General features: G+C 42.5%; 1 protein-coding gene across 2 annotated transcripts; it reads right to left on the bottom strand.

The window, feature by feature from the left end:
* Positions 1-15,284: 15,284 nt before the first annotated feature.
* Positions 15,285-65,508, bottom strand: SLCO1A2 (solute carrier organic anion transporter family member 1A2). 2 transcript variants are annotated; one of them, XM_089526680.1, is made up of 15 exons: positions 65,487-65,508; positions 44,178-44,288; positions 39,008-39,149; positions 38,043-38,175; positions 36,538-36,644; positions 33,503-33,649; positions 30,170-30,268; positions 27,938-28,171; positions 27,358-27,522; positions 26,206-26,401; positions 24,115-24,280; positions 23,366-23,550; positions 20,853-20,917; positions 16,231-16,348; positions 15,285-15,536 (listed from the first exon to the last, which is right to left on the bottom strand). In XM_089526680.1, exons 2-15 carry the CDS (start codon positions 44,226-44,228, stop codon positions 15,308-15,310), a joined length of 2,037 nt encoding a protein of 678 aa, XP_089382806.1. In that variant the 5' UTR covers positions 44,229-44,288; positions 65,487-65,508; the 3' UTR covers positions 15,285-15,307. The 2 variants fall into 2 exon arrangements, with proteins under 2 accessions (XP_089382806.1, XP_089382805.1); XM_089526679.1 differs by lacking the exon at positions 65,487-65,508 and adding an exon at positions 57,394-57,507.
* Positions 65,509-72,089: the final 6,581 nt, after the last annotated feature.

Genomic DNA, 72,089 nt, shown 5'->3' with positions numbered 1-72,089 from the left:
ATATGGAATGGAGGAAGAAAGAGGAAGGGGAAAAAAGAAATGTGGCAACATCTTTAAGACAAACTGATTTTTATTTTTTGCATGAATTTTCATAATTATAAACCCACTTCTTCAGATGCAGTATCAAGTGGTATACTACTACTCAGGTAGTATAGGGTTGCCATTTGTCCCAGAAAACCTGAAAAATCCCAGATTAAAGGGACTTAAATGTCCCAGCCAGTTGGACCAGATGAAGTAGTAACTCCTGGATTTTTCCTTCATTGTTCGATGATGGGTAGGTTAAAATGTGCCAGTAGTGATGAAGCAGTAAACCGTGCAAGATGACTGGCACTGACAGGAGCCTCATCTCACCATGCAGGCTCCAGTTGCTACTGCACAGATGTAGCATTGCCACCTTATTCTTCTATTCCCTCCCCGCTTTCCCTGAAAGGCTCAGAAGGCATGAAAGGAAAGGAGGAAATCAGAAATGGCCTTGTGTTGTGTGGTGATTGTGTCAATGTCTTGAGCCTAGGGCTAGGCAGCATGGTGGAACTTCACTTCCAAACAGCCTCAAGAGGGTAAAGGGAGTCCCTTTACTCTCTAGGGCTGCTTGGAAATCTCCCCTCTTCACACCAGCTGGGGGTGGGGGAGAATTATAAAAAAGCTCTTAACTTGATACTGATACTGAGGCTGAAACATATTGTGGTAGAAAAGGTGCAATGATTAATGTATTGAATTTGAATAATCAGAATGCAAATTAACAATATTGACAATTATAATAATTTGCATAATATGTAAATTAGGTGCCCAGATATGAAGGACTGGAATATGGCAGTTGTGGGAGTGAGACAAATTTCATATGATCCAGAAAGATGCTAATCATGACCCTTGCCCTAAATTTTCAAAGATATATATACAGTAAGCGCATAAGCTGATAAAGATGATACAAAATTTTCAGATCTTTACAGTGGTCAATTAGTGTTGATGTGTGAAAGTTTACCAAAAGTCAGTTTCCTAGGGTTCAGAGCCATGCCCATGTAGCCATTGTCCTTGTATCTCTGCTAATGGATTGGAATTTGTGGATATAATTTCATTCAACAGTTTTTCTAGTCTTTGGTAATTTCCTTGTTCAAGGATTGGAACCTATAAATCCCTTACTGTGTGTCTAGAAATGTTGAAATGTTCTGCAAGTGGTTTTTGGGTGTTGCCATTTGTAATGTCAGATTTGTATCCTTTAATCCTCTTGCATAGAAACTGTTCTGTTTATCCAATATGGAGTGTAGAGGGGTGTTATTGGCTTAGGATGGCAGATAGCACATTGGAGGAAGAGCAAGTAAATATACATCTGATGTTGTGAGTGATGTTATTGGCCCCTGTAATATTGCTCCCAGAATCGATGTTGGGACAGAGTTGGCATCTGGATTTGTGGCAGGGCCTTGTCCCTGTGTTACCATCCATGCTGTAAGTGAGTAGTTGTTTAACATCTGGAGGTTGTCTGTGGGCCAATAAAGGCCTGCTTTCCTGAGCTTGTGACAGGGCTGTGTTATTCTCCAAAATTAGTTGTACAGTTGGCCCTCCACATTTGCGGCTTTGACTTTTGCACATTTGATTATTTGCAGTTTTGATTAATATGTTCTCTGTAGGAATCTCTTAGCCCTCCAGCGCAATTCTGCTGGAACTTGACCATAGAGTTGTGCTGGAGAACCTAGAAGTTTCTAGAGAAAACACTTCTCTGGGCATTTGTAAGACCTCCAGCTTGATTCTATGATCAACTTCTGGCAGATGTTGACCATACAATTGCACCGAGGGACTTAATTAATAATTAATAATTTGTTTTATTTATATACCGCTATTCCAAAGATCATAGCGGTGAACAGCAAGTAAGCTAATTAGCAGTAAGCTAATTTGCCCCCAACAGTCTGGGTACTCATTTTAGCGACCTCGGAAGGATGCAAGCCTGAGTCGAGCTTGGGCCCTTTTGCTGGTCTTGAACTCGCAACCTTGTGGTTTTGAGTGAATGGCTGCAGTACAGGCATTTAACCACTGCGTCACCTAGAGAGGTATTTTCTTAGATAAAATGAATAGTGTTTTTTTTTAATTTTCAGTTTTTCCACATTCATGGAGGTCCTTCACCTCTAACTCCAGCAAATGTGAAGGGACCACTTTAATTCAATTTTGATGGTGCATTTGTGATGTGCTTGAGTGCTCTCAGCTGGTGACTGTAGGTGACCACTAGGGGCATTCTGTCACTTTGTGGTTCTGGCCTGTTTTATTATTATTATTATTATTATTATTATTATTATTAACCTTTATTTATGAAGCACTGTAAATTTACACAGCGCTGTACATGCAATCTTTTTAGTTTTACATAGTTCCTAGGTAGTAACATCACAACATCAGAGACACATTTACTTGCTCTTCTTCCAGTGTTTCTAGTTTCTAAATCATACAGTGCCAGTACCCACACAAACTTTCATCATTACAAGAAAACCCCAATTTCATTATTTTCATTTGACCACATCTTACTCTCTCATCTGGAAATAGTGAAGAAGTAAAATGCTTAATCATTCTACATGTTAGCTGAATGGAGTGTTTTGTTTTTATTACTTTCCTGGTAATGTTGTTGTGTGCCTTCGAGCTGTTTCTGAGTTATGGTGACCCTAAGGCAAACCTAACATGGGGATTTCTGGGACTGAGATTCACCTAAGATCACCCAGTGTGTTTCCATGGACAAGCAGGGAATCAAACCCTAGACTAAACATTTGTAATACAATACTCAAACCGCTACACCACGCTGGTTCTCACATTACCATACTCTCACATTAATGTACTATTAATTTCATGTGGAATTTTTTTCTCCAGTTGCTGAAATCTATCCTGATCTTTTGGGATGTAGGTATGAAATTGAATTCACTAGCTAAAGAGACATATTTTTGAAAGATCAAATTTAAAATCAAACCCCATTAAAAGGTTTAAAATAAAGCATTTTAATTTCTAAATTTTAAAAACAAATGCACAGCCTTGGAGATACTGCTGTGAAGCAGCCTCTGCTGCAGAAATGCCAGGAAAAATTTTGACCACTAACTGTAAAGAATACATGGCAACTACCATACCTTTATCTGTTGATCCAGATCTCCAGGAAACTAATCAAGAACAATAGGCATATGCAAAAGTGCATTGCGACCTCATTGATTGCTTCCTCATCACTCATGATAAAATATGTAACATTCAGATTTCTTTGGATCTCATTTAATTATGACTGAAATGATAGAACTCAGGCAATATTTAATGTAAGCTTCATGGTCTTAAAAATGACAGGAAGAAGAGAGAGAAAGTGTGACATTTGAAAGCAGCTAAAGAAGTGGGAAACTGCCAAAACAAAACAGTTGAAGGGTATGGGAAAAGGTGCAGAGAAGCAATCTCTCCTTCTCTTTCACTGTATCACATTTCACCCCAAAATGGATTGGATTTTTTCTCCCACTGTATTTTACTGGCTTGGACAGGAAGGTTTGTTAGGACAATCTTTGTCCCAGCTCTCCTCGTGTGTTTAAAAGCAAAAACAAAATTGTACACAGCTAGCGGCTGTGGCTGAAACCTGGGGATGCTGTTTACAATAAGTGACTGTGCCAACTTTTTAAAGTCTAGTTCTGTGTGGATTCTGCAACAAAATGTGACGGGAGAACTTAAATGTGCTACTTCATGAAGATTAAGGGGGGAAAGATAAGTAAAGAAAAGTGACCTGATAGCAATTTTAAATTTTAAAGTGGGAAATGCACCAATGAACTAACAAAGGCTTCTTGTTTCTCCCTTATGTCCAGCTTCACTGCAGTGTATCTGGTTTCCCAGGTTACTTTGGCACAAAACAAGGAACTAAAGAGAAATGCTGAGGATTTTTAACCCTCACTTATGAGAATGCTGCTTGCACTTCAGCCATGGCTGAATCTAGGGAAGGTGAACTATAGTACTCTGATCACATATAACATGTTGAAGCAAGCCTGGCCTTGGGTTAAATATCAGTCTTCATGAGTCCCAGAGAGTCTGCTGAGGTCTAAGAGTGTATCAACACTGTAGAAATAATGTAGTTTATGCCACTTTAAAGTGCTGTAGCTCCATCTGATGGAATCTGTGGATTTGTAGATTTACAAGGCCTTTAGTCCTCTCTGCCAAAGAGTTCTAATGCCTCACAAAAGTACAAATCCCAGGGTTATGTAGGATGGAGACATGGCCATTCAAATGGTCTGAAATTGTATTATTTCTGCAGTGTAGATGCACCTTAGTGTGCCACTTCAGGCAATTGGGTGTGCTTTTCTTTTTTCTTTTACCAGGATATGTGTGACATTCCTCAGAGAAATATCAGGCAAAGTGGTTGCAGTCACCCTTTTCAATCTGCTAAAATGTTTCAGGGCCACAAATTGCCCAGAACCATCCAGAAGCAGTGGGCCTTTTCATATTGTCTAATGGTAGTGCTATTATTCCACTTTAATGGCCCTGATTCTACCTATGTAATCTAGGTGTCTGTAGTTTGGGGAGGCACTGGAGATCTTTGGCTAAGAGTTTTAAATACTCCTCCCTACACTGCAAATCCCAGCATTCCATAGGATGTTGCCATTGAAGTTAAAGTGGAATATAATCATATGATTGTGTAATATGAAAGAACCAAGTAGCTGAGGTTATAGTCACATTGCCCTAGTCTTGTCTTTTCAGTGCTGGCTGAACATCATTACTTATCTTCAGTGGTAATCACCATGACTTGGTCTGGTAAAATTATGAGTGAGGTAGAAGGAAGTGGCAGCTGACAACAGGAACCAGGAGCAATCCATGCAACAGTTACCAGCTTCATGAATTTCTGACTATGGAACCAGCAGTGCCCAAAGGTACCTTAACCTAATGCCAGTTTTGGCTTAAACTGTTCATGCTCTGTCTCCCTCTTTCTCTTCCCATAATCAAATGGTTCAGTGCTATTGTTACTTCAGGCTATAGTAAGCATAACAAAACAACAGTAACAATGAGGATTTAATTTCAAGCCCCATCCATGATGGTTAAGAGGCTTTTCCATAAAAACTGGTGACCATCTCCACCACCAATCATCCTCTGCAATCTGCATCCCTAGAAGACCATGACAGAACCAAGATGTTGTAGTGGTTTGAGTGTTGGACTAGAACTTTAGGAGACCAGACTTTGAATCCTTGCTCAGCCATGGAAAGGTACTGGGTGACTTTGGGCAGGTCACACACTCTCAGCTTTAGAAAATGGTAATGGAAAATCTAAACATTCCACCTAAACATTAGAAAGAATTTATTTACCATAACAACCGGTTGACAGTGGAGTAAACCTCCTCAGGGAGTGGTGAACTCCATCTTTGGAGGTCTTTAAGCAGGGGATGAATGGGTATCTTTCAAGATTTCTGCATGGGAGATATAATTGTACCTCCCAACCCCCCTTGCAGCCCCTTCAAACCCTATGATTCTATGGTTCCTCTGAGTAAATCTTGTCAAACAAACTCTATTATAGTATTGTCATATACTGGAGTCAGCCTGAAGGCACATAAAAACTTTTGCCATGCTCTAAATTACAGTTTTTTTGGACCTAACCTTTCACTGAGGCCGTCATTCTGTGGTAGGGGAAGGCACACCAAACTGGCCACCTTAATCCAGGGTATTGTGCTCCAGAGCTTCCCCTTGATGGCATGATGTGGGCCAAATGTGTCAAGCTAGATTGCCAAGTAACACCACATCATTCTGGTGGCCTGTCCCCCTTGATATCACTGCCACCGCCAAGCAGCATCCTGCAAGAGCCTGACTATTGGTGTCACTTCTGCTGAAGTTCACACAGTGTCCCCAATGTGATGAACAAGGAAAGGGCCGTTCTACCCAGTCTTCATTTATCATATGGGCACCTTGTTCTAACTTCAGGAAAAAACAACAGTGATGGCCAGGCTTTTGCAGGGAGCTGCTTGACTACTGAGGCAGTAGCAACAGTGGCTCAAGAGAATCCATACCTTTCCTTGTGCTGCTCAGCGCAGGGTAAGGGAAATGGAACTACATTTGTCATCTGGACATCTGGATTGGGCTGAATCAGACCTAATCCAGTTGTTCAGACAGCCAAGAGAACTGGAGGCTCCTTGAAACTCTGGAGTAAACCATGGGTTCTCTTATACCAGATTAAGAGTTTAAAACAGTGCTTTTGCTGTCAGTATGGCTGTACATCATCTGGATAGATGTTACTGGGACTGGGATTAGTCCAGTGTACATCCTTAGTGTAGACAAGCCTGAGTTGTATGTACTATATCAGACTATAAAGTGGCTGCCCGACTACCCGGGCCGGCCGCTTTGCTGAAGGGAGCCGGCGCGGCTCCCTGGCCCCAACTTCCGGGTTGGGGCCTGCCCTCCGCCCCGATTGGTGGCTCGGGCTGGAAGGGCCCTCCCCTTCCTCCCGGGCCGCTCTAGTAAGGGCGGAGGAAGTTTCTATGGTGGGGCTCCAGTCCTCCAGGGCGGCCCATTGGTTGGGGCCGCTTTGGAGGAGGAGCCTCAGTATGGGGTGATGGGCGGGGCCTTGGCTATATATTGGCCACGAGGCCAGGCCCCACAGCCATTTGTCACTCGGCTCTGCAAGTGTTCAGAGCTGAGCATTCAAGGGAGGCCAGCATAGGGAGTGCGTCTCCCCCTCCCTTTAGGGGTTTTGGCCCCTTGCAGCGGCGGAGCGCGGGAGGAGGGCATCGCCCCCTCCCTGTTCCCCCCCTCTTTTGCCCCTCGTTGGGGTCTGGGGGTTTGTGCCCGCCATTTTGGCCAGGTTGGTGGCTGGGGCTCAATTTTCTTGCCTCCTGTTAGCTCCTGTCTGCCCTTTCTCCCCCTCTTTTTTGAGGTCCTGGTTACTGTCCCAGCTTTTTTCCACCTCTGGTTTTATTTGGGGCTATTAAACTTATTAGGTGAGATATACTGCTCTGGGCTTTGGAGGCTCATAATCCTTTACCATACATGATAATTTTCTTTTTCCACTGACAATTATATATAGTCATTGGATTTAAGAATTAGTTTTGAGCTGACTGCTCTTGACTCTGGAGGCTCGTTTTGTGCTGTTTTTTGAACATTTATAGTGGGAATTTTTTGGTGCTATCATGCCACCCAAGCCTCCATCCACAGCTTCATCATCACGCCCTTCCACCAGAGGCTTATCAGGTGGTCCTAGAAAGTCATGGGCTTCCCCATCTTTGGCCTCTAGGTCACCCACAGCTGCTGCTATTTCTGTACATGGGCAGAATACCTCTGCCATGGCTTCTTCTGAGTCACCAGTGGTTCCAACACAGCCTCCGAGTGGCCTGTCTCCAGAAGCAGCTGCGGCTTTATCTCGTTCAATTACAGACCTGATTCAGCAAGCGATCACATCGTCTCATGCTGGCTCTTCTGATGCATCTGCACTTCCATCTTCCCAATCGGTGAGGGCTCCGGTCTTGACCAGCTCTTCTAGCAGAAGTTCCAGCTCTTCCTCCTCTTCGTCTTCTGATGAAGATGACCCGCTCGGTGGAGTTTCCACATCTGAAAGGCGTAAGAAAAGGAAGAAGAAGCGCAAAGCCAAGAGAAGACGTCAACGTGCCCGTTTGGCTGGTGCTTCGCAGGTCACTCTTCAAGGTGCTGCGATTTCTGAAGTTCCTTGTGGGAGGGATGGTTATTGGGTTGAACATGCTTTGGTTCCAGGTCTGCCTAAGTGGGCCATTAAGCGTCGTGCCTGGCGCCCTGGTCTCCAGGGTGTTTGGGTCGATCCCCAAGCAGCAGATTTTCCAGCCTGCGCGTCTGGTGAGAGGCCTCCTGGTTCTCATTTACCAAAAAAGGTCAGGAAGCTGATTCTTCGAGGATGCTACGTTGATGTCTTCACCCTCCTGCCGCCCAAAGGTCAAGATGCAGTAGCCGTAACATCCACCAAAAAGACCAAAAATGAATTTAAAGTGGCCTCGGTTAAACACACCTTCGCCAATTGGCTTGAAGGTTTTGTGGTGTTCAAATCTGTGGTAGCCATGGCATTCCCTGAGAGAGCATGGCATCTCGATAGCCATCTGGCTAATGTTTTACGAGCTAAGTCTTTTGCTGGAGACTTAGCTGCTATTGCATATGATGCTGCTTTCAGACAACATGCTTCTCAAAACTCTAAAGAACGTTGGGACACTCTACATAACGAAATTTGGTTGTTGGAAGTGGGGACATTGGCTAAGGCCAAAGGTCCTCAAAAAGGGCCTGGTTCTAAAGGGTTTCGCCGTTATTCTTGTTGGGATTTTAATGCTGGCAGGTGTACACGACAACAATGCAAATATGAGCACTCTTGTGAAATTTGTAAAGGTTCACATCCTAAGTTTTCTTGCTCACGTGCTAACCTTTCTTCTCAGCCCTTTCGTTCAGGGCGCTCTGCACAGTCAGCATCCGGCAGAAAAGAAGGTTCATCTTCCTCAGATGTCGGCGTGCCAGGGGGCCTTAAATAATGATGCTGTTGTTTTCCCTTCTTTCCAGATGGCTCGCACACCTGTTAGACCTGCTGCACTGATTCCTCTACTTGCTGCTTATCCTAATAAGGAAGCAGCTATAACACTTGCTGATGGTTTTACTTATGGTTTTCGTATCCCAGTTGCTTCTTTCCCGTCCCATTCCAACCCTCGTAACCTTAAATCAGCCAGGGACCAGCCAGATGTTCTGCGGTCAAAGATCCTGAAGGAGATTGAAGCGGGCAGAGTTGAAGGTCCTTTTCCTTCCCCTCCTTTTTCCAAGTTTCATGTTTCTCCTTTAGGGGTTGTTCCAAAGAAGGTGCCGGGTGAATTCAGGATCATACACCATTTATCACATCCTCCGGGATCTTCTGTTAATGATGCCATTCCCTCTGAGTTGTGTTCTGTAAAATATGCTTCTTTCGATCAGGCTGTTCATTTGGTCAAAGCTTGTGGCAAGGGTGCCCTTATGGCAAAATGTGATATGCAGTCTGCTTTTCGCTTATTGCCTGTTTACCCCAATGACTTTCCACTCCTTAGTTTCAAATTTGCTGATAACTGGTACTTTGAGAAGGCCATGCCAATGGGCTGTTCCATCAGCTGCTCAGCCTTTGAGATGTTTAGTACGTTTCTTGAATGGGAGTTAAAACGTCGGGCAGCTTCTCCTCTTGTCACCCACTATCTCGACGATTTTCTTTTTGTTGGGCGTGCGCACTCCGATGAGTGTTCCAGGTTGCTCACAATTTTTGCTGAACTAACAAAAAGTATTGGTGTCCCATTGGCTGCTGACAAAACTGAAGGGCCTTCCACATCCCTTACCTTTTTAGGGATCCGTTTAGATTCGGTGGCAGGTATTTCCTGCCTCCCTTCAGATAAGCTGTCTGCTCTTAGGACCCTTCTCCAAGAGGCCTTGATGGCTCATAAAGCCACATTGAAGCAGGTTCAGTCCATCTTGGGACATCTTAATTTTGCCTGCAAGGTTATCTCTCCTGGTCGCGCCTTTTGCGCTAGTATAGCCAGGTCCTTGGCCGGACCACGCCTTCCCCATCATCACATCAGGTACACAAAAAACATGAAGGAAGATTTTAAAGTGTGGCTTCAATTCCTTCAGGACTTCAATGGAGTTGCCATTTGGCAAAGGTCCTGGGCTCTTCATGACCGTTTACAGGTTCATTCAGATGCCGCTGGTAGCGTGGGGTTCGGGATTTACTTTCAGGGACATTGGTGTGCTAAAAAATGGCCTTCTGAGTGGTCAGGCCAGGACATTTTGAGAGATATGACTTTTCTAGAACTGTTCCCTATTGTCGCTGCCATTCACATCTGGTGCCTAGATTTCAGTAACAAAAAAGTTTGCTTTTGGTGCGACAACCAAGCGGTTGTTTCTGTTGTTAATTGTCAATTTTCTAAATCAGAAAGGGTTATGTCACTGGTCAGAAAACTTGTTTTATGCTGTCTCTATAATATTATTACATTTTCAGCTCGTTTTGTACCGGGGTTACAAAATAATGTTGCTGACGCCGTCTCTCGTCTACAGGAAGACAGGTTCCGTCAGCTGGCCCCCGAAGCAGATCCGGAGCCGACCCCTTTCCCAGAATTCCTTTGGCAGGTTGGCTGCATGAAATAATGAAGGGTGTTCTAGAGCTGCTGATTCTATTAAAAGATTGGGGCGTTGGAGATCTAAGGCTTATGTGGGTTACGTTCGCCCGCACTTGGACGCCTGTGCTGGTCATTAAGCCTGATTTTAGGGTTGGCGGTAGGCGTTCCGGTGGAACGGCCTTTGTGGCGGCAGCATAGGACAGGATCTGGTTGGTTTGGTTACCAGGGCTATGGAGCACTGGTTTGGGAGTCAATTGAGACCCGGGGGCAAGCTGTGCAAGGGTTGTGGCCATTGCGGGGGCCACAACATGGATATGCCACCCGGTGACTAGGGGCTTTGTGATCTAGAGAACGCCTGGTGTGATGGCGGCCAGTTTGCGGTACTTAGCCCCTAGGTCATCCCAACGTCTGGCGGTCACCAGGCATGTTGCTTATCGATTAACCGAGGGGTTAGTCGATGCTTCAGATCCTGACCTTATGCTTTGTGCCAACCCTTCTGTTTTGGTTTGCTGTTGCTAATAAAGTTGTTGCCTTTCTTCCAATATGGTGTTATGTGGTTTTTAGCGCCGGCCTCCTAGGCAAAGGTGGGTCTTTACAAAAAGAAGAGCACACCACCGAAAAAATAAATCACTCCACACAGTAAACATGAAAAATTGTTCAGACTTTGCTGTCTCTTCTCTATAACATACTAAATTTCCACACAGAAGGTTTTTCTTTGTTGTCAAAAGACAGGAGCATCAAATGATCACTTGCTTGTAGCCTGAAACAAAGCCCAAGTACAGTGTAAAGAGAGGTCAGCCACCGCAGTGAAAACTAGACTTTGGTTCAACCAGGGTGACTGTGACTGTGCCAACCCAGCAGGCCTGCCCAGCCTGTATGTCAGCATACCAGAAGTGCACTGTGAAAATCAAAGCCCAATATATGTGCCAGAATACTTTGGCAGTTCAGGAAGCTACACTTTGCATCTAAGCATCAGAAAAAGAAACAAACAGACACAAATCCCTGGGCTCTTGAATTTCATCGGCTGCTCCCATGGCTTTAAAATGTTAACCAGATATTCGCAGTTTTTTCACTTTCATTGGGGTCCTGTGGTCCTAACCTCAGCTAAAGTTGAGAGCTGATTGTATAGTCAGTGAGGAAGAGGACTAAGAACTATGTGATTATGCAAGCAGATATCCTCCAACTGTCTAGATCTGACAAGGACAATCTTGATTAATCCTCTGTCATCCCAATTTTTTCTTAGGTGCTTTTAAAATGTCCCAGTTTCTCTCTCCTCCTCCTTCCTTTGTCCTCAGTTTACTTTGCTGCTGAGTAGTTTGCACTCCATTAACTCAGCAAGGGGCAGAGGAGGGGCAGGATCTGGACCTTCCCAGTAGGTTCAGACAAAAGCAAACTGTTGCAGCTTCCCCTGACTTATATGTTCTTCATCATTTGCCATCTTGACCACTCTCCAATATTGTTTGGCCACATATGTTCTCTTTTTCATCTGTGAAGCACAGGCAGGCTACATTTTCAAAACTCATGCAGTGGAAAGGAAATATGCTTCCACATGAATTAGATGGCAAATGGAGGAACCATGTTTTCTCTTTATGTTGAATGACATACTCCATACAGAGAACAGAGATGGATAGCTACCTACTAATCCTGTATATGCAATCTTTGGATAGAGCATAAATGTCATTGATAAAAGCCTTCATAACCCCATATATCACTTGCAGAAATACTGAAATAATCAAAACACAAACAATGCCAACAAGTCAACATATCAAAATAAACATACATATTACTTAGAACCAGAGATATTAAACCCCATAAAAAAAATCAGAAATGTTTCCTGGGGAAACTTCGAGTTTCTTTTTTTCCTGAAGTCTTAAATATTATGATTATTATGAATGGATTATGGAATATCTTCTTTTAGAATGATGTGTATAATGCTTAAGATAAGGTGTTTGTCTGTTCCCTTCGCTTGTAGAACAACTATGCATTTGTTGTTCTTGTTGTGCGCCTTCGAGTCATTTCTGACTTACGGTGACTGTAAGATGACCCTATCATGGAGTTTTCTGGGAAGAATTTGTTCAGAAGGGGTTTGCCTTTGTCTTCCTCTGAGGATGAGAGCGTGTGAGTTGCCCAAGTTCACCTAGTAGGTTTCCATGGCCAAGCAGCTATTTGAACACTGGTTTCCCAGTGTCTTAGCCGTACACTCAGATCACAACAACATTCGGGCTTTCAAAACGGTTTATAGAAATGCTATTTTAAGTGGTGGTACTTTGACTGGTACTAATTTACAATCCATAATTTGCCAGTCTACAAGAGGTTTCCAAGAATGGGCACAAATATGATACTGACACATTTTTTTTAGAATGCCAGTTCCCTGACATCAGGCAGCCTGCAAAGGACTGATGCACAGTATCAGATTATTGTACAGTGGACCCTTGTTATACGCTGGGGTTTGGTTCCAAGATCCTCTGTGGATAACAAAATCCGTGGATGCTCAAGTCCCATTAAATATAATGACAAAACAAAATGGTGTACTTTATTAAAAAAATAGAAAATCAAGGTTTGATATTTGAAATTTATACTTTTTTTTAACATTTTCAAACTGTGGATGCTTGAATTTGTGTATAAAAAATCCTTGTATAAGAAGGGCCGAGTGTAATTCATGGTCTTAGTTTCTTTTTCTCTGTTATTTTATGGGAATGAGTGTGGCATGTGTCTCCTAGAAACTATGGAGATCTAGTGGAGATAAAATAATCTTCTCAGTTTTAGTAATGTTAAGCTTTTCTTGTTTTTATGGTCAGTAGGGTTGCCTATTTCTCAAACTGGAAAGAAACAAACAGGCTCCTTACAGTTCAGAGTATAGCTCCATTTGAAGGAAAAACTAAAGAAAAAATGAAATATTTAAAAAAGTGAATTCAGTTTGTAATTATTTTCTGAATTAACTGAACTTTTAATACAAGAAACATGATACAGTAATTGTATGCCAACCCAGTTATACAGATGACATTTGATATCCCTAAAGTAACAAAGGGCGTTATCACACGGGGGAAATTGGAAGGTCAATGCAGTGTTATCCCAGATACAGTCGTGGAGTTTCACATTTTTGTGCGAGAGGTTATCACACGTAATCAAAGGCAATCCTAAATCAATTCTAACCCAATCCAGGGGAACTGAGAGATGTGTAAATTGGGGTAAATATAGAATTTACAAATTCTGTTCCACTCCAAAGTTGCATTCAATTCGAATTTGGCAAGTACGGAACGCATGTCTCAGTCACCCTTGGATTGCCTTCAAATCAGACTACAATTTCCAAGCTCCTTTGCTGGCTGCAATTTTCTCCCTGGGAGCAAAGGGGACGGTGTCATGGCCAGCCAAGAGCAGGTCTTGGAGGATGAGGAGGAGGATGGGGCTCCTCCAGAGCAAGAGGTAATTGAGGCTACACCAGGTGCTAATCCTGCTCCAGTACAAGAGGTAATTGAGGCTACACCAGGTGCTAATCCTGCTCCAGTACAAGAGGTAATTGAGGCTACACCAGGTGCTAATCCTGCTCCAGTACAAGAGGTAATTGAGGCTACACCAGGTGCTAATCCTGCTCTGCCAGAATCCAGCCCTGATCTCCCAGCCCCAGAGGAGGCGGCTCAGCCAGGTCCTAGTGCTGGTGGGATTCCTCTGGTGGTACAGCAGCCTAGTGGTGACTCAGGGGGGAACCAGGTTTGAAGGTTCCCTCCTATAGACAATGCAGGGCTGAAAGTGCTGGCAGGCACAGATCCCAGAGAATTGCTGAGAAGCAATTAGCAAATCAGCATCAGGTAGCACAGGGAAGAGGTTCTCTTACCTAATGAGCAGAGAGACACCAACTCAGTGCCAGAGTTTATTGCATGATCCTTTGGTGTGACTGCTGCCTGCACTGGCTCCCTGTATCTTGACTCCTTGTTGCCTTGACTCTTGACTTCAGATCGGACTGGACTATTGCTACCTTCTGGCTGACCTGACCCGGGACTGGACTGACTATTGTGACCTCTGTTATCTTGACTTTGGTTTGGCTTTCGGTTTGCTTTCTCTCTTTCTCCCTGCAAGGTTTGTGAACTACTTCCAGCTCCATAGTTAATTACCTTCCTTATCGGTGTGTGTCTGTGTGTGCTGGCCACAGTCCAGGATAGACAGAAAAGTGAAGGTGATTGTGGTGCCCAGAGCGGGGGGAATGCCCACAAAAATTAAAAGACCAGCACCAAAGTCTGCCTTTCCTCCAGATGTGTGGGGCTTTTCTCTCAGCCTCACAAAGTTCCTCTTGGAGTTCTGGAGCTGTTTCAGGGATGAAGCAGCCCTCCTCACAGACACACACACTACCTCCCTCCTTCTCTCAGCCCTCTCCAGCTCTTTCCCTTTGCAAATTCATCCTCTCCAACTGGAGGGAAGGGATTGGCCAGGGCTCTCTCTTTCGGGGTTTTCTTGGCAGGTTTATTCAGATGGAGTTTGCCATTGCCATTTTCTGAAGATGCTGAGAGAGTGTGACTTGCACCAGGACACCCAGTGGGATTCCGTCCCTGCCTTCTAGAGTCATAGTCCAATGCTCAAACCAAGTACAAGGCTGCTTTAGACTAATTTTGAATTGGTGAATTGCCTAAATAACGCAAAATAAGGGGTAATGAATGAACAAATAACATGAAACAAGGCAAAACCACAGGAACAGGAAGCAAGCCTCGCCAGAAGTGTAAAAAGGTCACAATCCGATTCTGCCCTCACTGTGCATGTGCAGGGATGCTAATTTGAAGGGTACATACTCATATGATAATTTATTTTGCATTTGCGCTACTTTGGCTTTGGGATGGGAGCTGTGTTCTTCTGTGGTGTGATAACCAACAACGTACTTGTGTTCATTTCCAAATTGTCCCCACTTTCTTTTCTTTCAAAATTGAGAGACATTCCTCCTGTGTGATAACATCCAAAGGGACTTTTAATCTGTAAAGGGTGCTATTTTCCCCCATTTTGTTCCTATTTCTCCTAAAATGTCAATGTTTTCCAAATAATAATAATATAGGAAAACAAGGTCCCCCCCCCACATTCTTTTTACAATCTTCACAATGGAGAAGTGTCACCATTAGTACTCTGTTACTGCCAGCTGTACAAAGTGTTTGTATTCTGGAAAGACTGCCAAGAGTGACACACAGACACATGAGTTTGAATGACCTACACCTTGTTCATCTGAGTACAAGCTTTCTGTTCTCTCTCTCTCTCTCTCTCTCTCTCTCTCTTTTTTTTTTTTTTTTTTTACAAGTTCACACTTTCATGATCTCCAGTTGGGGGAGGTTGCAAATGTATACAGTTTTGAACTTCAGACATGTCTTTCAGTTCAGCTGGTCCATTCTCCTCTTTGGCTTCTGTCTCTGTGTTCTCATTTGTTTGGTTCCTCTGTTGCTTCCTTAAAATAAGGAGTACAAATACACAAGGGATGTAGGAGACTGCCCGAAGAATTGCTGGCACACCCAGGTAGAGCCATCTGGAATACAATTTAAACTGCCTTAATATATTGTTACTGTTATCTGGCAGGCAAAACACAGACTCCATTGCGTCCATGATGCAACCTATTGTTATTCTAATATACACTACCACACTTAGCAGCATTTACATGTAACATCAGTGGATATTAAAAGCAAGTGTGAGGGGATTTGCATGGCTGCATGGACTATCCCTGTTGCCCACTATCAGTGGTTCCTGATCAGAGCAGGAAATTATTACTTGTTTAATTTATTTTTTAGACTGCAAACCTCACATTCCCCATGGCTGGCTAAAGATTTGGGGAGCTGTAGTTTAAAAAGAAAAAAGGCAATCACAACAGCAGATTCCTACATGGATGAACTCTGCATGTAGACATCAATACATGTGTACAGTCCTTTTTCATACTACCATCAAAGTGCCCTGATATGGAGCAGAAAAGGGAAGGGTAGAGAAAGGACTAAGGATCTCTCCCTCCTCTGTTTGTTCTTTGTCAGAAGATATTGAATGTACTGCTACATTTGTTACCCCCATGATGTGTCAGAATAGAGCACATTTGGGAGCACAAATGTTTTTGATCATTCAAGGGGGTATCCCTTGGGGATCTCTAAGGTCTCTTGGTGGAATAATACAGCCCCCTAGCCTTCTACAGTTTCCCACCTTGGTCTAGATCCATCCTTATATAAAAATAACAATACCTGTATTTGTCAGTATCATACATCCGACATGCACCTCTGCCACCACACTTCTTTGTTCCCCATTTCAAACATGTGCTGTCAATCATAGCTCCAAAATAAATAGGTGATGGGATTCCAGCTATACAGGATATAACAAGGAGACAAGAAAGTACCAGTAGTTATTTCCGTGTGGTTTTATAACTGACTTATCCGTTCTGCTGCTGGAGACCATCAGTCCAAAACTTCTGAACTCCTTTTAAGCAACCTCTATTATTTTCAAATATGACATACAGATTGCAAAGAAAATCTTGGTTAAAATATAACATTAACATCAATCAATCAATATTTATTGATTAGCCCATAAACCATCTCAAAGTCCTGCAATACACGACAGAAAACGTGTATTGATAAAATTCTATATAAAACTCTGTGTAAAACTCTAAATAAGAGTTATATAAGAGAACATGAGAGTAAAATATAGAAAAATAAGAATAAAAATATAATAAAAATGTGTAGATACAATACATTAGACAATACAATGAATGCAACAAAACTAATAAATCACTCTGTAAGACTCTATGTAAAAGTTTAAAAAGAAAGATAATTAATAAGTAAAAATTAACAATACAAAAGTCAGTAATGCAATGAACATACATCAAAATCCTTCATCACCCCTGCAGTCTACCCCAATCATCCATACATATCTAGATCTCAGGTGTATTGCTTTGCTTAAATACCGAACTGTAATGAAATACATTTTTGAATCTTGACTGCTCATAAAGTATGCTGTTCTAATATGGGTTTCCCAGTACATAGTTCGTTGGATATATAGACCGAGATACAGGTCTCTTTCATGCTGATACAGTTTGCACTTAGATAATATGTGAGCTATATCCTCAACTTCGTGATCTCCACAAATACAGGTTCACTCATTATAAGGAATGGCATTAAATCTCCCAAACCTTACCATGGTATCAAGCTGCTTGAATCTAGCTCAGGTAAATACCTCCCTCAGGTGTTTTGGCATTTGAATTTTTAGGTGGTTTGCTAATTGAAAGATCCATTTATATTGGCTCAACCATTTTAAATTGCCTACCTTACTAAGAGTGGCTATATCTTTTTGGGCCTCAATATCCAGGATTCTTTGTCTCGCATTCTTTTTTTGCTTGGTCACTGAGTGTGCAACATACAGAGAGACCACAGCTCCTTATATAGTTTATTAATTGGATAGACCAAACTGCTTGTATATGAGATTGTAACTGTTCAAAGAGACACCATCTTGGAAGTCTATCTGGCTCTATTTTGTTGATTTTACAGCAATAATTAAACACTCTTATTTTAGCTTGCAAGTAGATTGAATGGATTTCTAATTCAGCTCTAACTGCTGCTGCTGCTCTTTTGTCTACACCCAAGATACTTCTCAAATGTTGAGACTGTGCTTGTTCTACAACTGAGATGGGATTTAGACCCCAAACTTCTTCTGCGTATAAGAGCATACGAGTCACTTTAGTTTTATATACTTTAATTATTGGAGATAGGGAACTGGGGTAATTATGTGCTTTGAGTTTAAGTAAAAGATTCATGTGTGCCTTTGCTCTAAGAGAACCCCTTTGGTGATGACGTAACCAGGATCCATCCTCAGAAAATAAGACACCAAGGTACGAAAAAGTCTTCACTTGTTCTATTGCTTCACCCTCTAGTTGCCATCTATGTCTCTGCTGTCTTTTATCAAATGCCACTACATTGGACTTAAATTTGTTAATGGATAAAGAATTATCCTGGCAATAACAGCTGAATCTTCTTAACATGATTGTCCTGTCACAGAAAAGTGGGATATAAATAAAAGTTATTATTATTATTATTTATAACATTAACATGAATTAATTAAAAACACTATAAAGACAATGCCCAAATCCAGCTGGTTAGATTCTCCTTCAGTATTAGAGCAGGATACACAGCAAAGGCCTACGTGAGAAAAGAAAATGTATTTGCCTGTATAACAGGGTATGTCTTGTTGTTAACCACCCTCGAGTTGATCTCAATTCATGGCAACCTTGTGGACGAGACATCTCCAAGATTTCCTGTCTTCCACTATTCTTCTTAGTTCTTGCAAATTCATACCTGTGACCTCCTTAATAGAGTCCATCCATCTGGCCTGTGGTTTTCCTCTCTTTCTACTACCCTCTACTTTTCTTAGCATTATTGTCTTTTCTAATGAGTTGTGCCTTTTTATAATGTGCCAAAGTATGACAGCCCCAGCTTAGGAACCAAATGAAGTGATTTCCCCCATCCTCAGAGTGACCATTCTTCACAATGCAAAACCCAATTCAAGTGCTGTCTTCATGGTGTAAGACCAGTTATGTGACAAATCCACCCTTTCCCTCTCTTAAATTGGCTTAAAATAGCTTACATTTGCCCTGCAAAATCCAGAGCACTCTGTAGTGACACCAGGCAGCTGTTTACACATGCATCCATGCTTTGTTACCTGCTGCAACCTCCACTGCCACAAGTCATTCTCCCCCACAAGGTCACAACAATGTGCCAAGTTATGTGATTGAAGCTGGACACCTCATTTCTGACCTCAGAGGGAATAACTTGTGCCAGTGATTGTGACACAGAGGGATGCATGTGTAGACAGCCACCACACATCACTACAGAGTGCAGAGGTAACAGGAAGGATGTAGGGCAGCTCTGGGGCCAAAATATTCTGGGAGCAACCTGAAATATTCTGGCCAATATAGATGATCCCACAGTATTTGCAGACCTCAGAGATAAGGCCAGCAGTGGTTGAGAAGTGGAGGCAACTCACACTCTCTCAACCTCAGAGGATAGCAACAGCAACCCCCCTATGAAGAAACTTGCCACAAACAAAAGTCCTATGATAGATTCACCATAGGGTCACCATAAGTTGAAAATGACTTGTAGGCACACAACAACAACAGCAACAGAAAAAGTGGAGGAGGTGTGGGTGGATTTAGATTAGACAAGGACATGACTGTAGGCCAGATAACTGCTCTCTACAATGTTTATATTAAAATAGTAGTGCTTCATTTATGCAAACAGTGTCACATGAAACAGCTTGATCCCATAATGACCTCAGATCAGGTTTGTTAGATGGTTGCAAGGGCTAGGAGCAGCCACCAAGCAGGTGCTTTTTAAAGCCATGTTTGTCAACTTGGTTTTAAAAAGGAGTGGCCAATCTGTGCTCTTTCAGCAAGAGGTGGTTCTCAACCTTTCAGTTCAGGTCTCTGGAAAGGCTGACTTGTTCTTTCCCGGATGACCCAGTGGGCACCAAGGAAAGCCTGGTGCCAAAGAGAGGAAAAGACAGAAAAAGATGTGGCAGAGAAAGAGAAAGATAAGGGGTGGCAGAGAGGAAGACTGGCACAAGGAAGTAAAGAAAGGAGAAGGGGCCCGTTTCAAAACACTTTCATTTATATACCCCTTCATACTGAACTAACAGTGTTTAAGCGGTTTACAACTGTAAGCTAATTGCCCCCAACAAGCTGGGTACTCATTTTCGTGACCTCGGAAGGATGCAAGCCTGAGTCAAGCTTGAAGCCCTTTCATTGGTACTGAACTCACAACCTTATGGTTTTGAGTGAGTGGCTGCAATACAGGCATTTAACCACTTTCATTTCAGCTCTAGCTTCCACCCAGCACCCAGGTTGCCATTCTGAAAACTGTACAGGATTTGTGTACTTTTAATGGTTGTATAGAAGAGGGAATTTAGCAGGTATCACACAACCAAGTAAAGAGCAAAACCTGCTGAACCCCACCACCACCACCACCACTTTTGCACAGCCGTTAAAGGTATAAAAGCTGTTTAGTTTTTCACTCTGGCAGCCCTACAATAAGATGGCTGAGGGAATGCAACCCAATCATTCATACACACACACACACACACGCACACACACACACACACTGATTTCTATTTGCATGTTCTTCGTGTGAAAGACTAATGCATGGTTTACAGGGAGTGGGCCAAATATTGCAAACAACCACAGAGCTATCTCCCTGCACCCTGCATCTCAGGCCTGCACATTTGGCAAAGTTGGGTTCAAGTCCTCATACTGCAGGGTTCACAATCACCTGGAGGTATCCTTGCAAATACAGCCTTCCTACAGAGACTGGGAAAGTCTTTTTGTTTTGTTTTGTTTTGTTTTGTTTTACAATAATCCCCAGAATCCCTAGGAAGCATGACCAGGGGCTCGGAGATAAATCAGAGTGAGTCAAAGTGCCACTCTATGGAATCATATTATAGAGCCCCCTCTACTTTCCCTCCATAATTTAAGCACTAGCCCAGTAGCTTCATACAAAATGCTTGGGAAAGCTACTTTTTGGATCTGTCTGGGCAACAATGAGAATTTTCATCCCCAGTGGTAAGTTTTCCAAGTTCTCATCCGATCATGTGAAGTAAAACTTGCCTGCACATTGTCATGTAAATTTCACTTCAGTGGACAAGTTCACAGAATCACAGATCTAGAAGCAACCATAAGGGTCATCTAAGTCCAACACCCTGCCATGCCAGAATACATAATTTAAGTCCCCCTGGCAGGTGGGCATCCAACCTTTCTCCAAGAAGGAGACTCCATCATTTACCTTCTATCCCTAGATAGGAATATAAAGTAACAAACTTGCCTTACCAAAAGTTCTTTCTGCCAGGGAATGGAGACCCACACCAAATGACTTCATCTCTGGCTTTAGGGACCTGGGTGATGACAAGAGCATTTTACAATAAAGCACTATACAAGGTGTTATAATAAGTGAGATATTTGCACATCAGGGCACTCCCAGTTAAGGCAAGTTACTCTCATGCTCAATTATGTTCTGTTTCCTTTAACTCGATAAGATTTCATGAACAACGTGCATGGTTTTAAACTGTCATAAATAGTTGTTTCTGGTTTTAAGCAGCCCTGTTTTAACTTGGCAAATTTTTTCATATGCCTTCAGTCTATTTAAATCATTCTTATTGTCTTAATTTATTGTCAAACTATTTAAATGGATTTCATGGTATGCCACTCTGATATGCTTGGATACAGGTTGGGTTAGAAGGATTATAATGAATGGATGGATGGATGGATGGATTGGGAGACACACTACATCACCAGTGGGTGGACACTCAGTGGATACTACTGCACTCAGTCTATATGATGGTGTTTAGGCCAGTTCATATGTGAACTGACACACACACATGAACAACTGGGGGTGTGTGTGGAAAGGGAGTTATAAGGTTGCATGAAATAGCCCTGCTGGTTGTGTGCACATAGCATTCTTACATGTAAACCTAAAGCAATTTAAGTACAAATTGATCCTGATCCTGAGGCCACAGCAAATCTCAACACCATTTTCAAATGTCTGCTCCATGCAGCTATACCAGAGGTGGACAACTTGCAGCCTTCAGCTTTGTATAGCCCATGCCCATTCTGTGCAAGAGCCAAAGGCAGTGGGACCTCACCCAGGTCCTTCCCTTCAAGCTGTCACTGGTGGATAGTCAAGGTGGCTATGAACAGGAGGCAGCACAGTTTCACAGTTTCTAAAACTGCTATTTTATTGTCACTATTAGTGGCTGAAAAGCAGCAATCTCGAGGTATTTGGCAATAGGAGAGGCCAAAGCTATCCCAATACCATTAGATGGAGAGAAACAACAGTGAATTTTAGAGGCGGTCAATATGACTATGTGGAAGGGAAGAAAATATGCAGGTGTATGTGTATATGTACATGACTGGAACTCATTCCACCAGCTAACACTCAGTTTAGCACATTCCTGACCTACTTTAATGAAGCTTGACAGAGCCTGCACTGATAAAATCAACATGTAACATTAGATTTATAAGCACTGGAGAGTCTATTCCAAGGTTTCAAAACCAGAACTCTCATCAGCCATTCTGCTTTCACCATAGTGTTCATTGTGATTAGTCGGGGTAGGCCAGGTGGGAATCCTTTCAGGCTGTATCTGCTTCTGTGGAGCCCCCCACCCCCACCCCCACCTTGCAATATGCCTTTGGGAAAATGTTTATACTCCAAATTCAGAAAATAGATCCCTTATTAAGAAAGGTTGACTCAGTCTATTTTCAATTTGTGTCACTTGTGTTCAACCGTAGTTCACCTGGCTTTCCTTTCTGCATTTATCTTTCCAGGTCAGCAATAATGGACTTGTAAATCAGGAGCAGCCAACACATTGGTAGCTCCCAGCAGTTGTGGCATCAGAGCTCTCTGACAAAGGCGGCTAAATATTTCATAAAACTATAGTTCCCAGAATTCCCTAATGTTTAGCCAGGGTGGTTAAAGCGGTCTCAAACTGGATTGTTTCTGCAGTTTGTTTTGGACCTAGGTCCTCCAGGGTAACTGTATGATTAACATCTACCAGAAGTTGAATTGTGCTGGAGGACCTACAAATGGCTAGAGAAGTGATCTCTCTAGGGAATACCTAGGTTTTCCAGTGCAACTTTTAGTGAAAGTTGACCATAATGTCATGCTGAGGAACTAGAGATTCCTAGAGAGAACATGTTAACTAAATCTGACTAAACTGACTGATTGACTGACTAAATCTGTGAATAACCAGATCCACAGGAGTGAAAGCCAAAAAGGTGGAGGCCCGACTGTATAAATAAACCTCACCTCCACCACCACCACCATCATCATCAATGCATGATACTGGGATGGACAACTGTGCCAAGTCCAAAGGATAATTTTATGCCCTTGAAACCTTCGAGGGGCTTCACAGTCTGCCAAAACAGTGAGGGGTGACAGACAGAAACATTCTTTTGTGTTAAATAGAACAGGAGGGAGAGGCTACAACCTGCTTAAAAGAAGATATTGCTGCAGTAGGCTTCCAGGAAAGGCAATTCACTTTTGGGGTGAGAACATGAGTTGCACAAGGACACTGGAGGGACTGGGGGCTACAAAAACAGGCTGGAGAGTAACGAGTAGCCCCAGGCCTGGGTTGGGCTTTGCTCCTCTTGCTCTACATTGTTAAAGACAGTACATTTTTTTCTACATAGCTTATTTTCTAAAAACAGAAAGAAAGTAGACGGAACATATTTCTTGGTTGATAAGATTTGTCCAGAAACATAACATTTAACAGCAGAAAAACCAACCATATTAGCAAGTCCTAACCACTCGAATACAAACACACACAGAAAGAATAATAAAGTACCTTATTAAGACCATGTAACCTGGCATGGCTCCAAGGGAATAAATCAAGCAGCACACTAAAGATAAAATTAAATAGAAGTGTAGCATTGTGCCACAGTTTCCCTCTCTGCCACATTGGCCTGCAACTGCTGAGCCATTTCCATACTGAAATCCTGATGCTGAGATGCAGGAGCAGTTTGTAAGGACCTGTGAAAAATAAATAAATGATGTTGGGAGTCATTTAGAGTCATATTGAAGGTAGGTGTTCTTATGTCTATATGGAAACAGTGAGGTTGTTATCTGTTCAAGAACACTATACTACATTGCACTTAATTATACCAATGAGGAAGATTATCATGTTCAAGATGCTACATTATGCTTCTGTAGTATCGACTGACACTCATGTAGTTACACAGTGGTTATGCTACACCACTCTTCTATTGAATACTGGCTTTGAGTAACTGATTGTGTGCCTGCTTACTTTCTCGTTGTGCAGTATGAAAAGTGGTAACTTTACAATGATGTAGCTATGTCTCTGACATGATATATGGTGTCTTTTGCACAATGGGGCCCATGACACTATAGCTGCATTTTTTGCTTCTGCCACATCCCGAATAAGTTCTTTCCATCCTGAATAAGAATTCTTTGAGTTCTCTCCTATTTTCACTTTTCATTCAAAATCTCCCCCCCCCCCCCCCGAGGGATAGGTTTAAAAGCTATGGGCCCTTCCTTTGAGAAACAAGGCTAATTAGCTCAAAAGGTATGCCTTACTGCATTTTTTCCAGTTCCATTTGATGCTTTGCATCCAGCAAGACAGGCTGAAACATAGCTTAGTCCATTGTCTCCACAAACAGGATCCCACTGCTTAGTTGAGCATCCACAGTCACGGTTACAGTCAGTGTACAGATTTGTTTCTCCATAGGAGAGTTGTTCTATCCTGGAAGAGATTCCCAAAAAGGAGAAAGAAACATGAAATAAAAGAAAATAAGTTCAAGACACATTTCTTCAAACTAGAGAGCTTAGTGGCTACCTTTCACCAATAATAGGGGAAAAGCTCTTTTGCCTGGCATTCAAATGTCAGAAACTCCTATGGTAGTTAGATTGTTAAACTTGGACCAAGAAAAGCCTGAGTTCATAATCCTTGCTCATCTATGAAACTGATTCAGACATTTTTGATAAATCAGCATGTCCCAGACTAAGTCATTTTATGAGATGAAGAGGATGTGTGAGAAAAGGGGATGGTTAAAATAAAATTAAGGTAAAGGCAAAAAAAAGAACCCAAACCCATGACTTCTTGTCTGTAAATTCTCTAGTTCCACAAATTCAGCACCAGCACAAAAGTGGTCCTTCCTTCCAGTAACTCCTCCTCACATCTGAAAATGGTACGTTGGCTATGTGTGTGATTTTACATTACTGAATTTCAAGGGTGAGCACACATCCCAAGTCCTAGGGCTGTATGCACTTCCTGCTATACTACATCTTCATCCATGTCTGTCCCTCCCGAAAGATTTTGACTCTATTTTTTCAAAATTGATTGGAAAACCCATCCACACTTCCTAGAGGTCATAGGGACAACCACATCATGTTTGCAGTCCTTTCTGACCTGTTTCAGGCCTCAAGGAAGCTTTTTTTACCTAAAGCACTTCTAGTTTGGAAACAAGGCATTCTCTCAGCCTAAGGAAAAACCTTGAGCCTAGTTCACATGTCTCTTCTACTTCTACTTCTACTTCTTCTTTTTCTTCCAACAATTTCTGGTGTCAAATTTCAAATTGCTACATACAGGCCCTAAAGCTAGGAAGTGTACAAATATTAAAATGAATTTTCTTATGTTGCATTATTATGTTTTATGGTTATGTGTTGCCCTTCTGTATTTATATTTATTTTATGTTTTTATATAGCCCCTGAAAAAGGTCTTAAAAATAGATATAGGCTGAAACATATTGGGCTTTCTGTACAATAAAGCAGCCATCTCTCAAACACATTTATTAGTTTGTTTGTTTGTTTCACTGATATCCAGTCTTTCTCCCAAAATGAGTCCCATTTTGGGGAGAAAGTTGGGATATAAATTCAGTAAATAAAAAGAAATCAATCAATAAAAATAGGATCTACTCTGAGACTTGTCTTCAGTTTTTCCTGTGGATTCTATTGGATGCTCTCCATTTTCTGTCTTCTTTTATTTCTTTTCTGAACCTAAAACAAATCGGAGAGGCCCAAAATGTGGGGAAGTCACCCATGGCTCCCAAAGCATGGACATTATCCTGCCATTAAAAAAAAAATACTATCAACAAATAAGGGAGGGGGCAGAGGTCTGAGGAACCTGAGACTTCATGATGTCCTCAAGTCAAGATTTGCCCCCCCCCTCCTTTTTTTCTGCTTGAAGAACTGTTAGAATATAGTCCTTCATGTAAAGGCTTCCTCTGTTTATTGTTGTTGTTGGTGGTGGTGGTGGTGTGTGCCTTCAAGTCATTTCTGACTAATGGTAAGCCTATCATGGGGTTTGCATGGCAAAATTTGTGCAGAGGAAGTTTGCCATTGCCTTCTCCTGAGGCTGAGTGTATCTAACTTGCCCAAGGTCACCATAAATCATGATGCTCTGCTTCCTTTGCCAGCTTTCCACTTGTTTTAAATGAGTGTGTGTGTGTACTTATTGTTCATCCCCATGCATGTCATGTAAATTTATACACAAAATAAATCAAAGCAAATGAATTAGGGATAGACTGTCTTCCCTTTTTTAAATGCCTGAAAAACCATGTTCCTCCTTTGACTTGAAGGTGGAAACCAGACTGGAGGAGATATATGTAGGCAAATTGAAAGATAATCAACTATTAACCTGGAATAAGGATTAGATTCATAGACACATACCCTCCATAGGAGATTGTTAAGCCGGCAACTGAAGCATTTCTGCAGAACATGAAAAAAGCAGAGAAGTAGAGGAGATACTCTACCACTGAAGTCCAAAAGCCTATATGGGCAGCTTTATAAGTGTTTATCTTGTATTTCTTCATCATAAGGCCTCCAAGGAAATATCCCACACATATAATTGGTAAATTATAAACACCTAGAGAGAAAAGCAAAAGGGAGAAGGAGAGAGAGAGAGAATTTCTGACAACAGTTTTGCTTCACAGCTTCAGAAGCATTTAACAAAACATGCACTGAAAATCCAGGGGAGGAAAGAACTGCTGCTTACGATAATATTAAGAAAGAACTGTACTGTCTGTTGGAACAGCCTTGGGGTGGGATGTCTATGTTTGGTGAAATTTTATGCTTGAATGCTATCAAAGTTGCATCAAGAAAGATTTTTGCACTTTGTTGTTCAGAGCAAATTTGCAGTTCACTGTAGCCACATACTCAGTGATGTAGTGGAGTCAAGGCTTGCAAGGTTTTAACTGGCATATTTTCACTAGCAGAGATAATTTCTCTTGCCATCACCTGTTGCCTATGAATTTTTCTGCAATCTACACTGTAGCTGCTGGGAGGGTTTTTCCCACAAAAAAACAATAGTGTTGTAAGCAATCCCCACTGTAATACAAAGTATTGTGGAGTCTTTTGTCATGAATGGGAAATATTATTTCATTTCACAAGTGAACAGTTCTTGTGTAAAATTTTAGAACTGGTTTGTTGATGTGAAGATAATGTGGATCAACAAAGCTGCCTGCATTATTTAAATATGTGATATGCCTACTGAGATAGGTATGAGGAACAAGCGGTGTGGTAGTCATTTGTATGTTGGACTAGGACTCTGAGAGGCCAGAGTTGTTTTCCCCACTGAGCCATGGAAAGCCATGTGGGTAATTTTGGGCAAGTTATTCCCTCTCTGCCTCTAAGAAGGACAAATGTAAGCCTCATCTGAACAAATATTACCAGGAAAACCCTGTGATAGATTCACCTTAGGGTTGCTATAAGACAGAAACAATGTGAAGGCACACAACAACTAATAATAATAATAATAATAATAATAATAAGTTCATACATGTTCACATTCACAAACACGCTCAGAAACTGTGTGTGTGTTACCTATGAAAAAAATAGCATCTGAGGCAGATATTCCATATTGCTGTTCCAGATATTTTGGCATAAAGGTGATTGACCCAATCCAGGCATTAAACTGTAACACGGTGATGATTACAAAAAGGATGTAAACTCGGTTGTGAGCAAGGCTTTTCAGGTAAGGGATGAAATCTGGAAACCAAATAACAGAATGATTAACCTTTGCCATTTTACAGCCTATTAGCGATGATGTAGGGACTGGCTCTATGAAATGGATGGAGTTTGGAAAAGTTTCAGTGGAGGTACAGCTCTCACAATCCCCCATTCAGCATTATCATTGGCCATGAACTAATAAGCATCATGCCAACTAGAGCAACTAGAAAATGAAGTGATAAATACCTATCTGGAGAACATAACACCATTCACTTGGTCTAACTACATGGTCAATGCATACTCAAGATAGCAATGACATCCCCAGGAGGCAATAGCTTAGCCTTACTTAAATTCAAGTTTTAAAAATGTCTGCCACTACCTTGAGAAGGAGCATGGTTCATGATCAACAATTACCATTAAGAAGTGTTTCTCAATATTTAATGATTTTACTCACCTTTAGTGAGTTCACGCATGGTCAGTTTGGTCTGGTCTTCATTTTCTGCCGGCAGAAATGCCTTGTTGCCCTTGGCTGTTGAATCAGTGCAGTCTTCTTCTCCTTCCTTTGGAAGACTCTTGGGCATAAAGCAGAAGGGAACAGCAACTAGAAGGTTCACGGCAGCACAAATCAGAACTCCTAGCCACCAGGCCCCAACCCAACGAGCATCAGTGAGGCTTAATGTTATATCCTCTGGAAAGAAATGAATACATGGGGTTTAATCAGTGGAACCAAGAGTGCATCTATACTGTAGCAATAATGCACTTTGGCATCACTTTAACTGCCATGGCTCCATTGTATAGAATCCTGGAATATGTAGATTTGTGAGGCACCAGCACTTCTTAGAAAAGAAGGCTAAAGACCTTATAAAACTACAAATCCCAGGATTCTGTAGGATGGAACTATGGCAGTTAAAGTGGTGTAAAACTGCATTGTTTCCACAGTGTTGATGGACCTTGTGGTAGCTGGGAGTGGCAACTGAATTTAGACTTCTGATTATGCTACTGTCTTTGCTGATTATGGAGGAAATGTTGCATTGTTTTTAAAAAAATTGCATTCTGGAAAAGAAAAGTGCACAGTGGAATCCCTATAACCTCTGGCTGTATCCAAGCAGCAGCTATCCCCTCCCTTCCTCCCGAATAGTTTTCTTTGTTTGTGTAGTTTAAAAAGGTGGGGAAAGGGGTAGGAAAACATGGGAGAATTACAAATGGAATAAATGGTTGTTTGTACTTGTAAAAATGCACTGAAGTAGGGCAATTTCCTTCACAAAACAGCTTTGCCTGGAAGCACCCGCTGTCAAATAGTGAAAATCTAACAAATGGAAGCAAAAGAAAGAGTGCTGCCCAGTGCTTTCAGGGGAGTGGAATTGGACAGGATAACATCACACTTTGTGTTGTGTAAAACACAGAGCTCAAAAGCTTAAATCCCAGCACAATGTCTTGGTCCAGTGGCTGGTGAGACCCCTTCCTTCCATATTCCAATTGCCATTGCTCTGACCTCATGTGGAGAATAAGAGCAGCCACGCCACAGCTTCATCTTTTCTTGGCCCAACAGCTAGTGAGAGTCCCTCCTTCCATATTTCAACTGCCATTGCTCTGCCCTCAAGGGAAGGGAAGAGCAGCCAGACACAGCTCCATTGTACCTTGGCCCAGTGGCTGGTGAGAGGCCTTCTCTCCGTTATTATCATTATCATTATTATTATTATTATTACCACCCCACCCATCTTACAATTATTATTATTTTTAATTAGATGGTTCCCTGCCCTCAGGCTTACAATCTAAAAAGACATGATACAAAAGGAAACGGGAATGGTGGTGAGGAAGGGGATCAAGTCCATGTTCCAGTTGTCATTGCTCTGGCAACTGAGGGGGAGAAGACCAGCCAGCATCTGGTAGATTTAATCCCCCCCCCTCCGGTGCCAACCCTTTTTTACTTAAGTGTAATGTTTTATTTATATTATAAACCCTAGGGTATAGAACTATCAAATTAATTATTTGTAAAATGTCCTGAGTGCCTTTTTGTTTAAAGAGCAGGGTATAAATACTCTAAATAAATAAACACTAGAGTCAGAAAAGGAGCCGGTATGGTGTAATGGTTTAAGCATTGGACTATGACTCTGGAAACCAGGATTTGAACTCCCATTCAGCCATGGAAACCCACATTGGGTGACCTATGGCAAATCGCACACTCTCAATCCTCAGAAAACTCTAAGATAGGTTCACCTGAGGGTAGCCATAAATCGGACGTGACTTGAAGGCACACAACAATAACAACAGCAACATCTGAAAAGTTTAGTTTGTGTATTACAGCTCACAGAAACCTCCACACCAATCAACCACTGCCTTTACTGATTGAATGATTCTGGAGAAGGTTGTAGACCAAAACCATGAACCCTTCAAGCTCTGATATAGCTGTTGTTGTTGTTTTGCTATAGCCTTCTGAAATATGACAGGCTCCCTTCATTTGTGACATTGTTATATTATATAGTCATACAGTTCATTTCTACCCCACCTTTCTTTCCTTGTGGAATTCAAGGCTTTGCCCATGAGCTTTCCATTTATGTTTAAACTAAAGCCAGTGCAGATTCACGACCCTACTGACATGGAACCCACCAGCCACTGTTGCATCTCATAATGCAAAACAGAGTGCAAAATAGTGACTGTTAGTGGCTGATCATAACAGCAGAATTACCTGAATGTATGAATCCAACATCCACATACAACTGGGCACAATAGGAACCAATCATTAAGCCTAACAATGGGCCCAACACTGTTGCTATCTGTAGGCATCCTGAAACAGAAGGAAAGATTTAAAAAAAAAAGATGTGACATTGGTTATTTTCATATTTCATGTTGTTTCTTTCCAAACATTTGTTTCATTTGCTGTCTTCAGTCACCCAAGGGCCTTCCTTATAATGGGAAGACAGACTTACGTTGATACTGAAATGCTGTGGTTGGCTTCCCACATAATAATAATCATAGCCTATATTATAATCCCAATTCAGTTTTCAGAGTGTATGGAGCACATTCAGAAGGAGGTAACAGAGGATTCAGGCCATCCAAAATTTGTAGAAGTACAGAAACTCTGCCTTTTAAAAAAAACAAAACCCTACAACATTACTATCAGGAATGAGGGAATGGAACAACTTTAAAAGGGGGGGGGGGGGAGAGACAGATGCATGGATTTGAAAATATCTACTGTTCACAAATTTCTATCAGTTTTCATTTGCTCATCCAACCTGTTCTCTCTTGCTCTGGGCAGCCTTATATCTGAGAAGAGTGTTCTTTTAAAACCCTATAAATATGTCATAGCCTTTTGTTGCTCAGTTGCAGTTATTGCATGTTTTTGTAAGAATGTTATATAAAAATTTGTTTAATTGCTTTTGGAGTTGGAACCCAACACTGTGTTCCAAAACCAGTTTTTGTTTTTTTGGGGGGTTGCCAGGCGCACGCCACAAGTGTGTAAGTGATGCACAGCAACGTCTATATGCTGCACGTCGCTTACATCAAGATGGCCTCTGAGGGAGAGAGAAGGCTGGCCCAGTACCATCGGGGGCTAGCCTGAAGAGAGAGGCTCCTCCCTCCCCAACTGTCATCGTCCAGCCTCTGAGGGAGAGAGAGGGCTGGCCCAGTACCATCGGGGCTAGCCTGAAGAGAGAGGCTCCTCCCTCTACAACTGTCATCGTCCGGCCTCTGAGGGAGAGAGAGGGCTGGCCCAGTACCATCGGGGGCTAGCCTGAAGAGAGAGGCTCCTCCCTCCCCAACTGTCATCGTCCGGCCTCTGAGGGAGAGAGAGGGCTGGCCCAGTACCATCGGGGGCTAGCCTGAAGAGAGAGGCTCCTCCCTCCCCAACTGTCATCGTCCGGCCTCTGAGGGAGAGAGAAGGCTGGCCCAGTACCATCGGGGGCTAGCCTGAAGAGAGAGGCTCCTCCCTCCCCAACTGTCATCGTCCGGCCTCTGAGGGAGAGAGAAGGCTGGCCCAGTACCATCGGGGGCTAGCCTGAAGAGAGAGGCTCCTCCCTCCCCAACTGTCATCATCCAGCCTCTGAGGGAGAGAGAAGGCTGGCCCAGTACCATCGGGGGCTAGCCTGAAGAAAGAGGCTCCTCCCTCCCCAACTGTCATCGTTCGGCCTCTGAGGGAGAGAGAAGGCTGGCCCAGTACCATCAGGGGCTAGCCTGAAGAAGAAGAGCCCTCCCTCCGGTCCATCTGCCTTGGTCCAGGCCTCAGAGGGAGAGAAGAATGCTGGACCTGATTCCCTCCCCCCTCACCATTCCCTTCTCCTTTTGTGTCGTGTCTTTTAGATTGTAAGCCTGTGGGCAGGGAACTGTCTGTTATCCCCTCTATTGTAAACCGCTCAGATTCCCAGTGATTGGGCGGTATATAAATAAAACCTATTATTATTATTATTATTATTATTATTATGGTAGCACATGTATGGACGGGACGGTGCCATTAGGCCGCTGCCGTGCCGTGCTAGGGTTAAGGACCATGCGGTTGGTGCGTGGTCCCTAACCCTAGAATTGGCAGCAGTACACCACTTTAGGACCATCTGTCCCAAGCCATCAATACACCACATCTTCCCCATAGGTATATGTTGTATATGAACTCATTTTCTGGATGCAATTCCTCCCTATCCGAAATAACAAGAGGAAGTACGGAAGCCAATGAGCAAAAGGGAGGTAGCATTAGGCTTCAAGAAACTCTAAAAGGACAAAAACTTTGTGGGGGGATGCTTAAGCAGCAGGAACTCCTTAAAATGTTCAGTGAAGACTGAGCATGGTCAGTGAGCATGGAGTACTGACTATTGTGGATAAAATGGAAAAATATATAGTGAAAGAATGGAATGGCTGTCTGATTCAGCTAGACTGGAAAATAATAGCCCCAAGATTTTGTTACAATAAGCATAACAATACCTACACAGCTTCCTAAGATAAAAAGAATAAGTATACATCAAGAACCATTTTGCTTTTTCAGCTGTCTATCTCCTTCCTTTCTTCCTCCCTTCCTTCTCCTGGAAAGCCTACCCTCTTGAAATTGCTGCTAGCCTCTTGAAATTCCTAACTAGAACGGTTAGATTGGTTCTTCTTCTATTTTCTTTGGATGTATCTGCATTATACTTTAACCTTTCTATTAAAACTTGGAATATGTAGTTTTGTAGAATTCTTAGAATTCTGTGCTAAGAGAGTTTTAGTGTCCTTTATACCAACAATTTTAAAGCCTTTATCGAACTTCAAATCCCAGAAAGTCATAAGAAGGAGGCATGGTAGTATCAAGCTGCTTTATGTGTAGTGCAGATAAGCCTTTTTTCAGTTCTTATTCTTCTATTCATTTTTGTTTGGTGAGGAAAGAAATTTTAAAATATGGATACTGTATTTTAACTTTTAACAGTAGCTTATAAATTTGTGTTCTATTTTTGTTTTTTTGTCAGATTCATTTTATATATTTCTATTGTTTTATTGTAAGTCAACTCCAGACTTCCATGTGTGGGTGAAAGGGAGAACCAAAATAGAATAAATAAGTGTATGAATCAAGTTTCAGGGGAAAAACACAGGATGCAGAATAGAGACACTAAATGCTCACTAGTAAGTGGTGAGCATAAGACTGTTGGGGGGAATCATGGGATGGAAAGGAAAGAAATACAAGATTGCAGTCCTGTGTAGTCCTCCCTGGGAATACAGTACATTGAATACAGTGACATTTACTGCTGAATATATTAGAACCAGTATAGTGTAGCTGCTTGAGCATTGGACTATGACTCTGGAGAAGAGCATCATTATTTATGTCAACCTTGGGCAAGTTACATGCTCTCAGGCTCAGGGGAAGACAATGGCAAACACCCTCTGAACAAATCTTGCCAAGAAAATCCCATGGTATGACTGTCTTAGGGCTGTTATAAGCTGGAAACAATTTGAAGGCACACAACAACAAAGACACAAAAAGCATATGTGGGAATGCATTACAAATGTTTATAGAACCTTTAAAAATACTTCAGTACAAAGCAGGGCTATTATTGGCAAGTCTTACCAATGTAGAAAGGTGAATTTTCTGTCCTTGCAAAATCTTCCACGTATGAAATGCCTAAAGGTGCGATGGGAGTTTCACCAATTCCTCTGATGATGTTTCCCACCAGGACAAACACCCACATTGAAGATCTAATCTGTTTTTCACATTCTGGAAAGGAAGGAAACAAGCAGAAGGACTTTTTCCGCGATCGCTCTCACTTTATGGAATGGCCTGCCAGATGAAATCTGTCAAATTGCCAACCTTGAGAGCTTCAAGAAAGCTGTCAAGACATATCTCTTCCACCAGGCCTTCCCGGAATAGATCCCAGCCATGTAATGCTCCCCTCACAGTCATATACAAGTGAAGACTCTACCCACCGTTATTTTATTATTGTAGTATTGTTTTTAGATTTTTATCGTCTGTAATTTTAATGAATGGAGTTGTTTAATCCTTTTTTAAGGGTGGAATTGTATATATTGGCCGGTTACAAACCGGCAGTTTAGTGCGTGACGAGCACGCGCTAGGGTTACAAAAGGGCGGTGCTTCCGCACCGCCCTAACCCTAGTGCGTGCCCATCACGCACTAAACGGCAGCGGCCCTTCCATATGGCCGCCGCCGTGAGGACGTCACGGCTGCGCCGCCTCTAGACAGAGTGGCACGGATGTGACATCCTCAATCTGCGGCAGGGCGCCTAGGGCACCCTTTCCGCGGACCAGGAAGGAGCTCCGTTTCGGAGCTCCTTCCTGGTCCGCGGTGCCGCTTTGCTTCGCTGGGCGCAGCCTTCAGACAGCTGCGCCCAGCGAAGCAAGAGAGAAAGGAGCCAAGCGGCCTCTTTCTCCCCCTCCCCGCCGCCGCGGGGTGTCCTTGGGGCTTGAAGCCCCAAGGACATCCCTTTTCAGGCTGCGGGGAAGCGGCGTTTTGCTGCTTCCCCGCAGCCCGAAAAGCGGCGGATCAGGGCCTCAGCGGCTGCCAGTGTAGCCACTGAAGCCCCGATACTCCAGGGAAAGGGGCGGGTCCAGACCGCCCCAAATGGGCAGTCTATAACCCGCCATTGTATTTTTTTTTTAAAAAAAAAGTTTGTACACCGCTTTGATTGTGGAAACAAAAAGTGGGATATAAATTAAAGTTTTATTATTATTATTATTATTATTATTATTATTATTATTATTATTATTTACAGAAAGACAAACATCCATAGGTTTGGAAATATTTCAGTGCTCCTTATATATCAGTAATTTACTATGAACCTAGCCACATAAATGCCTGAAAAAAGGCCCCAACAGAACAAGTAAGAGGTCTAGCATTCACTTAGGCACATACCACATTCATGTGCACATTCATGCATTGCTCTGTTTGCATTGTGCATGCTGGTGCCACTTCTGCAGGACTGAATGTGTTGTATTCCACTGAAGATGTTTCAGTGAGCAGCAAGCAGTCTCTCTCTCACACACATACACACAGTAACATGCAACACACACAGGAGTTTATCAGACAAGGGGGATTGGAAGTACAGTCATCCCTCCATATTTGCGGATTTGATATTTCCGGATTTGATTATTTACAAATGTCATTAATATGTTCTCTCTAGGACTGTCTAGGTCCTCCAGTGAAACTTTGTGGTCAACTTTAACTAAAAGTTGCACTGAAAGACGATTTGTAGCTACTCCAGTGCCATTCTATGGTCAGTGTATGTTGGACATTGACCACAGAGTTGCACTGGAGGACCTAGAGATTCCTAGAGAGGTATCCTCTCAGGTAAAAATAATGTTTTTGTTATTTGCGGTTTTTCCATATTCACGGGGGTCTTGTTCCCCTAACCCTAGCTAATATGGAGGGATAACTGTATAATACGATGGCAATCTGTACGCAATCATGGGGTTTAACATTATTGCGTGATAACCCACTACACACAAATTTGGGCAATGGGAAGTCAGTCTGAACACAATCATGTGGATTCTCGTTATTGCGTGATAGACTGCCACACGCAAATTCGGGCAATGGCATGCTATTTTCGGGCAATGGGGAGCCAGTTTGAATGCAATGTATATTCGTGTAATTACGTGAAACTAACGACTTTAAGTGAATGTGTTTTGGCCCCACTTTCTTTTCATTCAAATTTAAGAGAAATTCCTCTCGTTTGATAAACTCCACTCACACACACACCAAAGCTAGCCTCCTGTTCTCAGGCATCATAGCAAAGATTTCCCAATAGGAATAAACAGAATATTTGAAAATATTTGCAAAATGGTTGAAAAATTTCCCCCCAACTTTTAAGAAACTGACAAACTGGACTGACAAGAAGCTGTGCAATACAGGATTTATCCTGCACAAAATGTGCATGGGTTTGTTTTGTGCAGAAAACATCATTTTCTGCATAGATATATTATTTTCCTGCCCCAAAAATGGTTTTCTGCACAAAACAACAGCAACGGCATTTTTAACAGGATAATTCCCAAATTGAAGATAGACTTCCAAAACTGCATGATTTTCAAAGACTTTCTCACAGCCAGAAGAAAATGAATAAAATTGCTCTTTGCTCCCTTCAAGGAGAAATTTCGAATCATTACATCCCTTGGGTCCCACCATCAGTGTTGAAGCAAGAGTGAACTCCAAGCCAGTTTGGTTGCTGTATATGAAATGGAACTAGGTTGTACCATCCAAGTTGCCAGATATCTTGTGGCAAAATGTCCCACTGTTTAAGTAAGCCACTTTGTGTGGGTGGGTGATCCTTCATGTGAATGGTAGAAGATATAGGACAAACAAAAACTATTTCTTCATACTGCAGATAGTTAAATGATGGAATTCATCACCACAGGATATTATAATCACTGTCAAGTTGAGCAGCATTAAAATAGGATTGAACAAAGGCATGGTGGAGTTATACGATCCCTGTAACCAGCCTCAGTCAGCAGCTAGCTGCAACATTGTGGACTTGCTGAACTTTCCAAACAGTTTCCAAAGGCAGCCCCATGCAGAGTGTGTTACAATAATCCAAATGGGTTGTAAACAAATGGAAAAAAGACAATAAATTCTGGATTCAAAGGGGGAAACCTCACCTTCTGTAGGTTGCTCAGTAGGAAGAGAAAACTGGCTTTGATTTGTAATGCAAACGGCCATGCTTGAAGAATTTTCAGACAGAGAAACAGTTTTTTCATATTGATACCTGTTGAATTAAAATAATACTTCTTTTCCTCAACATGACAGATCATAGCAATAACAAGAGCAAGAGCATTTACATTTCTATACCATTTAATAATGAACTTAGCACTCGCTAAGCAGTTTACAATCTGTAAGTCAATTGCCCCCAACAAGCTGGAAACTCATTTTACTGACCTATCCAAGGATGGAAGGCTGAGTCAACCTTGGAGCCCTGAGACTGAACTCACAACGTTGTGGCTGCAGTACCAGCATTTAACCACTGTGCCCCCAGGGCTCCTCATTCCTTCAGGAGGGTTACCCTGACCTCTGAACAACATTGTTAGGGGTCTGGAGCACTAACACAGTCAGTGTGTCACCAGGAAGTCAACTTCCACTAGACAAATTCCATGAACCTAATATCCAGATCCAAATTAATTGTACAAGCACACCTATGTATCTATGAAAACACATAGGAAGCTGCCTTATACTGAGTCAGAGTGCTAGTTCATCTAGCCCAGTATCATCAAATTTTCACTGGCAGTAGTCCTCCAGGGTTTCAGATAATCTTTCCTAGTCTTACCTTAGCTTCCAAAATTAGAGATCAGATATTCCAAGTAGGGATGGAAAAATATTCAAAAATATTTGAAAGATGTTTAAAAATGTGTTTCTGAAGTGCTGCGAATCCCTAATGAGAAGAACTGTGGATTGATGATAATCTTTGCAGTTCGGGGTTTATTCTATGCAAAATTCGCATGTGGTTGCTTTGCATAGAAAATATTCTGTTCTGCACAGAAATATTGTTTTAGCGCACACACGCACGCACACACACAACCAGATCTGAATTTTGTGCAGAATAAATCCTGAAACAGTATTATCCAGTTTGTGAAGACTGTCTTGAAGAGAAATTGCATCAATTACTGATTGCTTCCTTAAAGAAGAACATTAATTACTTATCCAAGATGGTATGTAAAGACATCTGTCAATTTATTAGACAAACCTCAGTTCAGCAGAGGTTGCCCATTGCTTCTTCATTTTCCCCCTTCATTGCCCCCTATGTTATTTTGAAATGTATTTGAGGTGACTGGTAAGTACTGGTCAGCATGCACAAATTCAGTCTTATGTAACTGGGGTAGAAGGAGATCAAAATTCCAACAGAAGGACATGCAGTCAGCCCCTCTTATCCACATTTTTTAATTGATGGATTTAAGCATCCACGGCTTGAAAATATTCCATAAAAGTATAAATTCCAAATAGCAAACCTTGATTTTGCCATTTCATACAAGGGACATCATTTTGCTATGCCACTGTATTTAATGGGACTTGAGCATCCATGGATTTTGTTATCTACGGGGGTCCTGGAACCAAACCCCAGTGGATAACAAGGGCCCACTGTATTCCTCCTGCCATGAATAGTGGGACTTACCTTCCCATCAGAAAATGAGGCAGCCCTATCAAGAAACACCCCAAGCCCATAAGTGCACAGCCAAGTGCAATTGTACGTGGTCGGTGAAGTTTGGCTCCCAAGTAACTCACAAAGCCTATCACAAGGAAGTCACCTGCAGAAAGAAAGAGCACCATGTGTGATCCGCCGACATTAAGCAACTTGAGGTCTCATGGATTTTAGGATAGATGTGACATTAGAGTCACAGCACTGGAAGGGTCTCTGATGGTCATCTAGACCAACTCCCTGCTGGAATCATCTTGAATTCTCTGGCTGGCTCGACAGTCTCATTGACCTATATCCAACTGCTAATCTCAGTTGAAGGACAGTGAGATTCACAAAGCCAGTGGGATTTATAGAAGTGTTGACTTAACATTCAGCAGTTGACTCAATGGATCTGTTCTAGTCAGAACTAGCAACTGGATGGAGGCCAATGAATGCAGACAAAGTGAATGGAGATTGTGGTTATTCCTCACAGTCCTTCCCAACTACAGCCCCCAGTCCTATTCCATAGATGTGAATGCTGGTTTGGATCTTTAAATTCCTTCACAGCTCATGACCTTATGATCCAATCTAAAGCTATCAATGGAGTGTTACTCAAAGAAAGGTGGAGGGTGGCTCGGGAGGGGGTTGTGCTATCTTGCAAGGTAACAAAGGCCTGGTGGTCTTTCCAGGAACTGACAATGAAGAAAAGATAATACCCACTATCTGTTTTGCGAAGTTGGGGTATAGTGTGACCACTGCAATACTGAGCACAGGACTCCAGAAATGTTACCTGGGTTTGCTTTACCTTGCTCATATCACAGTTAAACATACAATTTAAAAAAATCCTGATTTTTCATTCACTATATTTTTTCTTTTTAATAATCTGTACCCATCTGTTAGCCTAAAGTAGTATTTTGGGTTCTGCATCTCAAACCACTGGCTAATCTTATCCAGAAGCATACCCATTTCAAAACTTCCATTGATAACTCCAACCAATGAGGCAGGGATGTTGAACCGCCGTTCAATCTGTGTGAGCATGCTGTTCACATAAGCTCCAGACATGGTTTTGGTCAGGTAGGCAAATGCTAATGCCACCAAAAATATCTGGAAAAGAATGAGTGAAGTCTATTAAAAGAAAAATATCAGGAAGAACTGGAATAATATAATAGCAAGGTTAGACAGTGTCAGCTTTCATGTCAGTGGAATGGCCGAATCTATCAAAAACAGGTTCAGCACCTTGGCTAATTTTTTTAAAGGCTAAAAGTTGAATTCACCACTCCCACTGATTTGGAGTCCACGAACCATCATGGAGTTAGAAGAGAAGAGGACCTCTCTTTTTCTTTTGTCTGCCTTTGGAAACCTGTTAAAATGGACTCCCTGATTCAAATTATTTTTGCCATATTTAGAGGTGAATAAAACTGGTTAGGTTCACTTTCTCCCACATTATTTTTCAAAGCTCTAGAGATGAAATCTAACTGTTAGTGCCAGTTAGAATAGGCCTATTATATTAATGGGATTTGCAGAAGTATGCTATGCATCTGAGGAAGAAGACCAAGTTTACAAAAGCTTATGCTGCAACTTCTTCCACATAGTTCATTTCAAATGTGCTACAAGATCCCCTTGCATATGATATTCCAGATGAACATGGCTATGTCTCTGAATTTTACCATATATGATGAGTTAGTCAAGCCAAAGATAGGTGGTCCTAAGAAACCACTGCAAATGATCTGAAACACTTGCAGGTAGGCATGAATATGCACAAGGGCTGGCTGTGTGCATTGACAATATTGGGTTTTAAAAGACTAGTAACTGGTTGAATCCAGGGTAAGGGCAATGCTGAAATAGACTAGGCAAGAGTAGAGCTAAAAGCAGATGCTTTTCAGTGCATTCCTGTGGCTTAAATCAATATGTTACCTCACATGACTGTGGTTTAGTGCAAGGTGAACAAAAGGGAGTGGCTGTGTGAGAAAAATGGTAATAGGTTATGGCTATGAAATCGCACTGCCAACAATCTGTCATTCTACCTCAGTTGAACAGAGCCTGTGGGGGAACAGTTCATGGAGAAAACACTTGCTCCACAGTCTGTTATGTGTACCAGTGAAGCAGTGAATCCACTGCAGGCTTTAGTTTGAACTTGAAAGAGCAGGTTAATATGCCATACCCCAATGCAGGTTTATCACCTTGTATATCTCCTGTAAATGTCAAGATTCCGCTGCCTAATGGCATGGAAACCACTAGCCACCACTGAAGGTGGATGGATACTTTAATTTGTTTATTTTTTATTTATATACCGCTATTCCAAAGATCATAGCGGTGAACAGCAAGTAAGCTAATTAGCAAGTAAGCTTGCCTGGTTCCATCATACATGTAGAAGGGTGGCACAGCACTCTGAGAAAAATATGCCACTGCTGCCTCCTTGGCAGTGCCAAGCTAAAGCCCTCACACAAAGCGATTCCTCAAAGACATCTGATACTGACCACCAGCTCAAATTCCAGCTTGTAGCAGGAACAAATATACGCAAACACTCTGAGCTGGGACTGAATTGGTCTTGTTAATTGTTTAGCTGAATGTGTGAGAATGGGAAAGGATAACATGGATTTGCAGTTCTCTCCCTTTTCCCTTCCCCCGAAAAGCACCCCTGCTATCCTTGCGTAATAGTAAAGCTAGGCATGGCAAGGGTCTGCTTGACATGTAGTGAGAAACAACAGTATCAGATTTAATCTCAGAGTTAAAGGAAAGGCCCTGGAGATTCAGTACACTACAGATTAAATTTAATCCCATTAGTTCCACCTGCAGATCACAAACAAGACAAGCTGCTGGCACAAGCTCAATGCTCCGTTGCAGTACCAATCCTAGAGTGCACACATACATGCAAAGAAGTAAAATTATTCTCTTAAAGACAGCTGATAAACTGTATGACCACAAATGTTGCACCTCCCCCCATTTTCTCAAGAACAGTGTTCAGCTACAGGGAAAGAAATAGAGCTAGCAGCTAGAAAATAACCATGTGGTTAGTCTAGCTCAAGGACTTCTACCTCTTACCCACAAGCCAAGTTCATCATAAGTCAGTAAAGACTTGAAGGCACACAACAACAAGACCCTTAGGCAAAAAGGTGACACCATACATGCCAGTGTATTTTAACTTAAATATCTTCTTGCCACTAACAAAGCCTTAGAATTCAAATTACAAGAGAAGAAATTTCACCTAAACATTAGGAAGAGCTTCTTTACTGTATGAGCTGTTCAACAGTGGGATGGATTGGCTTGAAGGGTGATGGATTCTTCTTCTTTGAAGGTCTTAAAACACATGTTGGATAGGCATCTCTAGGAGAAACAACATTTTTGACTATGGGGCTTTGGGGCACAGGGAGGAACCCACACAAAAGCTGGGTAACCACCAGAGGATGATGTCATGTGGAAGGGAGCATGGGTATCCAGACCAGATTTGGCCCCAAGACTTGAGGCTCTGCACCTGGGTCCTAACCAAAGAGGTAGAGATGCTTTTGCAGTGATCACACCAATCTTGCTCGGGTATTCAAAACTGTAGTAATACATTCCCAGCTTTGGCATATTCAAGAGTCCTGTTTATAGATATTGTTATAAATTACTTGATTGGAGCAATAAGCCACAGCTAACAGTCCAAGGTCAAGAAATGGAGAACGTTATTCAGATGCTAAGGAAACAACAAACCAGATAGAAGCATACACAGAAGAATAGTCTGGATCACTTTCCAGGTGTCAAATGAATCATGGTGTCAGAGCTGGCAAGAGTGTATTCTATGAGCATTGATTCCAGCAGATGAACTCCATTTGCAGCTTGCTTTTCCTACAGAGGCTGACTGCTGAGTGAGGGCAGTTGGGGCATCTCTGAATGAGCTGCACTGATGTCTGCATGTCCCTGTGTGGGACCACTCCCCAATCATTCTACATTGCTACCAGCTCAAAAAGAATATTGTTTAAAATCATTCTAGATTTCTTTGGGGGATATAGGGAGTGGTATTCAAATAGCAGACTAAATCAAAGTAAGAAATGTTAAATTAGAAGGGATGGATTTGGGAATGTATTTTGAAAAGTATAAAGCTGTGATTATTATAAGAAATGTTATGTTTGTTGGCTATAGTGTATTAAAATTAATAAAAAATATTTTAAAAAAAAGACTTATACTTCGCATACAACTGGACATGCATAGAAGCCTGCCCATGTGAGCCACAGACTATGTATAAAGCTGCTAGGCAAATGATAGATTAAATTATTTGTTCCCACAGGAGAGAATAAATAATTTAATCTTTTTTTCCCTTCCCACTGCCAGTTGGGGAGTTTTCCAAGCAGTCTCATGTGGAAAGAAAGTTTTCAACCGCAGGGGAGAGACATCCCTCAGTTTACCCCTATGCAATATCTGTGGGAAAGAAGTCAAGGATTACTTTCTGGGTACTATACAGTACTCATCTCAATGCCAGTTGGAGAACGCAAGCAGGAAGGTGCTAGGTCCCTCTTATAGCATCTTCTTATCAGCATCTGGTTGGCCATGTTGAAATAAGTAGGCAGTAACGACTGGCAAACAGATTTATTCAAGGAACTAAACTGTACTCCCAAATGGGTTCAGCACATTGGATAGCTCCTTTAAAGTATAGTACAGTCTTTTGTATGGAACCAAGGGCGCGTTACAGACCGCCCCTTTGGGGCGGCCTGTAGGCGCACCTTTCCCCAGTGTATCGGGGCCTCAGCAGCCAGAACGGCAGCCGCTGAGGCCCCGATCTGCCGCTTTCCGAGCCGCGGGGAAGCGGCAAAAGGCCACTTCCCCGCAGTCTGGAAAGGGGTGTCCTTGGGGCTTCAAGCCCCAAGGACACCCCGTGGCGGAGGGGAGGAGGAGAAAGGGGCCGCTTGGCCCCTTTCTCCCTTGCGTTGCTGGGCGCAGCTATCTGAAGGCTGCGCCCAGCGACGCAAACCAGCGACGCAAACCAGGAAGGAGCTCCGAAATGGAGCTCCTTCCTGCTCTGCACAAAGGGCGCATTAAGCGCCCTCGCACGGAGCAATGGCGTCACGTCCGCGCCGCCTCGTTTGGAGGTGGCACGTTCGTCACGCCATCATGGCGGCGGCAGTGTGGAATGGCCGCCGCCATTTTGTGCACGCAGAGCGCATGCTAGGGTTAGGGGGGTGCGGAAGCACCGCCCCTTCCTAACCCTAGTATGCGCTCCGCGCATACTTTAATGGCGGTGTGTAGCCCGCCAAAGTAACTGATCTCTGTGTGTCTATTAAGGCTGGTGTAGTTTGGCCACATCATGAGAAGGCATGACTCAAAATAATGCCAGGAAATGTAGAAGGCACTATGAAGAGAGGATGGCCACATGCCAGAGGGCTAGACTCAAACAGGGAGGTCATGGTCCTGAACCTGCATGATCTGAATAGAGAGATTGCGATTAAGGGTTTTTGGAGATGTCTGATTCACAGGGTCACCGTGAGCTGAGGTCAATTTGAGGGAAGTTAACAGCAAACAACATGCCTATTGGGATCTCATCTTACTATGTCCTTTATAAAAATGGCCACCACGACTTAGCTCTGAGTAGATATGTGTAAGACTGTGGTATTACAATGTGCCAAATGCTAATTCCTTTATAAAGAAAGCAGACTTTAAAGATTCAAATAGATATTTAGCCAGTGTTCTAAATAAAGCTGCAAACTAGAGAAATTCTGAAATATGTAGGTGCCATTTTCATCTAGTCTAGGTTTGAGATACATGAGCAGCAGTGCTGCCTTCCCAACAAACTTTTCTGCTTGATTACAAAAAAATCCTACTTTGGACTCTGTGTTTTAATTGTATTGCAACAGCACATCACAAGCAGTATGCAGAAGAGCAGATGCAATTGAAAGCAGACCATTCCTAGACAGAGCTTGACATTGTGGCTGGGGGATTCTGAGAGTTGTAATCCCAAAAAGTCATTTTTAAAAACTCTGGTCCTGGATGAATGTTCCTCTGCCTGCTCTGCAAATGGGTTTCTGGGCTTTGACAGTGATCCTATGGTGCATGAGTAAAAGGTGGTTTTTGAGTTCTTCAGAATCTTTCCCAATAAATCTGTGCAGAAACAGGTGTAGGAAATGTGTTTTCACCAACAAGAGAAACAGAACATCCTGATACCTTTAACTTGGAACAACATGATACAGATGACTTCTTCTTAGCTTGTTTCATCTTGCTTTTTGCATTAGTTGTAGTATCTTCTTTGTGGTGATTTGTATCAGTCCCAGTATCCTTTTAGAAGTAAAAAAAGAGAAGCATGAAGCATGTTGGTCATAAAAATTTCAACTTCAAAAACTTATACAGATATATAGGGTGATTTTATGAGTGATATTATTGTATCAAAAGATCCAGATAGAAGGCTTCTTCAAAGCTTGGAAATAAAGAGTTGCATTCAGTTAACCAAAACTAGTTACTTTGGTGGAGGACAAGGGTGAAATAAAGTCACATTTCAGAAGTAATATAATGAATAAAGTGAAGTTGCTTTATTAGTGTAACCATTTCCAGTTACTGTATTTTCAAAAGTTAACTTTAATAACAATTTTTGAGGCATTTTGATAGGAATTTTTCAGGCTTTACACCTTTCTCTTGTGAATCCTAAAGGGTTTTGAGCTCTCAAAAGCCCAACAAAAAGTAATAAAAATGCAACATGTAATGCAACATGTAATGTTACTTTTGAACATTTCAACCAATAATGGCAGCAGGTTACTTTCCAAACACTGTAAAAAATAACTGCAACAAATGACCTTTTAAAAATATGTTTAAAGTATATTTTAAGGTGAAATTGACTTTGCTCTCCCTTTCCTTCAGATTGATAAGAGTGCAGCCTGCTGAGAGAGTGTGACTTGCCCAAGACCACTCAGTGGGTTTACATGGCTGAGCAGGGATTTGAACCCTGGTCTACACAGGCATAGTCCAGTGCTCAAACCACCACACCATGCTAGCTCTCTCTCAAAGGTACTACAAGATTCTTTTGCATACTGATATCTGAAAACTCTGGGTCCTCTTACTCATCTAGCCACATGTAGCCATTTCTCCCTCTCTATCAAGGGAGATTATGCCTTTCATATTAATGTTTTCTTTTCACTGGAAAGCACTTTGAGTGAAAATTCCAAATACCAGGGGGCCATTCACACGACAGAATTATAGCACAATCATTCCACTGTACCTGTCATGGCTGCATGCTATGGAATCCTGGGACTGGTAGTCCAAGGATTCTGGCTGAGAATTCTAAATGCCTTTACTAAAAATGCCAGCCCAAACTACAACCATAGTAGTTAAAGTGGAATAATACTGCCCACGGACTGCTGTTTGGAGACTCCGTTTTTTTGCACCTCGGCGGCAGCTCTGGTGAGCCAAATTTGGGACATCTGAGGGGAAGGCGGAGAGAGGGGCGTGTCAGGGCAGCGGCACGCTTAAAGCCAGCTTGCCTGGTCTCCTCCTCCGCCACGCCTCCTTTCGCCACCGGACTCCACCAAGAGCTGCGTCTGCTGCCGGGCGGCCTTTCCCGGGTTGTCGGAGGTGCGCATCTGCGCACTGGCCCGGGGAGGCCGCCCACGGACTGCTGTTTGGAGACTCCGCAGCTTCGCAGCTGCGCAGCTGCGCATTTTTGTAGCGGCGCAAGGGACTGGAGGGGGGTTGTGTCCGTGCCAGCTGTGGAGCAGAGGATGTCGGCTGTGTCATACCTTTGCTCCTTTAGTTGCTTGGTAAGGGGAGGGGGAGGATATGGATGTGGGGAATGCTTTGGCTGGGGAGGGAGAGGGTAGCATCTGCATGAGCAGAGCTCCTATTGAGGTAGTGTGGAGCAGGGGGAGGTATGGCGGTAGGAGGGCGGACTTGCGTTACAGAGGAAGGCGAGATCGATGTGTCATATCTATCTCTCCTTCCGGTCCCCCTTCTAACCAAAGGGACCTGAGGGTCATTCCAACCGTGCCACAAACCCTGTCACTGCTCCTGTGCAATGTCAGGTCGGTTAATAACAAGACCCACATCATCCATGATCTGTTGGAAGATAGTAATTGCGACCTGGCTTGCATTACCGAGATCTGGCTTGGGCCTGAGGGAGATGCTGTGTGGGCGCAGGCCCTCCCTGCCGGGTTTTCGGTGAAGGACCAGCCCAGGTTAGGTGGGCGGGGGGGTGTTGCCTTGGTTCATAAGAGCACCTTGTCTCTCACCAGGAACCACATCCGCCAAACTTCCTTTATTGAGTGTATTTACCTGACCCTGAAGGCTAGGGACAGTCTAGGGATTCTGTTGGTGTATCGGCCACCCCGTGCGCTAACGGACTCCCTTAACGAGCTGACACAGTTGGTAGCGGAGCTGATGTTGGAAACACCCAGGCTGTTAGTCCTGGGTGACTTCAACATCCCCTTCGCTGCCAACTATGTTCCACCCGGTGCGGCTTGGGAATTCATGGATACCATGGCGGCCATGGGCCTGGCCCAGCTGATTTCGGGTCCTACACATTTTGCGGGTAATACACTGGATTTGGTTTTTTGTACGGATGCGGAAAATCCGTGGGCGGAAATAACTAATATTTCCCCCCTGTCATGGACGGATCATTTCCTCGTGGAGGCAAAAATCAAGGCCTCTACCCAGATCCCCCCCGGGGGTGGTGGACCTATTAGGATGGTCCACCCTCGAAGGCTGATGGAACCCAAAAGGTTCCAGGAAGCCTTAGAGGGGCACATGGTTGGAAATGACGGCGACTCTGTTGATGCCCTGACTGGTATCTGGAATACCAGTCTTTCTAGGGCTATACACAGCATCGCTCCCAAGCGCCCTCTCAGGCTTGCTTCCAAACGTAAGCCCTGGTACACGGAAGATCTCCGGGCGAGGAAGCGGGTCCTGCGACGGCTAGAGCACCGCTGGCGGAAACACCTACGCTTATCCGACAAGGTTCTCCTAGACCGCCTTTTGGAGGACTACGGAGAGGCGATACGAGCAGCTAAGAATTTGTTCTATGGTGCTCGGGTCACGTCCGCGGAGTCGCGTCCAGTAGAGTTGTTCAGGGTAGTCAGGGAGCTAACTCAGCTCCCTCCTGCCCCGAACCAGATCCTTGAACCTTCAAAGGCCTGCTGTGACCAATTTAACAACTTCTTCGCGGATAAAACCTCTCGGATAAGCGAAGGTCTTGACGCCGGCATTAGGGCAGAACCTAGAGTAGAGGTATCCAGAGCCTCCGTGGACTCCATTAAACTGGATCAGTTTGAGTCGATCAGTACCAATGATGTGGACAAGATCCTTGGAAGCGTTCGGAAGACAACCTGCTCCCTCGATCCCTGTCCCTCATGGCTAGCGGCTCAGGGGGGACCGGTAGTAACTTCAATGTTACACCGGATTATAAATACATCTCTGAGGGACGGGCAATTTCCATCCAGCTTGAAATTGGCCACTATAAAACCGCTGTTAAAAAAGCCCTCCCTCGACCCCCTGATGCATAATAATTATCGGCCAGTCTCGCTACTGCCATTTTTGGGGAAGGTGATCGAGAAGGCGGTTGCAATCCAGCTTCAATCGATCTTGGATGAAACGGATTATCTAGACCCATTTCAAACTGGCTTTCGGGCGGGCTACGGGGTTGAGACGGCCATGGTCGCCTTGGTCGATGATCTCCGTCTGGGCATCGACAGGGGAAGCGTGTCCCTGTTGGTGCTCTTGGACATCTCAGCGGCTTTCGATACCATAGACCATGGTATCCTTCTGGAGCCCCTGGCAGAGGTGGGAATTGGGGGCACTGCGCTCCAGTGGTTCCGATCCTACCTCTTTGGGAGGTTCCAGATGGTGCAGCTGGGAGACGTGTGCTCCGATGAGAGGGCCCTTACATCTGGGGTCCCTCAAGGAGCCATTCTGTCTCCCATGCTATTTAACATTTACATGAAACCGCTGGGAGAGATCATCCGGATACATGGGGTGCGGGGTTATCAATACGCTGATGACACCCAAATAATCTTCTCTATGTCTCCGACTGATGCAGTGACTGGGGATGGCGTCTCTCCTCTCGTGGCGTGCCTGGAGTCAGTAATGGGCTGGATGAGGGAAAACCGACTCAGTCTGAATCCAGAGAAAACGGAGGTGCTCGTGATAGGTTCTCCTGGCCCGGGGATGACGGTGGTTCCACCTGTCCTGAACGGGATCACGCTTCCCGTGAAGGACTCGGTACACAGTCTGGGGGTGCTCCTTGACTCGTCGCTCCACCTTACATCTCAGGTGGATGCGACGGTCAGGAACACCTGCTATCAGCTTCGGCTGATCCGCCAGCTGCGTCCCTACCTGGGCCAGAGGGACCTTGAAATGGTGGTACATGCTCTGGTAACCTCTCGACTAGATTTCTGCAACGCGCTCTACATGGGGCAACCCTTGTACCAAACCCAGAAGCTACAATTGGTACAGAACATGGCAGCCAGACGGGTCACTGGTACACCCAGGGCCAGTCATATAACACCTGTACTTAAAGATCTGCATTGGCTGCCCATTCGCTTCCGGGCGCAATACAAGGTGTTGGTTATAACCTATAAAGCCCTACATGGCTTGGGCCCAGGATACCTTGAGGACCGCCTCTCCCCATACAATCTGCCTCGCACACTCAGAACATCTGGGCAACAGCTACTGAGGGTCCCAGGGGCAAGACTATCCTCCACTGCGAGGAGGACATTCGCCATCTCGGCCCCGACCCTCTGGAACACGCTGGCCATAGAGCTCCGCTCGGCCACCTCCCTGGCACAGTTCAGGAAGGAACTAAAAACCTTCCTGTTCAAGCAAGCATTCCCCGAAATAAGTCCTAGTTAGTCCCCCCCCCCCTCTGACGGCAATGGTGAACTGGCTAGAATGGTATTTTAATGTAATTTTAATGTATTTTTATTATTATTGTACTGTATTATGCGTTTATGTTGTACACCGCCCTGATTGATAGAAGGGCGGTATAAAAATAAAGCTTTTATTTTTATTTATTTATTTATTATAATCCTGTAATATGAATGGGCCACACCCTCAATATATGTATTGATGCTTTGGGGCTATCACACATAATGACTTCTCCCTTTTGAATTTGTCTGCCCCCTAATATTTGATGAAGAGGCCTTCCAAGTGTGATAACTAAAATGGGGGTACAATGAACTGGGACAAGAGGAAGGGTCTGCTCAAACTTCAGCCCTGTTGTCTGTCGCAACTAGAGTAGATCCACTGCATCAGTTGATTTTACATCAATGTTGAGTTATCAAGTTACCAATGATTTGATGGGTCTGCTTGAACTAGGTTTAACATTAGATTTGGGCCTAAATTGCCACACCTCAAGTGTTGTTACACTCTTTGAAGGCATTTTGTTATATGGCAAAAACCTTGTTTAGCCGGGCACTTATTTTATGAGCTTTATTTAGATTTTTATCATTATCTACAACATCTGTTTTTATTACATTCCTGCTGCTTTGCTGCATTTTATTGCATTTTATGACTGGTTTGAATTGCTCTTAAATGCAATTAAATGCACACCTGAGTGGTATGTTATTACAGAAACATAGGATAAAAAAAATTCTGTGCAGGCAGGCAGGCAGGCATCAGGCAGACACAAAAATCAGTTTTGGAAAAGATGTGCTGAACATCTGAGCAGCAGCAACAACAGCAGCAACAAAAACAGAGTTATTAGGACCCATGCAATCTATGCAGAATTCAGAGGCATAGCCATGTTAGTCTGAATCAGTATGCAAAGGTTTCTTGTAGCACATTTGAGACCAACCAGGGAAAAGAAGTTGTTAGCACAAGCTTTAATATACTTCTGAATCTGATGAAGTAGAGAAAACTAGGAAAGCTTATACTACCAACTTCTTTCTCACAGTTAGGCACAGTACAGACTGCCTAAAACGGCTGTTTGCAGGTGACTATTTTAACTCCGGAGGGACACCACAGCTGCCAAACAGCACAATGTACCTCCGGTGTAAAAAGAACCCAGTATTTCCAGGTTCGTCTTGTGGCACCCGGGTTACGTTGCAAGTGCAACTGGCGCACTCGTGATGTAACAGAGACACAGTGACGTGCGGACACTGAATGTCACTTACATAAAGATGGCAGTGCCCATGTGGACAGGATGCCGCCATCAAGCCGCTGCCATTACATACTAGGGTTCTGAACTGTGTGGTTTCTGTGCGGGCCAGAACCCTAGTATCGCCGCCACCATGCCCCTTTCAGCCCATCTGTCTCAGGCCTTAGTTTCCAAGGTGCAACAAGATCCCTTTGCAATCTGTGCAGAAGTTGGAGAAATTCCTTTTGGGACTATCTTTTTTTGATAAAATTACCAGCTTGGTAGATGAGGGAATGCAGTGGATATAGTATATCTTGATTTCAGTAAGGCCTTTAACAAAGTTCCCCATGACATTCTTGCAAACAAGCTTGTAAAATGTGGGCTAGACAAGGCAACTGTTACGTGGATTTGTAATTGGTTGACCGGACGAACCCAAAGGGTGCTCAACAATGGCACCTTTTCATCCTGGAGAGAAGTGACCAGTGGGGTCCCACAGGGCTCTGTCCTGGGCCCAGTACTGTTCAACATCTTTATCAATGACTTAGAGGAAAAAATTGCGGGAATACTTATCATATTTGCAGATGACACCAAATTAGGAGGAATAGCTAATACTCCAGAGGACAGGATCAAAATTCAAAATGACCTGAATAGACTAGAAAGCTGGGCCACAGCTAACAAAATGAACTTCAACAGAGAGAAATGTAAGGTACTGCACTTAGGGCGAAAAAATGAAATGCACAGATATAAGATGGGGGACACCTGGCTTAAGGAGACAACATGTGAAAGGGATCTAGGAGTCCAAGTAGACCACAAGTTGAACATGAGTCAACAGTGCGATGCAGCAGCTAACAAGGCCAATGCAATTTTAGGCTGCATCAATAGAAGTATAGTGTCTAGATCCAGGGAAGTAATAGTGCCACTATATTCTGCTTTGGTCAGGCCCCACCTGGAATATTGTGTCCAGTTCTGGGCGCCACAATTCAAAAAGGACATTGAGAAACTGGAGCGTGTCCAAAGGAGGGTGACTAAAATGGTAAAGGGTCTGGAAACCAAGCCCTATGAGGAACACCTTAGGGAGCTGGGTATGTTTAGCCTGGAGAAAAAAAGGTTAAGAGGTGATATGATAGCCCTGTTTAAATATTTGAAGGGATGTCATATTGAGGAGGGAGCAAGCTTGTTTACTGCTGCTCCAGAGATTAAGACCCGGAGCAATGGATGCAAGCTGCAGGAAAAGAGATTCCACCTAAACATTAGGAGGAACTTCCTGACAGTAAGGGCTGATCGACAGTGGAACACACTTCCTCGGAGTGTAGTGGAGTCTCCCTCCTTGGAGGTCTTCAAACGGAGGCTGGATGGCCATCTATCGGGGATGCTTTGATTTGGATTTCCTGCATGGCAGGGGGTTGGACTGATGGCCCTTGCGGTCTCTTCCAACTCTATGATTCTATGATTCTATGACTAGAATGCCCAGAATGCTCTAATGCCTGTGGCTTTTGGGTTGTGGCTTTTGGGTTGTGTAATCCAAAAGGTAATCTTTCCAAGGTCTGCTTCTGTCCTGGAATAAAAGTTTAGCACTAGTATTTTTAGTTCTGGAAAAAAAAAGGTGGAGGGAATGAACAAGAAGAAGATGAAGTAACTCTGCACTTCAAGGCTGCAATCCTCTGCACACTCAAAGTGGCAGCTGGTGGCTGCCATTTCAGTGAGGCAGTGACTCTGCACCACACTTCAGGCTGAACTATCACAGGTGCTTCCACCGACCTCCAGAATAGATTCAGCAGCTTGGATTGGTCCTTTAAGGTTTACACTGAAACACAGAGCAAATTTGCTACTGCCAATGACATGGAAGCCATCAAAGGCTGCTGTACTCCATTAAACAAAAGGGCACTTGCTTCTGAGTAAAATTCATTGGACTGTGCTCCCTCCAAATAAAATGGAGGGAGGAACAACATCATCCAGCCCAAAACAATCTAATGAAGTCTGAGTATACACTGTGGAATAGAATGGTATGTCTACTGATGGCAAAACTGGAAAATGGGGATGAGAAGGCAAGGATGGATTGTTGGAGCACCAAACAGAAGCAATTAGTCCATGTTGCAGAAATGCATCCATTAATAACCATCATACAAGCAGATAAAATGAACAAAATCCTACTGAGTGACTTGATCTGACCCCAGTGAGAGCTCCAGTGTGTTGTGGAGTATACTAATGCCCCATGTCCACAGAAGTGTTTGTGGGTTCCAAATCATGGGTATTTCCCAATGGGCTTCTCCAGATGGGGCAAATGTGTCAGGAGGTTTTGCCATTTGCTGTGGTAGTTCTTTTTTCTGAACTATATTCTGCCCATTCCTTGCATCAGCTGCAACATTTTATTCCCATCCTTAAATGGATTTCTTTTTGATTCTGAGATATATCAGAACAAAGTCTTCCTCTCTGTTCCACATTTCTTTCTTTTTTTAATTCAAAATTTATTTTAATACAAACACATAAATAATACAACACAAAACATATATATTCTAACATGCACAACTGCTCTCACATAAAACAGAGATAACACAATAAAATATAACTACAATTACATGCTCTAGACACATACTTCCCAAGTTATCCATGTAAACCAGATTATTTAATTTAAAGATTCTTCCTTATTATACTCTACTGTATAAACCTCTAAATCCAAAACTTTATGCTTAGATAAGCAATTTGAGCCTCATGACCTACTTAGAACTATTAATTTGATTATATGTCAAGCAATAGCTACACTGACAAATCTGTTCCACATTTCTTATTTAAAAAATTCTATAGTGATATCAATTCGTCAGAAAAATGGCACTTTTGCACTATAATACTGTAACTCAAAAAATAATAATAATAATTAACATTCAAAGACAAGAAAATTTGCCCTTCGAACCACCTCAGAAACTCATGCCCCAGTCTTCAAACACCTTTGAAAGAGCCTAAATCCAAGAAATTGCTATAAACAGCCCCCCAAAAGAATGGAACATGTGGACAACACTGGCCATACCCAAGGGCCTATATTGTGAAAATTCATACTTCTTTACAGCAGTCTGGGAGAACCTAATATCTAAATATTCAGAGCCAAAAAAAAAAAAAAAAAACCCAACCCTATATATTTACATGAAGTGGAATGTTCCTTTTGAATAGCTGTTAACCCTCCTAGCATGAAAAAATAATAATCTCCACAAGTGGAACCAGTTTAATTAAACAATTTTTGTCTTAACCTTTTTCTTTTGTTTGCTTAAAAAAAACATACTATGGCAGGTGACTGAAATTCAAGGACATTGCTTACAGCTCTTCTACACATTTTAAAAGACCTTCCTTGTAGGTCTAGTTCTGCGTCAGTTCAGCAAACGTGACTCTGAGGAAATGAAATATCCTCTTTGCCTGAGCGAGTGTCATGAAAGAGAAGTAAAACAAGGGCTGAAGGTGAAGCAAACCCACTTCTCTTAACAGAGCAACCAGAGCAACCATCTCTCATTCTAGTCCTGCAGTTACATTTGCCTCCATTGCTGCTAATGGGCTAAGATGTTCTAATGCTCCCTATGTGTTTTCCAATGATAAAGAAAGGCTGAGAGCTTCATGCATGATGGAGAGAGATATAAGCTAACAGTATATGCCAGGAAAGGAACTATACTTTTTAAATATGTCCCTATCACCTCTCGCATGCCGTTTAACAGATAAACAAATAACAATACCCATTTTTCAAAACCAGAAGTGGACCTCTAGCCATTGAGTCTTAGCGAGCCACTCCGAGTCTCAGTTCCAGGAATATAATAATAATTCTGGTTTTATTTTCATTTTTAGTAGTCCATGCAGCCACCAGAGGGTCTGAGGGGCTTAAAATTATCTCCTAAACTCAATTCAGTTGCTCTCACCATTTATTACAAAGGCATAACCAGAGGGATGGAGGAAGCAAATCCTTTCTAGATTCGTTCCCATTCCCAAATCAGTTTTGATGGCACTTAACAAGCCTCTCTCCTTTCCCATCCTCAGTTATCTGCAGCTGGCCTGCAGAGCCCTGGTGGCGCAGTGGTTAAATGCCTGTACTGCAGCCATTCACTCGAAACCACAAGGTTGTGAGTTCAAGACCAGCAAAAGGGCCCAAGCTCGACTCAGGCTTGCATCCTTCCAAGGTCGCTAAAATGAGTACCCAGACTGTTGGGGGCAAATTAGCTTACTTGCTAATTAGCTTACTTGCTGTTCACCGCTATGATCTTTGGAATAGCGGTATATAAATAAAACAAATTATTATTATTATTTCTTCTCAGAGATGGTGGGGAAGACCATTTTCACTCATTGCTTCCACTAGATCCCTCCACCATAGCTGGGGAAGCAGCTGCTTTCTCATCTTTTGCCTGTCTTCTCTGGCTCTCCTCTGGCATCTGACCGCCTTCTCTATTAAAACCACAATTTTGTTTGTCTTCCTTCTTTAGCAATATGAACCAATACACAGGGACCCGCAGTCTTGTGGAACCCTATACCACAACTGTTAAAAAGACACAAGAATGAATGCTACAGCAAATCAGGCCCGACCTCTCACTAGAAGCCAAGATAACTAAACTGAGGCTGTCAGGCTTTGGGCATATCATGAGATGATGTGACACATTGGAAAAAACAATAAATATTCAGTAAAATGGAAGGCAGTAGGAAAAGTGAAATACCATACACAGTACAGGAGGATTGATTTGATCAAGGAAGTTGTGGCCCTGAATTTGGAAGATCTGAGTAGGGCAGTTGATGACCAGGATTTTTGAAGCTTTCTCATTCATAGGGTCATTATGAGTCAAAGTCAACTTGACAGCTGTAGTGAGGGGGTACCTTTAAGAGAGAGGGCTGAAGGGGCTAATGAGGGTCAGGTGGGACAGGAGGGGCGAGAGGTGGAGCCAGGAGAGGGAGGAGTCGGCCCGGGGGGAATAAGAGGAGGAGAGAGGTGACCGGGAGGAGGAACACGTGGCGGAAGAGGAGGCCGGGGAGTTGCGGTCGGAGAAGGGAGAGAGGAGGTGAGGCGGAAATCAATAAGGGACGGAGTGCCTGCAGTGTTACAGAGGAGGTCGGGTGGTCGGCGAAAGGGGCCACACGAGGAGGTTGTTCTAAGAGACCCCCGCGTGGAGGGAGACTTCCCTTTCCCTGACGCCGAGAGCTGGGTTGCAGGAAAGGGAGACCCTCTGGAGGGTGCCTGGTGGGACCCTAAGGGAGAGCAGTGGCAAACAGGCCCAGAACCCCAGGATAAAGAAAAGGCGGATTTAGAACCCCTGGAAAAACACTCCGGAGGAAGACCCTCATCACATGGACGTGTGGCGGAGGAAGACGACTGAAAGATAAAGGTTTTGTTTGGGGCACTGTTGGGACTTATAGTTTCCTGAGGACGAAGGGAAAACCAAGTTGTTGGTGTGATGTTACTTTAAAAGTTGCCATTAAAGAGTTTAGTTTTCTTGCAACGTGCTCGCAAGTTTGTTGCCGCCTACCACCTACACCGGAGGGAGGAGCTAGTTAAGGGCGCTCATTATGCAACCAGCTAACCCAGCCCCGCCCACAACAGCAAATATCAACAACAATGCCACTTGGTCAATCTTGCTTTCCCCATTCCACCTGGAATAAAATGTATGTGAGCTTTTCTAAACATTCAGACTAGTTAACAATCTATGTGGGAGCAAACATAAAGAAATCAATATGAGGAGTCTTCGCCTTAACATGCTTTGAGTCCAAACCAAAGCTTTGTAATCTGATGAACCCTGATGAACTTGGGAGTACATCACGTGAACATGGTGAGATTTTTCTTCTGAAACAAACCTGCCTTCCAAAGCAATTACTCAAAGCTTTGTCCCACACTTTTGCTTACAAAGAGAAAGACACCATTTACTCAAGGATGTGAAAGAAGTAGTGTAAAGCTCTTATTCTGGTTAGTCAAAAACCTCTTCCTTTGGATCTGCAGGAAGATAATTGTATAAAAGAAATGCCAGGAGCACAGTCAAGCCATAGCAGCAAAATAAAATGAAGGATACAAGATTAAGGATGTAATGTAGATCTGTATATACAACAAACAGATTAAATCCCTTTTTTGGGGAAGAGAGTTCTTTGGATTCAGATGCTTTCTCTTTCATTGGGCTTTAACTGGCTTCATAAATTGACTATCTCAAGGGTTCAAAAGTAACAAATACAGAGAAAGAAAATGTTCAGAGAGCAGGAGGGTTGGGATGAAAAAGAAAGTGGCACAAGGTCCAGTTCTGCTGTGGAAAGCACCAGGGTCCTCTTCTGGTCATTTTCAATGGGATGCTGGCAGGAACTGAAAAGAGTCTAAATGTGGAGATTGCAGTCTAGCTAAAGTTGGATAATGGAAGCCTCCCTCCTTCTTCTAGGCAGCTTGCCTAGTGGGGAGGGTTTGTGGAAACAATAAAATGGTTGCCAACATCAGCATTATGGCTCTGAATTTACTCAGGAATAAATAAATAAATAAATAAATAAATAAATAAATAAATAAATAAATAAATAGGCAAAAAATAGAGCTATTCCTCTACATGATGAGTCTTAATGACTGATGCCTAGCAAAAGGAAAAAGAAACACTCAACACTTGGCAGATTATCCCTCAAGGGTATTCAGTGGCCAATCAGATAAGGTATCCCTTCAGTCTGGTAGTCAGCAAGTGGCATGGAAGAAGCAAAAATTACTTGTTCAGACAACAGAGCCCAGCATCCCCAGCCTACAATAGACATCTCTCCCCCAATCCTAGCATGCCCAACCTCATAGCAATTTTGATCATGAAAATCTGACTTTCTGAGAATACTATGGTTAAGCCTTGTTGACTCTGTACCACTGTATGTTTGAAAGAGATGTCAAGGTGTTCTGAGTTGCTGCTCAGGCAATTATTTGGGACATTTCCATGGGGTATTCACATAAAGGGGCTGTATCTTAAACTTCTGTACCCTGTTACTGTTTTAATCACTTGATCTGTTAGTTCAAAGAAAGCCAGAGAAAGGATCAACTAACATCTAGGACTTGACAGCATGTAACTCAATAGCTGTAGGGAGCTCCGAGGCATTTTGTTTTAAGTTATATTTTGATGAATTGAAACTTAAATTTAAAAAGTAGGTTTCTAGCTCTCATGGCTATAAGAGAAATATGAAAACATAACAAGATATACTGTATTTCTTGTACTGAACAATTTACCTGGCTAGGAATGAACCAAAAGCATTAGTAACTTTTCTTTAATATTCCTGTCAAATAAATTCCCTCCCTATTCAGAAATGATTATCTTCCATCCAGTCTCTTTCCTCACACTGATATCCTCATGCCTTTACAGTTATTCATACCTCATTCATCCTTCCAGTAGGAAATCAATTCGTCCCCTCCTCAAATTTAATACTTCTCAGTGTCTCCTGGGGATAAAGACAGCGTAGTCTGGAGAGCGGCAGCAGAGATGCAAAAACCAGGGCAAACCAGAGGGGAAAAAATGGCCTTGAATGTACTATTTTGTCAAAAGAAGTCTGTGAAACCTTTGTTTCTTTCAGCAGTAGCCTGCTGAGTGAGAGAAGCAGAGGATCTGAGCCAAATAGCTACGCTAGAAAAATGTTCTGTGCAAGAAACTGCCCATAGTAGACAAAAATATAGTTCATCACCCACCTTGATGCTCTCACCCATGTTAACTTCAGTTTCCATTTTAGACCAGGATCAGACTGTATACTACCTGTAGGTCTTCCTCACTCTCTCTTCTATTTTGTTTTTAGCCAAGCTTGTAAATACTGAGACCCTAATACTCTAAACAATGTTAATCTTCAGGTCTTTGATTACCTTGATTTCTGGCCAGTTCACTGGCATTAACCCCTGACAGGATCCAATTGTCACCTTCTCATGTTCCCTAAAGGCAAAATGTGGGCATTGAAATCAATGGTGCATTTAGGTAATTTTAGACTGTGGCCTTAGTGATATCACACACACACACTTTAGATGACAATGTGTCCTTCAGTTCTAAGTCCACTGCTGAGTAGGGCCTCTGATGGCACCAGGAATTGTGATTTCCTAGTAGCTCCAATTGCATAAGGTCCCAGCTTCATTTCCTGGTATCTCCAATTGTATAAGGAAAATGAGACGTTGCCTTATATCAACATGGACTATTGATCCGACTAGCTCAGTATGAGCATGTTGGTCACTATAGCATCTCCTGCAGAGTTACTGGCAGGTTCTTCAGTGTTACGAAACCTGTGGATGCAAACTTTAAACACGTTACAACCCTCATAAACAGGATTTCTCATATTCCTCAGTCTATGACTATGTTCCTAGACTTCTGGTTTAAAACAGACACATCCAGAATAGACCAAAAAAGAAAGAAGAAAAAAAGGAAAAAAATCCATGGTTGGACTCTTCCAATGAAAAAATGTCATGAAGAGAAGTCACAGACCACAGTTTGGTGGTGGTTCAGCATGTGCTTAGCATGTAGTAGGTCGCAAGTGCATTTCTTGGTATGTCCAATTGCATAAGGAACACCAGAAGTTCTTACATCATTATAAACCATTCGTCTGACTAGCTCAGTATGTTGGGGTGCCCATAATACCAGGGATGGGTAGTCTTGGCCTTCCAGATGGTACCATTGCAGCTCCCATGATCTTTCACCATCAGCTATGCTGGCCAGGGGACTGTAGGGAAGAGACATTCAGCAACATCTGAGGGCTTAAATTGCCCCACTTCTGGCCTATAACATGGTTTGGTAGTGGCTTTCCAGGTTTTACTATCATTGCTACCAGAAAGGGAGAGGCCTGATTATAGATGGGGTTTCAAGCAAAGGCTCAGAATGTTACTGAAAAAATGAATTTCATAAAATGGTAAAATGACCTTATAGCAGGGATGACCAACAGTTAGAGGTGGCAGATCTTCAAAGTCCCCAAGGGGGAGCGTTGCCCTCCCCACCACACATGTAGGACATAGAAAAGCTGCACCCTTGCTTCTCTGGAAACAAAATTGCATGTGTGTGTGTGTGTGTGTGTGTGTGTGTGTTCCCAAATGTCATCATTATTCATAGGGGGCAATGTGGAGCAATTTTGCCATATTTTGGTCAACTTCTTGTTGCATTTAGGGTCGATGTCCTGTTGCATTCAGAAGCAAAAATCCCTCTCCTCCCAAAATTGGGGTTACTGGAGGCAACAAAACCACATATGGACCATAGGCCACACTCTCCACACCCTCCTTTACAACCAATGCTTTTTGATGAAGGCTTCATTCAGAGGCACTGTAATAAGGAAACTATTAACCTGATTTATTTCCTTCTTTCAGTGTCTCTTAATGAGGTCTTTACCAAAAGGAGAATACTATTAAACCTTAATACTATTGCTGTATTAAGGTTTATTCATTCATTCATACTCCACTCAGCCTTGGAAACCTACTGGATGACCATGGGCAAGCCCATGCTAGGATCACCTTAGAAGTCAGAAACTACTTGAAGGCACACAACAGCAACAACAACAGTAACAACAACAAAAACAAAAACAACAAAGTCATTTCACCTAGCCTGATAGGTGGGAGCATAGCATCAGGAGTCCTATCATCAGTCATGGCAGCATAGCCAAGGAGCTGAGTTCAGTTGAGAAGGCAACATAAACCCTTTTCTGGTGTTCAAAATCCCACTTACCACTACAGCACATAGAATCATAGAATCATAGAGTTGGAAGAGACCACAAGGGCCATCCAGTCCAACCCCCTGCCATGCAGGAAATCTCAATCAAAGTATCCCCGATAGATGGCCATCCAGCCTCTGTTTAAAAACCTCTAAGGAAGGAGACTCCACTACACTCTGAGGGAGTGTGTTCCACTGTCAAACAGCCCTTACTGTCAGAATGTTCCTCCTAATGTTGAGGTGGAATCTCTTTTCCAGTAGCTTGCATCCATTGCTCCAGGTCCTAGTCTCTGGAGCAGCAGAAAACAAGCTAGCTCCCTCCTCAATGTGTCATCCCTTCAAGTATTTAAACAGTGCTATCCTATCACCTCTTAACCATCTCCAGAGCCATGGCATGACATTGAACCCATCCCTTGACATCATCCCTTGCCCTATGATGTAGCCCCTTCTTGATCAACTTTCACTAGCAGGGAGAGCACTGGTGGCACAGTGGTTAAATGCCTGTACTGCAGCCACTTATTCACAGACCACAAGGTTATAAGTTCAGTATCAACCAGGGGCTCATGCTCGACTCAGGCTTGCATCCTTCTGAGGTTGCTAAAATGAATATACAGCTTGTTGGGGGACGATTAGCTTACAGTTGTAAACTGTTTAGGAAGTGCTTAAGAGCACTAATAAGCGGTATAGAGATGTACTTGCTATTGCTATGCACATATATCATCCCTCACTCTACACCCCAATCTGTGATTAAATGAGAGAACCAGGGGTTCTGTGTGACATCAGAGGTGGAGCTTATGTACAGATATAAGTGCAGAGATCAAGAACATTACCTTTTGCATTATAATTCCCAAATTCCCCCAGGGGGACTTGGCAATGCAGTCAAAGAAAGTAACATTTCAAAGTTCTGCATAAAGGACATTTAGAGCACTTGAACTTGGCTGAGGAACACAGTGAAACACAATTGTTTCAGAATTACATTATGCAGATACTCCATAAAAGAATGAGTGAAAGATATCCACCTAGTGCAGAAGCATCCTAAGAGGTACAGAAGATGCTGAAGAGAATCAGCTATGGAGAAGATGCTGATTAAAAATAGAGGAAGGATAAAGGAGAAAAGAGAAGGAAGCAAAGGGGCAAGATATCAGAGACCAAAGAAGAGTGAAAATGGTAACCAAACAAATGGAACAGTAGACATATATGTCTACTCAAATGTTCATCCTACTCAGCTCAGTCTGGTTATTTCCAAGTAAGGAGGTACAGGATTGGAACTTATTCATCAGTTGCCTTGTGTCCTGACCTGGAAAAAAGGCAAGGTATTAAACAAACTAACTAACAAACAATATATTTGCACAATGCATTTCAATCCAGTAAATGTCAAACTACAAGAAAAAATATGAATATCCATGCAAACACCAGCTAGAAGCTGGATTCAACTGCAAGCTGATTAGCAAATTAAGTTTATAAAGTTACTTTTTTGGACTACATTTCCAAATATCCCCCAATTAGCATGGCCACTGCTGGCTAAGGGATTGGGACAGCTGTGATACAAAAGCCTTTCCAGACTCTGCTAGTGATAGATAATAGTGGTTTAGAGCTGAAAGAGTTGCTCCCTAACATAATTACTAGTCAACTGGCTATTTTGCATGGTATTTAATCTACACGATAAAGAAATCACATGTTTTAATGAAGATTAGAGTCCAGAGTCAGCCAGTCAGACTTGATTTTCCTGATCTGTAAGAGAGGATTTCAATTGTATGTTACATAATGGCCTCTCTACTTCCCTGGCCTTTGACAAGCTCAGAGGCAACAATGCAGGAGGACTTTATTTCCTTTGAACAGAAGAGCACTGGTGACATCTACTGTGTTAGAAAAATCCAAGAGAAATTTAAGGAGTATTTAAAAAGACCCAGTGTTCTGAATTATAAAATAACACCACCACAGAAAACAAAAAGGTTTTGAATTAACTCTAGGAAGAAAAGGAATATGCAGCAGGCAATGAGCATGTAAGTCTCTGTTAGCCTTTAAAAGGAGCAGCCTCTGTCAAGGAATGCTGTTGTTGCATGGAAATTAGCTGCTTTGCATCTTAAAAAAACTAAAAGGAAGGAGGAGAGAGGGAGTCAGTCTATCCCCAATGCACCTTCAACACTGTGAAACTCAAGGGTCACTCAGATGTCTTTTTTTTTAGTGTGATTATGAGAACAATCTCACTCACACATTCCAGGTTTGTTACTCACACTATGAAACTGCTTCTATGCACATCTCTGTGAGTTCAATTGCTCACATGTGCCAGCATTTGAATAAAGTTGGAGTCCATGATGCAAATGTATTGAAGGCATAGAGAGTTTTATCTCAGGTCTATTCACATCGGTTATTCACACTGCCGATGATGCAAATCTTTTTTTAAAAAACTGAAGGGGGGGAATGATATTGAATATCTTAGATTAAGTGGGGCGTTGGGGAGCCCTCCTCCCCGAAACATTTGAAATTAATGTGAAAAACAAAGATTCAACTCAGATAATTTTCCCTGTCTGAATAACCCCCAAAATGTTTAAAACTAGCATGGATACTAGGGAGATCCTGTTGGTGCCCACTTTAGATTTATTTTGTTCTTGTTTTTAGATTGAGAAGAATCTGTGTGCAATCTGCAATAGCATCTTTAGACACTAGATGTCGTTAATTTACTTTGGAGAAAGGCTAAGGATTAGAGATGGAAAGAACATTTTAAAATATTCATTCATCAGTTAAATGATACATCTATGTGGGCCATTCAAACTGGTCCCCCCCCCCACCCTTGTCACAACCTGTCTTCACAATGTAGGGCCAAATTCAACTATGGAATGTCTTCATTATGTCTTCAAATGTTGAGAAACTGGAGTGTGTCCAAAGGAGGGCAACTAAAATGGTGAAGGGTCTGGAAACCATGCCTTATGAGGAATGTCTTAGGGAGCTGGGGATGTTTAGTCGGGAGAAGAGAAGGTTAAGAGGTGATATGATAGCCCTGTTTAAATACTTGAAGGGATGTCATATTGAGGAGGGGGGCAATCTTGTTTTCTGCTGCTCCAGAGAACAGGACCTGGAACAATGGATGCAAATTGCAGGAAAAGAGATTCCACCTTAACATTAGGAGGAACTTCCTGACAGTAAGGTCTGTTCGACAGTGGAATGCACTCCCTTGGAGGATGATGGAGTCTCCTTCCTTGGAGGTCTTTAAACAGAGGCTAGATGGCCATCTGTTGGGGATGCTTTGATTGAGAGTTCCTGCATAGCAGGGGGTTCAACTGGATTGCCCTTGTGGTCTCTTCCAACTCTATGATTCTGTGAATTGAATCTGGGCCATCCTTCCCTTAAACTGATTTTAAAACAACTAAGCTTGGGAAGTGATCAAAGCTGGGTGCATCATTTTGACCTCAGAGGAAACAACTGGCACCAACAGTGGCAGTGCCAGGTGGCACAGCAGGCCATGTGCATTGACAGCCACCAGGTGTTGCTCCAGAATGACCAGGTAACGGGGTGAATTCAGGATAGCTTTGGGGCCTGAATATTCTGGAAGCAACCCAGAGTATTCTGACAAGTGTTAGTCTGCCTCCAAAGGGGGCATCTTTGCAGTTCAGTACTTTCTGAGTACTGAATCTTTGTGCTGACCCATACAATTCAGTACTGATTCAGTACTCAATCTTTGTAGTACTTTTCTGAGCAAGAAATCTCATGTGGATTTTTTTCCCCACAGAAAGCTACATTTTCTGCACAGAAGTCCATTTGCTGTACCAAAAAATAAAATATAAAAATAAATGCACACACTTTCTGGGCAGACAAGGCTCCTGCAGAAAAACTCAAAACTGTACAATTTTTGAAAATTTGCTTGCAGAGGGAAGAAACTGTTAAAATTGCTTGTTTCTTTTTCATTAAATTAGCAAAGATTTACATTCCTGCTGGGGACAGGCCTGGGAAATTCATTCCTTTATAGGGCCTTTAAACATTCACGCTCTGTTTCTCTCTGTAGGGCCAACTATTCTTCAAATCAGAAAGAGGAGGAGGACTATGTAGTCTTGCCTTAGAACCTTGACGTGAATTTCCAGTCTGTTCATTGAATGCTGCCGTCACACACACACACACACACCCTTTATTTTTCTGGTGAGATCTTATAGCAGCAGCAGGACAAGTGTGGCTAGCCAGATGTTGTTCAACAACAGCTCCCATTAGGTTTAGATTACAATTCCCATTAGCAATGGGGGAGCTTGGTGAGTTACTTTTAAGACAAAGAAATGCTGAACTCATCCATAATAGAGCTGTGGTTCGTGTGATGCTCTGAGACCTAGATGAGTGGTTTCAGCAGTTTGATGTTTACATTCAGCAAGGTTTTGATACAGGCTGTGATGAAGGAAGAGAAGGGTTGCTGTCCAGCAACATCTGGGTGGCCACATATGTACTCTTTCAGGGTGATTGGATACAAATCACAGGCTCCTCTACCTTTAAGGTGGCAGGGAAAGTTATAAGGACAAGCCAGGTCACAGTGCAGGTGTGTTGTAGGCCGAGGAGCCTAGTGGCAATGTCAAGGAGGCAGTTCAAGCTGGCTCTGGCAATTAATTGTCAGTGCAGTCTGGGACCACTTGGCCTGTATAAACCAAAATTGGGACAATTTCTGGCTTGCAGGAGTGTGTATGTGTTATAATAGAACCTTCAGGCCTACCAGAAGCAGATGCAAAAGGCACTTGACTTGCATGAAAGAACAACAAGTCCAGGAATTTGTTCTGAGCAGCAGAACTGAAGAATACTTGTGGTTCTTCCACATTCATCTTAAACTCTCCTTGTGTCTAAGGGTGGAGATCATTCTGTTGCTCCTCTTATGGAGGAATTGGGAGTCAGACATCCCTGCCAATCTACTGTGAATCTCCTGAAATCTGTAAGATCCAGGTTTAGTTTCTGTTCACTCTTTGTCTAAACCAGTCAATACAATCCTGGTAACATCAGTTATTCTGGAATCCATCTGGCAATTTTATTGATAATAAATTTAAATAAATAAAATCTTTATTTATATTTCCCGCCTCTCCCCATGGATCGAGGTGGGAGCACAACAGCTAAAATCAGCATTACAATGCATACATTTCACAACTCACAATTTCATACATATATTGATTACCAATCAATTATAAAACAATATAAAATTATTATTACAATCTATATGCACATCATCCCTAGGAGGTAAACATTTTCAGGGTTCATGTATTTATTTAAATATTTATATGACATTCTATTTCCCAAACTCTCAGGAAGGAAATCAATTTGGAATCATATAGAAAAAGAGCAGAGGAATCATTTAAACAGTGTAGAATCATGTTAAACAATTTAACAATTAAAATAAATTAAAACAGCTTAAAATGTGTAAGAGCTGTTAAGCCTCAAAGGCATTTATAAAAAAAATCCATGTTTTTGCTTCGTATCTGTGCCAGTTGGGCCTCCAAGGGCAAAGCATTTCATAACTGGGGTGCTACAGCAGAGAAGGCCCTCTTCCACATCAACACTTTTTCATTGCACTATATTCTACAAATACAGGATTACCAACTTTTTAACAAGCCCATTTATTGAAGCCCTTTAACACAAGTTTGATGTAAAAAAATCAGGTGGTAATCTTTTGCTTCACAACAAGAAATTTTGAATTTTGACCCATTGACTTGATGTTGAGAGCACAGCCCCCCCCCCCCCCCCCATGTTTTCTACTGGGCAAACATCCTTGGGAAGATGATAATATACACCAAATATCAATACAAAATAAAATTAAAAATAGATCTGTCATATACTCACTGAGATTGTGATGCTGTTCAGTGGTGTCTCCTGATTTTCCTGATTTCGACTTTGATCTTTCTTTTATGTTGAAAATTAACTAGTGTGCAGTGGCCATGTGTTTTACTTCTGTCAAATATTTGCACTTTCAGATTATAGCTTGTTCAGCTTTGGCCAGGAAAAATATTCTTCTGTGGTTTATTACACTGGGGCCTTCACACTTCGTGTTCGTATAACAAAGTGGCTGATCAATAGAGCATAAGAATAAGAGTTGGTTTAGATTGAAGTCCTAGTCAAAGAGCACATTTGCATTCTGTTCCCTCAATGAGGTGCTTAGAGGAAGTCAATAAGCAGAACATGAGTGTAACTGGACACTCTTACTCATGGCTCTAGGTGCTGGATGCTGGTGACATCCATGTCAATGGGAATGATGATTCCACCTGGGTTTTACCCCAAACATTAAAGGATATAGCCAGTGATGTAGACTTGAGTCAACTGACACAGACTCAAGTTGGACTCATGTCCCTTCAATGATTTGACTTGGGCTTGACTCCACATAAATGCTGCACTGACTCAACGTGACTTGTGACTTTTTATGTAGAGAGATCTTGTACCACCTCTGAGACTAACTGAAAGAAGTTGGTAGTATGAGCTTTCGTAGACTTAAGTCTACTTCCTCAGATGCATTTTTAGTTAATGATATTCCTGGGTTTGGAATCTGGGGTTGAAGTCTACTCAGCAGCCTGTCCTTACTGCAAATAGGATAGTCTGGATGTTTCTACAGTTCTTTTTTTCCTAGGACAGCAGCAGACAAGACTTGCCTTCAGAACTTTGGGCATGTTAATCTCTCAGAGGATAAAAGGACAGCAAATGTGTCAAGCAATGGACTGCTTAGGCAGAAGGATCATCCCTCTCAAGCTAATTTTCAAGGCTGCTCTGATATACAGCAGAGACAGGCTGCTGAGTAGACTTCAAGCAGCCCATTGCCTGACATGTTTGCTTTCCCTTTCCCCTCTGATAAATTAGAGCTCTGGGGGACAAGTTTTGCCTGCTAATGCTCCTGGATGTGAGGGCAATCTGGCTGCGACATCTGTCACCCCATTGATCACTAATGCTCCTAGGAAAAAAGAACTTCAGAAGCCTATCTTCTTACTACTATCCTCCAACTTTATGCATGTCTTCTTAATTTTCTATTTATTGAAACTCCACTTGTACATACACATACAGCACTATCACCACCTCTTTTTCTGTTCAAGTTTGCTCCCAGACTTGAGATTTGACTTGAGTTGATTTGAAAGTATCTTGCAAGGACCTGATACTCAATTTGAGACTTGAAGGTAGAAACTTGAGACTTGACTTGACAATATCTTGCAAGGACTTGAGACTCGGCCTGAGATTTGAAGGGAGAGATCTAAGAATTGACTTGAGACTTGGAGTAAAAGATTTGAAAACATTGCTGGGTATATCCAAAGTGCTAAACTGCTTGGGGGATATGATCCATCATCTTGTGAATCTCCTTTAAAGATGGGAGGAGGGTGAATATACTGCCTCACTGGCATGAAAACTTTCAACCAGAAATTAGCATTGTGATGCATGGTGCTCTAAAACTAGAGATAGGACAGAAGCATCATATTTAGAAAACATTAGCTGCCTTCTTCTCCATGAATCTGTTTAAACCTATTTTAAAGCCATCCCAAGTTGATGGATCTCACTACATTTTCTGGTAGCAAATTCCATAGTTGAACTATTCACATGGTGTAGAAGTACGGTTTGGAACAGCTATTATCTAACACCTGCTCAGCCATGGAAACCCACTCAGATACCTTGGGCAAGTCACACTCTCTCAGCCTCAGAAGAAGACAAGGGGGAAACCCATCTGAACAAATTCTGCCAAGAAAATGCTTTGTGACACTCTTCCAAGGGTGACTTGAAAGCACATAAAAACAACAAAGTCCATAAGTCAAAATCCGCTTGGTGTCAATTAACAACAAGTAGTATTTTCTTTTGTTTTTCCTGAATCTCCACCCTTTCAGCTTCTTCACTGGGTGTTTTCAGGCTCCAGTATTAGGTCAGAGGAAGAAAAAGTTCTATCCATCCAGTTTTTCCACAGCATGCATGATTTTATATTATAAGCTCCCTCCTAATTATTCAAAGCTGAATTGAATGAATTTGTTTATATGCATCCTGAGTCAGCCTTGAAAAATTCTATAGAAAACATAATACCCTTTAATAGAGAAAATTAAGTTAGATTCAATTTCCTCAAACATAACTTGGGTACTAGTGGTCATTTTATCAGATGTATGAGAAAGAGCAATATTTAAACATTTTGTAACTTGTCCACTAACTAAAACATTTTCTTCATTAAAACAAAATCGACAATAAATCTCTTTGGATACAATTGGAAGCAATTTTGAAAGATGATAAATTAAAGGTATTACCAATACCCTCATAAAAACTACATCTGAAAGCGCACACAGAGGATAAACTTATCCAGCATCTAAAGAATAACAAAGGCAATCCTTAGCCGCATATGAAATATTTGTAAATCCACCATACAGGATTTTTGAAAGCAGACAAACTGAGCCAGTTATCTATTCGAAGAGGCCTTAGAACAAATCAAGTCTGAACTCTCAATAGAAATGAATATGATTACATTGACATACATACTCTTCTCAATAGAAATGAAGATGATTAGGACATACAATTGGAAAACATGACAATACTCAACAAAGAGGAAGGCAACAGAAGAAGGAGGAGGCCACACTTCAGGTGGATTGGTTCAATGAAGGAAGCCAGAACCCTGAGTTTGCAGGACCTGAGTAGGGCAGTTTATGACCAAGGATCTTGGGGGTCTTTCATTCATAAGTCAAAGTCAACCTGGTGGCAAATAATAACAACAAAATTCAGAATGGTCAGAAATGTTAAAATACAGCATACAACTATTAGAAATAGAGAATGAAGCAGATATGCAGACAACACTGCAGGGTTCACAGGCAGAAGTGTTTAATACTTGCAACCCCAGTTCTGTTAATCTCTGTTGATCTAGAGAACTAGATAGAGCTATATCTATGAACAGCAAATAGAAAGAAAAAACACTAGTAGTGTTGTTTCTTTAGATAAAAAGTGCTCAAAACTCTGTAACCCTTCCTTCTAGAGAAATTGCTCCAGCCCTTGCTAATTTTAGCTGCCCTCTTCCCAGTTCAGCCATACAGTTTTGGAAATGCACTGCTGCACACAGCTCAGTCCAAGTGCACACCTGGCAAACAGCAATCTGTGTAATAGTTTATAAACTTTTATTCTAGACTTTAGGTTGCCAGACTATGGCATAAAAGCAAATTACTCCTGTGTATGGTATAGTGGTTTGAATGTGGGATTATGACTCTGGAGATCAGGGTTCAATTCACTGCTCTAATCCCCATGATGGGTTCACCTTAGGATCGCCATAAGTCAAAACTGACGTGAAAGCACACAACTGCACAACAAATATCCTTTAATTATCATTGCAAAAGGAAGTATTTGTATCTCTTTTGCACAATGAACCCCTTGCTCATAGAATCCACCTGGGTTCTGCCACCACTATCCCCAGCACAGCCATTTAATAACCAGGGGAGGGCTTGGATTGCCAAGCACCATCCTGCTATGTTCTTACATCTGGACACACAAAGATGATACATGGCAGAAGCTACGTGAAACTACATTTCCATGTGACACTCTGCCAAGGGCAACTTCAAGGCACAAAACAACAACAAAGTCCAACACAACCAGAGGCCCCTATATTGGGGAAGATTACTGTAGACTAAACATAACATCTCCAGGGGTTTTCATCTTGGCTTTCCAGCCTCAATGTATCTTGAATAATGTTTTCTGTTCATTACTTGCAAAGTAACTGTCATCACATAAACTTCAACCTCTTTTTGAAAGAAACTCACTGCTTTCATTTGTTCCTATATTGTTTTGAAAGAAACAGGTGACGTGCCTCCTGGTTTCGAAGTAAATCTGTCCTGACATAACCACTGCAGAAAAAAAAATCTCCTGTTCTGGTCATCTTTGCAGTCCTTTTGATTAGTTGACATTTAAAAGAAAAGAAAAGAAAAGAATATATGCAAAAACACTGTTTTAGGCAGAGAGGCCTTTCGATTTAGATTTTAAAGGATCCTTTACAAGCATCTGTTAGGCATTCTGTTGGGGCACTTGTTCCAGAAGGCATTGCCTGTTCTCAAAATCTGGAAGAAAAAGTTTCATGAACAAACGTGCACTAACTTGACTGACAGTACAAAGGCATCAGTGCATCTCTTGAGTCCTCTTCTTCTCTTGCAAATGCCATTAACTATGATTCATCAATCAATGCTTTACATAATCTGATAACATTTCCATTTTGTTATCCATCAGGTCCCATTTCTTGAAGTGGGCTGAAACCATACACTTCATCTGGTTAGATTCTAAGTAATAACAACAAAGAATTGTTGGGGGGGGGGGGGTTAAAAGGGGGAAAAAACCGACTTTTAAGCACAGTGTGCTCTAATTGCAGGTGGACCAGAATGCTTCTTCTTGGTTGTTGTGTTCGGTGACCTGGCAACTGGTTTTAGAAGGCTACTCAAAAGACATCTTTGGCTACAGTTGGGATAATCAGGGCTGAGCTTGCGAAATGTTACTTCAGGATGGAGCTTGTAAAGTTATGTTTTAAAAAGTAATTCCTATTACTTGTTACAGTGTTTGAAAAGGTGAAAATTGTCAGTATGAGCAGATGTAGTTCATTCCATCATTCACTTTGTTACATTAATTTACAAAATCTACTTAGGCTGGATAACAGAATGGCAAAAAAAGTCAATAAAATGAATTTAAAAGTAGAGTGAACAACTTCTGTGGGTTTGTTCTGGGAGCTTGCAGCTACAGAATCAATTCGAAGCTCTTTCCCTTATCAGGGATGATGAGGAAGAGCAGCATGGACAGACTTCAGGGACAGAGCAGGGGAGCCTGAGAATTCCAGCCGCGGGAACAGTCGCTGCTAAGCCTCGGAGGAAGCGTGTGGTCGTAGTGGGGTACTCCTTGCTTAGGGGTACAGAAGCAGTGATTTGTAGGCCTGACAAGATGTCTCAAGAGGTGTGTTGTCTCCCTGGGGCAAAGATTTGGATTCTTGGATCATGGACTGCGATTCCATGAGAGGGGACTTCTGGCAAGGGATGGGCTGCATCTCACACCAGTTAGCAGAAACATTTTTACCAACAGTATCAAGAATTTGATCAGGAGGGCTTTAAACTGAGTTATGTGGGGGAGGGAGTCAGTAGTATGGAAGGCAAAAGGGCTGGTGAAAATAGTCAAACTGTCATAGAGAGAGCAAGGCAACAGTGTAAGGACTCAACAATGGGAGGCAAAAAAAAAAACTGGCACAGGCAGCAAGTAAAGGGAACACATGGTCTTAAATATCTCTACACTAATGCACAGAGCATGAGAAATAAGGAAGATGAGCTCGAAATCCTAGTGCAACAAAGCAAATACGATATAAGTGGCCTCACTGAAACCTGGTGGGATGAGTCTCATAATTGGAATGGAGAAATAGAGGGGTATAACCTTTTTAATAGAAATAGGCCAAACAGGAAAGGAGGAGAAATAGCACTATATGTCAGAGATATTTACACCAGTGAAGAGATCCAGGACATCAGTACTGGCAGCCAGATGGAGAGCATCTGGATAAAAATTAAAGGGGGGGGGGGGAGAACAACAGGGATATTATTGTGGGAGTCTACTACAGACCTCCAAGTCAGATGGAGGAACTGGATGGTGCCTTTCTAGAACAGATGACCACACAGTCAGAAAAGAGAGATGTAGTACTGATGGGCGACTTCAGCTATCCTGATATTTGCTGGAATTCAAACTGAGCCAAATCCTCAAGATCTAGCAAATTCCTCACTTGCCTCAAAGACAATTTCATTGTCCAAAAGGTGGAAGAGGCAACAAGGGGATCAGCTATTTTAGATCTGATCCTAACCAACAAGGATGACTTGGTTAATGGGGTACAAGTGGTGGGATCCTTAGGTGGAAGTGACCATGTTCTCCTGGAGTTTGTTATACAATGGAAAGGAGAAGCCAGGCATAGTCAGACATGCATCCTAGACTTTAGGAGAGCTGGTTTTAGTAAACTTAGAGAAATAATAATAATAATAATAATAATAATAATAATAATAATAATTTATTTCTATACCGCCCTTCTATATAATCAGGGCGGTGTAATGGGGATGATCTCATGGTCAGCAATACTAAAAGAGAAGGGAATTCAAGACGGATGGGAATTTCTGAAAAGGGAGATGTTGAAGGCACAAAAAGAGATCAGATTTGTCTGGCATGACTTGTTTCTCTGAAATCCATGTTGAATTTTTGTGATTATGGCATTCCCTTCTAAATGTTCAGACTCTCTGTTTAATGATCTGCTCTAGAATCTTTCCTGGTATTGATGTCAGACTAACTGGATGATAATTGTTGGGATCCTCTTTTTCCCCCTTTTTGAAGATGGGGACAACATTTGCCCTCCTCCAGTCTGCTGTCACTTCTCCTGTTCTCCAGGAGTTCTCAAAAATTATTGCCAATGGCTCTGAGATTGCTTCTACCAGTTCTTTTAATACCCTTGGA

This window comes from Sceloporus occidentalis, unplaced genomic scaffold, assembly GCF_023333645.1.
Source record: "Sceloporus occidentalis isolate IW3139 unplaced genomic scaffold, rSceOcc1.0.p SCAF_5, whole genome shotgun sequence".
In the NCBI taxonomy this organism is placed as follows: Eukaryota; Metazoa; Chordata; class Lepidosauria; order Squamata; family Phrynosomatidae; genus Sceloporus; species Sceloporus occidentalis.
The sequence above is the reverse complement of the archived record's forward strand: the minus strand, read 5'-3'. Positions and strand labels throughout refer to the sequence as shown.

Excerpts from the sequence above, each read along its gene's own strand:
- SLCO1A2 (XM_089526679.1), bottom strand. Across the intron at positions 24,281-26,205 it reads TTAACAATCTCCTATGGAGG|GATAGAACAACTCTCCTATG; the intron begins GTATGTGTCTAT and ends AATCTCTTCCAG. Across the intron at positions 20,918-23,365 it reads GGTTACATGGTCTTAATAAG|GTCCCTAAAGCCAGAGATGA; the intron begins GTACTTTATTAT and ends GTCATCACCCAG.